Genomic DNA, 71,416 nt, shown 5'->3' with positions numbered 1-71,416 from the left:
GCTGCATCTAGGCCTTCCCCTCCAGACCACACTCCATCCTTGCAGTCCTCCTTTGCATTCTGGCTAATGGCTTCATAACTTTTTCTGTTGCGCTGCCCAAAACTGCGCCCGTCTGCTTCCAGCGCTTCTCTTGGCTGCTGCTTCAGGGTGTGGCCACCATCATCAGAGACACAGAAGAGCTTCTCCTCCCAGAGTTGTCCTTATCCTCCGCACTTCCAAGTCTCTGCCTTGATGTTCACTGGGGAACTTGCCACTTTGTGGCCGCTCCTTGCTGTGCTCAGCAGGGACACAGTTTTGTTTGGACATGAGCTGCCGGAGCACGACATGCAGCAACTGAGGCTGAGAATAGCAGATGCTGGGCAGATTCCATTTTTTCCAGAATGTGGGAAAGAGAGTGAGAAAAGCGCATGGAAATTTCAGACTGTTACTTTGCAATTTAATTGCCCTGGGAAACTCAGCGATGGATGGTGCTCTGGTGCTACTGCAAATGCCTTCCATGAGAAAAATTCATTTCAGGAAGGAGCAACATCATCTGACAGAGACCAAGTGTGTCAGCAGTTGCTCCAGGTGCTTCTTCCATCAGCCCCTGCAGGAAGGAGCACAGCCCCTAATGCACGTGGGCTTTGGCTCCTTCTGGCACAGAAGCCCCCCGGGGGCACAGGTCTCTGGGGCAGGAGTCAGGCACCAGCGCTGCCAGGGCTCGGGAGTGGCAGGTCTGCTTGGCCGGGGACGCTGCCACACCTGCTGATGTCAGCGCTCCCCGGGCCCCAGGCCTCAGAGCAGCATTCGTGCCCAGGCCCGCACGTTCCTTGTGCCTTTAACACCGCTGGGTTTACGATGGCCACCAGCCGGGACGTGTCCCAAGGAGGCCCTGCCAGCTTCCCTGCAAGGCCCCGTGCCCTTCCCAGCGCGGCTGCGTTGGCAGCCCTGGGGGCTCCTACTGCTGCCCTGGGCCCGCAGAGCAGGGCAGCCTTCGCTGATGCTCTGAGCCCTTCCTAAAGATCCTGTCCGCTTGCCTTAGACACCTGGGGCCCGTCATTCCTTCCAACCTGGGCCTCTTTGGGTGGGCTGGGGGTGGCCCCATGCAGGCAGCCGTGGGCGCAAGGGCCCTTGGTGACACGATGCAGCACAGTCATTGTGACATGGAACCGGGTGTCCAAGGGACCTCTGTGACACCTGGTGACATAGGAGCTGGTGGTGACAAGAGCACGCCACAGTGCTCAGAGCAGGTGACGGGACAGGACGGGAGAGAGCAGTGCCGTGAGGAGCCCCCGCACAGCGCGCTCGTTCGCGTCCCACCTGAAGCTTTTCTGAGGGGTTGTTCCTGCAGCTGAGCTCGAGGCCAGACCACAGGACTTGCTGACCCGTGGTCTCCCTGAGGCTTCTCTTCTGCAGGTGCCCTTGAGGCCAGATCATAGTCCTTATCAGTAGTCTCCTGTCCTTGTGGCAGGAGCCCTTGTGACCAAGTGCAGGACTTGCTGTCCCGCAGCCTTCCTGAGGCTTCTTTCTTGAAGGTGCCTTGCAGGCACCACTGCAGGACGTGCTGATTTGGAGCTTTTCCAAGGCATCTCTCCTGCAAATAGCCACAAATCCAGTCAGAGACATGGAGCAGAGGCTCCCGGGAGTGCCCGAGCTGGCCTGGGTGGAGGAGGAGGAAGAAGGCCCTGGAGCTGCCCCGGCACAGCAGACTGAAGAGGTGGTGCCCTTCCAGCCACCGCAGGAGGGTGAGTGGCAGAGCTTGGCCACAGGACTGGTGCCTGCTGCCAGCTTGGCCCCACGCCATGCCGTGCCATTGTGTGCGGTGCCATGCTATCCCCTGGGGACATGCCCACGGCCAGGACAGAAGAGGGGCCGGGCAGACACCCCGCAGTGGCCGTGCTCCATCCCCTGGCACATCCCGGCGCTCTCTCTGCCTGGGCAGCGCAGGGCTGGGCCGTGCTCTCCGGCCTCTCCCGCAGCCCCTCAGCTCTGGCTGTGCTCGCTCTTTGCCAGATGCAGCCCTGGAGCGCACACAAGAGCAGGAGTCCAGCCGTGGCCGCCTCCGCAGAACAGCGCAGGTACCTGCAGCCACCCCCACCTGGGCTGGGCCTGCTGTCCCTGCTCAGCCCAGCACCGTGTGTGCCGCACTGCATGCAACATCCCCGGCTCCTTGCCCTTCTCCTACAGTTCGTTTGCAACTTCCTCAAGAGAATTGAGGAGCAAGAGACCATTGCCATGGGCGTAGGCCTCAGACCATACTCGCCCATCTTCTACAGCAAGACCAGTGCTGCCCTGCTGTCTATGCTTGTAGAGGAACATTTTTACACTCCAAAGCAAGTAAGCAGCCTGTGGCCAGGCTTTGATCCTCCCAGCAATTGCTTGGCCTCCCAAGCCACGCATGCTGGTTGCTGTGAGCCTTTCAGGCCACATGGCAGTGTGGTGGCAAGGGAAGCACTCCTCTGGGGAAGCTGGGATCATTGCTCCCTCTGGCAGCTTTCCAAGTCTCCCCGTGCCTTCTCCAGGTGCCTGCCATGGTGAGCTACATCCACCAGTGGCTCATGGCCAATGATTCTGCTGAGCACAGGCTGGACAAGACCCTGCTGCATCTCACCGAAGCACAGCCAAATGACGCAGTCATCACGCTCCTGCGTGTGGCTCCGTCCTGTGACAGGTATGGGGCCCACCTGCCCACAGGGCTCAGGCCTCCCCAGCCCATCACCCTGTACAGCCTGCCCCAGGTGTCTGAGCAACAGAGACTTCCAGGGCCCTCTGGCTGCTCCCTTTCCCAGCCCTGCCAGGCCAGCCCCTGAGCCTGCTGCCATGCTCCCTTGCCGCCTCTCAGGGCTCTGTCCCCACAGGCCTGGGCTGTCGGGCTGCTGCGGGCAGGGGGCCAGTGGGCACAGGCAGAAATGGCAGCCAGCTCAGCTGCCCCTGGTGCTGGGTCTGACACCCCCCTGAGACACAGCTCTAACCCTGCAGAGCTGCCATGGCCATGTGGAAGACCATCATGGGCTCAGCCAGGACTGTGGAGCTGGCACAGCTGATCCTCCTGGATGTGCTGGGGAGCTGGCCAGAGTACAGCACCTGCACCTCCGATGGGGACGAAACGGCTGTCTTTGCCCTGGCTGTGAGTTTCTGCAAGTGGCCTTTGCTGGCCCCAAGACTGCCTCTCCAGCAGCTCTCCATCCTCCTTCCCCCACTCCATCTCCCTGCCTCAGGCGCTGGCCTGAAACCTGGCCCAGGGGCAGCTTCAGGCCCACCAGGCCCCGTGCTCCCCCTGCCAAGGTCTCTCCGGGCCTCTCCCTGCCACGTTCGGGCCCTGCCACACGGACACCTCGGCACTGAGCGCTGTCTCGCGGGGCTTTGTCCTTTGCAGGCAACTGTGGTGATGTGGAAGATCCTCCAGGAGCCCTGTCTCCCACGGATCTTGAGGCTGTATTTCCCCCGCCTATTTGTGCATCTGCTATTCCAAGTGTTCTTCAGCACTCTGGATATGCCAGAGGCGGTGGACACCTTCTGGAAGGGATGCCAGGAAGAGCACGGCCTTGCCACCAGCCCCAACAGGTGCTCCATGCCACTCCTCCTGTCCCTGCCACGTGGCCTGCCAAGGAGCCAGTGCTGCCAGTGTGACCTGGGCTTTGCTCTGCACACAGGTTTGCAGTGCGCACCCTGAAGTCCCTGCTCTGCCTTCTCCGCTGCGAGGATGTGGTGGTGGCAATGGAGCGCAGGTGTGCCTGGGACACGCTGCTCTCTCTTGACACTCACCACTTTGCCGTGGCTCTGCTTGCCAGGTGAGACCCCCTTCTCCCCACTGCCTCTGACATTGCTGCTCTGTGCCCAGGTGCCCCACAAAGCGCCTATGCTCATGGGCCAGAGGGCCTTGTCACTGAGGGTCGGCCAAGCACACTGGAAAAGGCTGGCAGAGGAGGGTTCCCCTGAGCAACCAACTCCCAGATGGCCCATGTCCCCTTGCTGGAAGGCTGCTGGGGAAAGATGAGAACTGGGTGAGTCACGCCTCGGAGAGGTTTGCCTCACTGGCTCAGGCTCTTGTTTCCTTTTTCCCCTCTTCAGAGAAATTCGCCGCTTAGCCATCGACTTTTGTTCCGCGGTTGCATTCTACCTGCTTGCCCTGCTCGGCCAAGAGATGCCATACTGGGATTTCCCTGCCCTGGCATTCCTTGTGGAGGTGAGCCTCAAGGCCAGCGCTGCCTGGCTGAGCTGCCTGCCAGCTCTCTGGCCTCTCGCAGCCACAGCTGCCAGGACAGTGCCCGTGCCCTGTGCTGCTGCTTGGGCCCGGGCCTCTGCGCTGCTGGGCTCCTGCCGGCCGGCTCCCCTGTCACTGCCCTGTGCCTTTCAGGTCCTCGAGTGCCTGGACTTGAGCGAATGCAGTGACAGCGTTCTGGAGATCCTGGCACAGAACCTGCAGAGCGAGCACATGGCCAGGCGTTACTTGGCACTCCGAGGCCTCGTAGTGCTGGGCAAGAATCCCTTGATGGTGAGAAGGGGGCAGTGGCTGAAGCCGTGCAGGCAGCGTGGGGCTGGGCAACGCAGTCGCTTGGCCTTGCCTGGCCTTCGGCCGCTGGGGCAGCTGCTCCCAGCTCTCCTGCCTCCCGCTTCAGCTGCCCCAGTGCTTCGGGACAGGCCTTTGGCCTCTGGGCCCTGCAGCAGCAGGGCGGCCTTTCACAAAGTGGTGTTCCGCACAGGCCGAAAAAATGCAGAGCCTGACTGAAAGTCTTGTGGAGCTCCTGGAGGAAAATGACGACATGATCAGGATGACCATCCTTCTACTCAGATATTTGCTCCTGGATAATGGTGGCCCCATAGCCACCCCCGTGGCCCTGCAGCTGGCTGAGACGCTCCTGCCACTCTTTGACAGCGTAAGACTCTATGCCCACAGCCACGGCCACTGGCTGCTGCCAGGACACTTGGTGCCCTCTGCAGATGCAGGCCTGTGCCCTGGGGGACCTGAAGCAGCTGATGCTCAGGTCTTTTGCCCTTTCCTTTCATCCAGGACGATATCCAGCTGCAGCTGAGCTCCATGGCTTTCTTTCAAGAGATGCTGGACCTGTTAACAGAAGAGGCAAGAAAGGCCCTCAAGTCCCACGTGCGCCAGAGCCTGCTCCCTCTCTACTTCCACTGCCATGATGAGAATCAGATTGTTGCTGAGGTGAGCACTTGTGGCCAGCTGCTGTCCCCCTGGCAGGGGCTTGGGCTGCCTCCTGCCCTGGCACCTTGCGGGCTGCAGCCTCCTCCAGCCTGTGCCACTGGGATGCTCCTGTGCCCTGGACTGTGGGGCCATCTGTGCATCTCTGCTGCTCTCCAGGCCTCCCGGGAAACGCTGCATTCCTCAGCCAGATTCCTGAAGAGGAGGCATATCGAACAAATGCTACATGAGGATCAGAGCTTTGGCGAGTGCCTGGTAAGAGCAGCCGAGAAGCCCCAGCCTCAGCATGGCCAAGGTCCCTGAGGCCGGTGCTCAGCGTGCGGGGCTTGCAGCTGTGCCTGCTGCTGCAGCCAGAGGCCGGGCGGGCTCTTCTCCAGGCTCCTGTGGGCCAGAGCCAGGTGCCCATGGAACCCCGGCACGGCCTGGCTGCGGGGCGGCACCGCGGCTCCCCGGGCAGCAGCCGGCCCTCTGGCCCCTGCCCCCGGGAACCCTTGGCCAGCGGCTGCTGGCCGCGCCTCAGGGCTGTGCGGGCAGGGGAGGCCGGGGCTGGGCGCAGGCAGTGCCCGGCCCAGGGGCTGAGCCCGCGCCAACCCTTCCCTCCTGCCGCTCTCTGCAGCTGGCAGAGGACAGGAGCCGAGCGGCCGAGCACCTGCGCCGGGCCCTGCGCTACCTGCAGAGCCCACAGGAGCCCCTGCGAGAGGCGGCCGTCAGGTTCATGGGTGAGTCCCGAGCACGGGCTCCCTCCCCGACCCGCCGCAGCTCGGCCCGGGCCCCGCCTGCTGCCCCGGCAGCGCCAGCCGGACCCGGCGCCATGGAGCCCCGCCCAGCCTGGGCATCGCTGCTTCCGCCCTCTGGCAGCCGTGCCCTGGGGCAGAAGCGTGCGGCAAGGGCCGGGCTGAGCCCTGCCGGGCCAGCAGCCCGTGTGGCCACAGCGCCAGCAGCGCCGGTGGCAGGGAGCTGTGCCGCTGGCGCCGTGACAGGCTCTGTGTTCACAGGCATGGCGGGGCGGCACCTGAGGGGGCAGCAGCAAGAGCTCCAGCTGATCTGCAGTGGTGAGTGAGTGAGGGCAGCGGGCTGACCGCGGGGGCTGGCGGGGGCAGCTGCAAGCCCTGCCCCGGCTGCGGAGGGCTCTGCTCCCGTGAGATTTCAGAGCCACGTGTGCCATTCGTGGGCAGCACCTTCAGACTGATCCCCTTGCTCCCTTCTCCCTGCGGGCCATGGCAAGAGATGGCCGGGATGGCCCTGGCAGGGGGCTCTCCTCGTCTTTCTGCACATGTGGGATCTGACCTTGCCTCTGTTCCTCTCTCTTGCAGCCCTTGAAGAAATGGCATATGACAGCAGTCCTGCCATCAGAGATGCTGCAGTTGAATTTTGTTTAGTTCTCTGGGCTGTACAGAGAGCTCCCTACTCCCCATGGTGCAGGCTGCGAGATCGATTCCGCAGTGCATGGAGGAAATGGCCTCGTCTGTGCGGCACTGCCTTGCTGTTCTGCTGGAGCTCCCCGGAGAGGTGATCTGCAAGACTGTCTGCTGGGGCCATTTGAGCCAGCAGAAATTTTCTTTTTCTTCTTCAAGATTTTTGTGTTTTTATTTTTGTTGGTTTTGAGTATGTCAATATAGAATATCTTTCAATACACAGAGTCCCAGGATCTTTCTTTTCCTGCACCGGGTCTAGAAGGCATAGGGGAAGAGGGGGAAAAGGGTGCTTGTGCACAGCCAGCGGCCCAGGCGTGCAGTGTCGCAGGGAAAATGGCCAGAAGCCCCTTGGCCTTTGGTGGTTCTGCTGAAGCCTTTGTGCTGCCCACAGAGCGGCTGGGCAGGGGCCAGAGCTGCAGGGATCCCTGCCAGAGCGGTGCCTGGAGATGGCCACAAGCCCTGTGCCAGGCGGGAAGGGCCATCGTGTCCTCCTGCCCGGGTGCTGCTGGCTGCTTTGCTGAGAGCTCCCAGGCGCCTCTGGATGGGGCTCCTCTGGAGCTGCTGTGGGGCTGCGGCGCTGCTGCCTGCAAGCTTGGCCAGGCTGGGGGAGACCCTGAGGGGCTGAGGCACTGCTAAGCCTTGAGCAATTGGCTGTCAGAGGCCATAGGCAGCCCCCTGGAATCAGGCGTGGAACCCTGGTCCTAGCCTTTCAGGGCTGTGAGGCCAGCTGTTGTGGGGCTGGGCGTGTGCCTTCCCTGTGCTCCAGACTGCAGCCTCCCACCCCTCAGCCTTAGGCATTGAGCTCCACTGCCTGATTGCCAAGTCTTGTTCCTGTTGCTGTGGGGGAGGCCGAGCTCTGTGGCTTTAGGCCCCATTGAGCCAGAAGAGCAGCAGCTTTGAGCCCACAGGGGCCACAGAAAGGCCCTCTTGGACCACGAGCGTTCCTGTCCTTGCCAGGCCAGGGACACGTGAGAGTGCAGCGGGCACCTTCAGAGTGCCACGCTGGCTTTGCACTGGGCCACCTCCCTGTGCTGTGCACGGCTGGCTCTTTGCTTTGCCGCTCTCGGCCTTGTGTCGTCGTACTCCTTTGGCTGCCTGCATCCAGGGGCAGCCCTATCAGGAGGCTGAAAGGCCCCGTCTCCAACATCTCAAGGGGGAAATGGAGCTCTCCCGGCCCTCAGCCCACGCTGTAAGCAGAGCAGAGCCTTTTCCCCAGCCCCGATGGCTTTCTGCCTGCTTCTGGCCCCTGGCCACCATGACCCACTGCACTCGCTCTGAGTCACCTACAGCATGCCTGGTGCCTCTTGATTTGCTGACCCTGGGATGTGAGGCTCACTGAGGGAAAGGTGGCTGTCCCAGTGCTGAGGGCACACGTGGCTCACTGAGCAGACTTGAGGCTTCCCCAGCAGCTTGCAGGTGCCTTAGGTGTCATGTTACAGTGCTTGTGCTCCTGCCTCCTCCTGTCCCTCTTCTCACCCTCACCCAACCTGCACCCTCTGACCTACCTTCAATAAATCCTGTTGCATCAGACACGGTGTCAAGAGCCCTCCCTCGGCTGCCGGTCGAGCGCACATTACAACCCCCGGGCGTGAGAGCAAGGTGGGCTGGGGGAGCTGCTCTCTCAGACCAAGAGGGAACGGCTCTCCACAGCACCTGCCCATGGACCTTCCCCGCACCAAATAAAATCATCTGCAAGTTTAGCTAGTGAGCTAGTAAGGTAGAACTCCTTCATTGCCTGGAAATCTGGCACTAGTCTCTAAGTTCCATTAGGTTTCTTTATTGCTAACCTACCAGTATTAAATTTTGACTCCCATTCTTCCAATTGTCCTGATGTCAGGAATTTATTGGTTGTTGGCTCTATTCCTTTCCTAGCTTCTAATCTTCAAGGGTATTGCTTTCTGACTACTGGCCTAACTCTTGTCTGTAGCTCAATTTTCATAGGGTCTGCTCGTTTGGATGTTCCTGGGCTATGAGTATCCCATACTCTTGGATACACCTGATTCAATACTTGCTCTAAATAGTTCTTCTTGTTTGTTGCTCTTGTGTCAATTGTCAGTCCTACTGCTCAAAGTGCTCATTTGTCTTCAGGTACCTTCCATTTAAGTTTTCTTTTTCTAAACAGAACTGTTGCTTCCAAATTTTCAAGCAAATCCCTGCCTAGGACAGATTTGGCTTAGTTGGGTAAATAAAGAAACTGATGTATTCCCAGCTTCTTCTTGATTTTACATTGAAGTGGTTTCAGGAAGAAAACTTTTTCTGGCTGGCCTATAGTGGCTCCTATTACTTGAGATAGTTTTCACTTTTGGGTATCAGCGCTTGATTCAAGAGTGAAAATGTGTCTCAACAATTTCTTAAAAATTCAACTTCTTTATCATTCTTTAGCTGTATTTTAACCGGTGGCATGCTAGGGTAAGAATTGCCAGTCTCGGTCATTTCTTATCATCTAGAGTGGCTGCAAGAGTTTTGTGTACTTTGTCTGCTAACTCTGGGCACTGGAGTTATTTCCAGTGTCCTGATTTCTTACAAGATGCACATTGATTTAGCCCCAGCTTGGTCTGTGGCTGCTTTGGACCTCCTCTGCCTCTGATATTGTTGCCCCTGCCTCTGCTTCATCCAGAGGCGTGCCACGTCCTCTCCCTGGTGCCGATCCAGAGCTGCCACCATGGCTGCAGGGAGCTCTTTTCCTTTTCCTCTCTCTTGATTATCATCCACTTTCTATGCTTTTCTCATTCATGCCTTCAAGTCTCTCTTTACAGGCTCTTTCAGCTTCTCAAGTTTCTGCCTGACATCTGGCTTAGATTGCCCTGACATCAGGGAAACCCACTGCTGCTTTGCCATATGCCACCAGGGATCCAGGGCTGTGCCTTTACGTGCAGCTGCTCAGAGCCTGTCCACAAAGTCAGCGGGTGACTCGTGCTGTCCCTGTGTAACGTTATCTCTTACTGACCAAGTTATTGCTTTTGGAAGGGCATTTTTTAATTCCAATGTGACCGGTTCCTGGTATCTGGTTAACATTGCACAGCTGCCTGCATCGTTCGCGTCCCACAAAGGGCTTACAATAGGACACAGCTGGTGCACTGTACCTTGTAAGGCTCCACTAGCAATTTGTGCCTGCACACGTGCTCTGGCTACCTTGATCACCAACTCTTCTGCTGGTTGTGTTAGCTCTGACAACATGAAATCAGTATCACCTCACTCTGGCTCTTGATTCTTGACTATGAACTCCAGTCTTTTTGATACTTTGCTAGGGTTTTCTCTATCCATTGTAACTTTTTCCCACCAGCTGTTCAGGTCACTAGTAGAAAAGCAGATGTTCACCACATGGCTCCTCCTGGGGGACTCAAGACTTGCCTTAAGGGGGTGACTAAAGGCAAAGCTTTCTTGGTGTTATTCCTTGGCTTGCTTGTCACTGGGGGTCTCTGAAATTGTCCCCTCACCTGGGGACAATTACTCATCTCATCCTCACTGCCATTTGGCTTTCATTCAGGGGCTGGAGTGGTTGCCTGAGGGGGAGTGTACCTGAGCTGGCCTGGACTAACTGGGCTCTAAGTCTTGGACACATAGAACACAATCTTCCTGGTGCATTGGAGCCAATTTTAAACATCTCTGCCCTATGCTGAATGCTGAACGACATCTCTTTCTTTTCTGCCTCTTATCTGTTTCCAAAGTTAGGACTAAAGGTCCTGTGGGGCCAAATCAAAGCCACATTCTTTCTGACACTCAGGTTTATTCTTCAGGGTGAAAAACATGTCTGCATATATCACAGGACCTCCTTTTTCTTCTTGTCCTAAAAATAACATCAACTGTAACAGTGTATGGTAAAGTTCCATTAGGGCGTGACTTCTCACCACTTTCTAATGGATAGCAAGCCTACCACTGGGAAGAGTATTTCTTCCGATTACCTTGCCTTCAAAAATTACCCTCTGGGATTCCTCCCAAATCTTTCTCATCTGCTAAATTACATTCTAGTGGACTCTTTTTAATACCATCTTTACTTCTTGTGTTATTCATTCTTCATGCTATCTAAATTTCCAAACTTATCAGGATGTATTAGTACTTCTCTTTTTCTTCTCTTTATCCCCTGTAGACTACACTTAACCCATACGGGCTGTCTCTGAGTCACCCTGCACCAATATACTTTCTCATAGTCCTAAACAAGCAATGAAAACAAAAGGATTCCACGTTCCACACAATCTACAAGGAATTGGGGTATGATCGGACATAAAACGAGTTTTGTAAAACACTGCCTGAATTCATACTCAGGAGTATATACTCATGTAAACCTAGAGGTCACAACCCTTGACTTTTGATGGAGTGTCTAAAAGCATAGGTGACTGCTCCATGTTGCTCAAACTCTTCTCAAACTCAGACGGGCTTGGTGCTGTGCCCCTTTCCCTGGGGTATTCCGGTTTGTGTTTATTTATCAGTGATCGTAGAATGGTTTGTTTTCATGTACCCCGTATTTTCCCCAAGTTGGGTAACCGCTAGGTTATGCCCTCCCTCAAAGCTGTCCCTCATGCCATTCCCCACTCTTTTTTCCAGCTCCTTCCCTGCCTCTCAAGATAATCCAGCTCTTTATTCCTGAACCTTCCCTGTCACTTTTGCCCTGGACCGATCCCTGACTGCACCCCCCCTTTGGAATTCCTCTATTGCTGGAAGCCCCACTGGCCCATGGGACCTCCCCTCTCCCCTCATCTGTCCTAATTAGTGCCAAGCAACTGATGGAATCCCCTCGCTCCTCCCCTGCAGATTCCTTCTTGCGCAATCGTTTGTATCCACCCCCTGAGTTGTACCCCGATAAAATCCCGTGCACAGAAGTGCTGGCGGCTCTCGTGCTGAATCCTTCCCTTGGAATAAACCTTTGCCTGTGGAACCTCACCATTGAGGAGCCTCCTCCTTCTCTTTGGCCTGCTCTGTGCTGCAGTTAGTAGATCCTGAACCACTGAGCAGTGGCTCACCAGGGTCAGCCGCGGGCAGAACCCACGCCTTGGCCGTTCCCCACTCCTGGCGCAGCGCCGCAGTTTTCCCAAGAGCCAGCCCGGGCTCTGCTGGGCTGCGTCAATGGGGAACCCGTCCCAGTGCCCGACCGTGCTCTGGGTGAAAAACCTTTTCCTGCTATGGAAATGAAACTTGCCCTGTCCCAGCTGCCTGCCCTTTTCTCCAGTCCTGTCACTGGTCCCAACAGTGACGAGAGCTGCAGCAGCCCCTCTGATTCCCCTCGGGAGGATGTTGAAGACCACAATGACGCCCTTTACCCTCTTCCAGGCTGAACAAAGTGGCCTCAGCTGCATCTAGGCCTTCCCCTCCAGACCACACTCCATCCTTGCAGTCCTCCTTTGCATTCTGGCTAATGGCTTCATAACTTTTTCTGTTGCGCTGCCCAAAACTGCGCCCGTCTGCTTCCAGCGCTTCTCTTGGCTGCTGCTTCAGGGTGTGGCCACCATCATCAGAGACACAGAAGAGCTTCTCCTCCCAGAGTTGTCCTTATCCTCCGCACTTCCAAGTCTCTGCCTTGATGTTCACTGGGGAACTTGCCACTTTGTGGCCGCTCCTTGCTGTGCTCAGCAGGGACACAGTTTTGTTTGGACATGAGCTGCCGGAGCACGACATGCAGCAACTGAGGCTGAGAATAGCAGAGGCTGGGCAGATTCCATTTTTTCCAGAATGTGGGAAAGAGAGTGAGAAAAGCGCATGGAAATTTCAGACTGTTACTTTGCAATTTAATTGCCCTGGGAAACTCAGCGATGGATGGTGCTCTGGTGCTACTGCAAATGCCTTCCATGAGAAAAATTCATTTCAGGAAGGAGCAACATCATCTGACAGAGACCAAGTGTGTCAGCAGTTGCTCCAGGTGCTTCTTCCATCAGCCCCTGCAGGAAGGAGCACAGCCCCTAATGCACGTGGGCTTTGGCTCCTTCTGGCACAGAAGCCCCCCGGGGGCACAGGTCTCTGGGGCAGGAGTCAGGCACCAGCGCTGCCAGGGCTCGGGAGTGGCAGGTCTGCTTGGCCGGGGACGCTGCCACACCTGCTGATGTCAGCGCTCCCCGGGCCCCAGGCCTCAGAGCAGCATTCGTGCCCGGGCCCGCACGTTCCTTGTGCCTTTAACACCGCCGGGTTTAGGATGGCCACCAGCCGGGACGTGTCCCAAGGAGGCCCTGCCAGCTTCCCTGCAAGGCCCCGTGCCCTTCCCAGCGCGGCTGCGTCGGCAGCCCTGGGGGCTCCTACTGCTGCCCTGGGCCCGCAGAGCAGGGCAGCCTTCGCTGATGCTCTGAGCCCTTCCTAAAGATCCTGTCCGCTTGCCTTAGACACCTGGGGCCCGTCATTCCTTCCAACCTGGGCCTCTTTGGGTGGGCTGGGGGTGGCCCCATGCAGGCAGCCGTGGGCGCAAGGGCCCTTGGTGACACGATGCAGCACAGTCATTGTGACATGGAACCGGGTGTCCAAGGGACCTCTGTGACACCTGGTGACATAGGAGCTGGTGGTGACAAGAGCACGCCACAGTGCTCAGAGCAGGCGACGGGACAGGACGGGAGAGAGCAGTGCCGTGAGGAGCCCCCGCACAGCGCGCTCGTTCGCGTCCCACCCGAAGCTTTTCTGAGGGGTTGTTCCTGCAGCTGAGCTCGAGGCCAGACCACAGGACTTGCTGACCCGTGGTCTCCCTGAGGCTTCTCTTCTGCAGGTGCCCTTGAGGCCAGATCATAGTCCTTATCAGTAGTCTCCTGTCCTTGTGGCAGGAGCCCTTGTGACCAAGTGCAGGACTTGCTGTCCCGCAGCCTTCCTGAGGCTTCTTTCTTGAAGGTGCCTTGCAGGCACCACTGCAGGACGTGCTGATTTGGAGCTTTTCCAAGGCATCTCTCCTGCAAATAGCCACAAATCCAGTCAGAGACATGGAGCAGAGGCTCCCGGGAGTGCCCGAGCTGGCCTGGGTGGAGGAGGAGGAAGAAGGCCCTGGAGCTGCCCCGGCACAGCAGACTGAAGAGGTGGTGCCCTTCCAGCCACCGCAGGAGGGTGAGTGGCAGAGCTTGGCCACAGGACTGGTGCCTGCTGCCAGCTTGGCCCCACGCCATGCCGTGCCATTGTGTGCGGTGCCATGCTATCCCCTGGGGACATGCCCACGGCCAGAACAGAAGAGGGGCCGGGCAGACACCCCGCAGTGGCCGTGCTCCATCCCCTGGCACATCCCGGCGCTCTCTCTGCCTGGGCAGCGCAGGGCTGGGCCGTGCTCTCCGGCCTCTCCCGCAGCCCCTCAGCTCTGGCTGTGCTCGCTCTTTGCCAGATGCAGCCCTGGAGCGCACACAAGAGCAGGAGTCCAGCCGTGGCCGCTTCCGCAGAACAGCGCAGGTACCTGCAGCCACCCCCACCGGGGCTGGGCCTGCTGTCCCTGCTCAGCCCAGCACCGTGTGTGCCGCACTGCATGCAACATCCCCGGCTCCTTGCCCTTCTCCTACAGTTCGTTTGCAACTTCCTCAAGAGAATTGAGGAGCAAGAGACCATTGCCATGGGCGTAGGCCTCAGACCATACTCGCCCATCTTCTACAGCAAGACCAGTGCTGCCCTGCTGTCTATGCTTGTAGAGGAACATTTTTACACTCCAAAGCAAGTAAGCAGCCTGTGGCCAGGCTTTGATCCTCCCAGCAATTGCTTGGCCTCCCAAGCCACGCATGCTGGTTGCTGTGAGCCTTTCAGGCCACATGGCAGTGTGGTGGCAAGGGAAGCACTCCTCTGGGGAAGCTGGGATCATTGCTCCCTCTGGCAGCTTTCCAAGTCTCCCCGTGCCTTCTCCAGGTGCCTGCCATGGTGAGCTACATCCACCAGTGGCTCATGGCCAATGATTCTGCTGAGCACAGGCTGGACAAGACCCTGCTGCATCTCACCGAAGCACAGCCAAATGACGCAGTCATCACGCTCCTGCGTGTGGCTCCGTCCTGTGACAGGTATGGGGCCCACCTGCCCACAGGGCTCAGGCCTCCCCAGCCCATCACCCTGTACAGCCTGCCCCAGGTGTCTGAGCAACAGAGACTTCCAGGGCCCTCTGGCTGCTCCCTTTCCCAGCCCTGCCAGGCCAGCCCCTGAGCCTGCTGCCATGCTCCCTTGCCGCCTCTCAGGGCTCTGTCCCCACAGGCCTGGGCTGTCGGGCTGCTGCGGGCAGGGGGCCAGTGGGCACAGGCAGAAATGGCAGCCAGCTCAACTGCCCCTGGTGCTGGGTCTGACACCCCCCTGAGACACAGCTCTAACCCTGCAGAGCTGCCATGGCCATGTGGAAGACCATCATGGGCTCAGCCAGGACTGTGGAACTGGCGCAGCTGATCCTCCTGGATGTGCTGGGGAGCTGGCCAGAGTACAGCACCTGCACCTCCGATGGGGACGAAACGGCTGTCTTTGCCCTGGCTGTGAGTTTCTGCAAGTGGCCTTTGCTGGCCCCAAGACTGCCTCTCCAGCAGCTCTCCATCCTCCTTCCCCCACTGCATCTCCCTGCCTCAGGCGCTGGCCTGAAACCTGGCCCAGGGGCAGCTTCAGGCCCACCAGGCCCCGTGCTCCCCCTGCCAAGGTCTCTCCGGGCCTCTCCCTGCCACGTTCGGGCCCTGCCACATGGACACCTCGGCACTGAGCGCTGTCTCGCGGGGCTTTGTCCTTTGCAGGCAACTGTGGTGATGTGGAAGATCCTCCAGGAGCCCTGTCTCCCACGGATCTTGAGGCTGTATTTCCCCCGCCTATTTGTGCATCTGCTATTCCAAGTGTTCTTCAGCACTCTGGATATGCCAGAGGCGGTGGACACCTTCTGGAAGGGATGCCAGGAAGAGCACGGCCTTGCCACCAGCCCCAACAGGTGCTCCATGCCACTCCTCCTGTCCCTGCCACGTGGCCTGCCAAGGAGCCAGTGCTGCCAGTGTGACCTGGGCTTTGCTCTGCACACAGGTTTGCAGTGCGCACCCTGAAGTCCCTGCTCTGCCTTCTCCGCTGCGAGGATGTGGTGGTGGCAATGGAGCGCAGGTGTGCCTGGGACACGCTGCTCTCTCTTGACACTCACCACTTTGCCGTGGCTCTGCTTGCCAGGTGAGACCCCCTTCTCCCCACTGCCTCTGACATTGCTGCTCTGTGCCCAGGTGCCCCACAAAGCGCCTATGCTCATGGGCCAGAGGGCCTTGTCACTGAGGGTCGGCCAAGCACACTGGAAAAGGCTGGCAGAGGAGGGTTCCCCTGAGCAACCAACTCCCAGATGGCCCATGTCCCCTTGCTGGAAGGCTGCTGGGGAAAGATGAGAACTGGATGAGTCACGCCTCGGAGAGGTTTGCCTCACTGGCTCAGGCTCTTGTTTCCTTTTTCCCCTCTTCAGAGAAATTCGCCGCTTAGCCATCCACTTTTGTTCCGCGGTTGCATTCTACCTGCTTGCCCTGCTCGGCCAAGAGATGCCATACTGGGATTTCTCTGCCCTGGCATTCCTTGTGGAGGTGAGCCTCAAGGCCAGCGCTGCCTGGCTGAGCTGCCTGCCAGCTCTCTGGCCTCTCGCAGCCACAGCTGCCAGGACAGTGCCCGTGCCCTGTGCTGCTGCCTGGGCCCGGGCCTGTGCGCTGCTGGGCTCCTGCCGGCCGGCTGCCCTGTCACTGCCCTGTGCCTTTCAGGTCCTCGAGTGCCTGGACTTGAGCGAATGCAGTGACAGCGTTCTAGAGATCCTGGCACAGAACCTGCAGAGCGAGCACATGGCCAGGCGTTACTTGGCACTCCGAGGCCTCGTAGTGCTGGGCAAGAATCCCTTGATGGTGAGAAGGGGGCAGTGGCTGAAGCCGTGCAGGCAGCATGGGGCTGGGCAACGCAGTCGCTTGGCCTTGCCTGGCCTTCGGCCGCTGGGGCAGCTGCTCCCAGCTCTCCTGCCTCCCGCTTCAGCTGCCCCAGTGCTTCGGGACAGGCCTTTGGCCTCTGGGCCCTGCAGCAGCAGGGCGGCCTTTCACAAAGTGGTGTTCCGCACAGGCCGAAAAAATGCAGAGCCTGACTGAAAGTCTTGTGGAGCTCCTGGAGGAAAATGACAACGACATGATCAGGATGACCATCCTTCTACTCAGATATTTGCTCCTGGATAATGGTGGCCCCATAGCCACCCCCGTGGCCCTGCAGCTGGCTGAGACACTCCTGCCACTCTTTGACAGCGTAAGACTCTATGCCCACAGCCACGGCCACTGGCTGCTGCCGGGACACTTGGTGCCCTCTGCAGATGCAGGCCTGTGCCCTGGGGGACCTGAAGCAGCTGATGCTCAGGTCTTTTGCCCTTTCCTTTCATCCAGGACGATATCCAGCTGCAGCTGAGCTCCATGGCTTTCTTTCAAGAGATGCTGGACCTGTTAACAGAAGAGGCAAGAAAGGCCCTCAAGTCCCACGTGCGCCAGAGCCTGCTCCCTCTCTACTTCCACTGCCATGATGAGAATCAGATTGTTGCTGAGGTGAGCACTTGTGGCCAGCTGCTGTCCCCCTGGCAGGGGCTTGGGCTGCCTCCTGCCCTGGCACCTTGCGGGCTGCAGCCTCCTCCAGCCTGTGCCACTGGGATGCTCCTGTGCCCTGGACTGTGGGGCCATCTGTGCATCTCTGCTGCTCTCCAGGCCTCCCGGGAAACGCTGCATTCCTCAGCCAGATTCCTGAAGAGGAGGCATATCGAACAAATGCTACATGAGGATCAGAGCTTTGGCGAGTGCCTGGTAAGAGCAGCCAAGAAGCCCCAGCCTCAGCATGGCCAAGGTCCCTGAGGCCGGTGCTCAGCGTGCAGGGCTTGCAGCTGTGCCTGCTGCTGCAGCCAGAGGCCGGGCGGGCTCTTCTCCAGGCTCCTGTGGGCCAGAGCCAGGTGCCCATGGAACCCCGGCACGGCCTGGCTGCGGGGCGGCACCGCGGCTCCCCGGGCAGCAGCCGGCCCTCTGGCCCCTGCCCCCGGGAGCCCTTGGCCAGCGGCTGCTGGCCGCGCCTCAGGGCTGTGCGGGCAGGGGAGGCCGGGGCTGGGCGCAGGCAGTGCCCGGCCCAGGGGCTGAGCCCGCGTCAACCCTTCCCTCCTGCCGCTCTCTGCAGCTGGCAGAGGACAGGAGCCGAGCGGCCGAGCACCTGCGCCGGGCCCTGCACTACCTGCAGAGCCCACAGGAGCCCCTGCGAGAGGCGGCCGTCAGGTTCATGGGTGAGTCCCGAGCACGGGCTCCCTCCCCGACCCGCCGCAGCTCGGCCCGGGCCCCGCCTGCTGCCCCGGCAGCGCCAGCCGGACCCGGCGCCATGGAGCCCCGCCCAGCCTGGGCATCGCTGCTTCCGCCCTCTGGCAGCCGTGCCCTGGGGCAGAAGCGTGCGGCAAGGGCCGGGCTGAGCCCTGCCGGGCCAGCAGCCCGTGTGGCCACAGCGCCAGCAGCGCCGGTGGCAGGGAGCTGTGCCGCTGGCACCGTGACAGGCTCTGTGTTCACAGGCATAGCCGGGCAGCGCCTGAGGGGGCAGCAGCAAGAGCTGCAGCTGATCTGCACTGGTGAGTGAGTGAGGGCAGCGGGCGGACCGCAGGGGCTGGCGGGGGCAGCTGCAAGCCCTGCCCCGGCTGCGGAGGGCTCTGCTCCCGTGAGATTTCAGAGCCACGTGTGCCATTCGTGGCCAGCACCTTCAGACTGATCCCCTTGCTCCCTGCTCCCTGCGGGCCATGGCAAGAGATGGCCGGGATGGCCCTGGCAGGGGGCTCTCCTCGTCTTTCTGCACATGTGGGATCTGACCTTGCCTCTGTTCCTCTCTCTTGCAGCCCTTGAAGAAATGGCATATGACAGCAGTCCTGCCATCAGAGATGCTGCAGTTGAATTTTGTTTAGTTCTCCGGGCTGTACAGAGAGCTCCCTACTCCCCATGGCGCAGGCTGCGAGATCGATTCCGCAGTGCATGGAGGAAATGGCCTCGTCTGTGCGGCACTGCCTTGCTGTTCTGCTGGAGCTCCCCGGAGAGGTGATCTGCAAGACTGTCTGCTGGGGCCATTTGAGCCAGCAGAAATTTTCTTTTTCTTCTTCAAGATTTTTGTGTTTTTATTTTTGTTGGTTTTGAGTATGTCAATATAGAATATCTTTCAATACACAGAGTCCCAGGATCTTTCTTTTCCTGCACCGGGTCTAGAAGGCATAGGGGAAGAGGGGGAAAAGGGTGCTTGTGCACAGCCAGCGGCCCAGGCGTGCAGTGTCGCAGGGAAAATGGCCAGAAGCCCCTTGGCCTTTGGTGGTTCTGCTGAAGCCTTTGTGCTGCCCACAGAGCGGCTGGGCAGGGGCCAGAGCTGCAGGGATCCCTGCCAGAGCGGTGCCTGGAGATGGCCACAAGCCCTGTGCCAGGCGGGAAGGGCCATCGTGTCCTCCTGCCCGGGTGCTGCTGGCTGCTTTGCTGAGAGCTCCCAGGCGCCTCTGGATGGGGCTCCTCTGGAGCTGCTGTGGGGCTGCGGCGCTGCTGCCTGCAAGCTTGGCCAGGCTGGGGGAGACCCTGAGGGGCTGAGGCACTGCTAAGCCTTGAGCAATTGGCTGTCAGAGGCCATAGGCAGCCCCCTGGAATCAGGCGTGGAACCCTGGTCCTGGCCTTTCAGGGCTGTGAGGCCAGCTGTTGTGGGGCTGGGCGTGTGCCTTCCCTGTGCTCCAGACTGCAGCCTTCCACCCCTCAGCCTTAGGCATTGAGCTCCACTGCCTGATTGCCAAGTCTTGTTCCTGTTGCTGTGGGGGAGGCCGAGCTCTGTGGCTTTAGGCCCCATTGAGCCAGAAGAGCAGCAGCTTTGAGCCCACAGGGGCCACAGAAAGGCCCTCTTGGACCACGAGCGTTCCTGTCCTTGCCAGGCCAGGGACACGTGAGAGTGCAGCGGGCACCTTCAGAGTGCCACGCTGGCTTTGCACTGGGCCACCTCCCTGTGCTGTGCACGGCTGGCTCTTTGCTTTGCCGCTCTCGGCCTTGTGTCGTCGTACTCCTTTGGCTGCCTGCATCCAGGGGCAGCCCTATCAGGAGGCTGAAAGGCCCCGTCTCCAACATCTCAAGGGGGAAATGGAGCTCTCCCGGCCCTCAGCCCACGCTGTAAGCAGAGCAGAGCCTTTTCCCCAGCCCCGATGGCTTTCTGCCTGCTTCTGGCCCCTGGCCACCATGACCCACTGCACTCGCTCTGAGTCACCTACAGCATGCCTGGTGCCTCTTGATTTGCTGACCCTGGGATGTGAGGCTCACTGAGGGAAAGGTGGCTGTCCCAGTGCTGAGGGCACACGTGGCTCACTGAGCAGACTTGAGGCTTCCCCAGCAGCTTGCAGGTGCCTTAGGTGTCATGTTACAGTGCTTGTGCTCCTGCCTCCTCCTGTCCCTCTTCTCACCCTCACCCAACCTGCACCCTCTGACCTACCTTCAATAAATCCTGTTGCATCAGACACGGTGTCAAGAGCCCTCCCTCGGCTGCCGGTCGAGCGCACATTACAACCTCCGGGCGTGAGAGCAAGGTGGGCTGGGGGAGCTGCTCTCTCAGACCAAGAGGGAACGGCTCTCCACAGCACCTGCCCATGGACCTTCCCCGCACCAAATAAAATCATCTGCAAGTTTAGCTAGTGAGCTAGTAAGGTAGAACTCCTTCATTGCCTGGAAATCTGGCACTAGTCTCTAAGTTCCATTAGGTTTCTTTATTGCTAACCTACCAGTATTAAATTTTGACTCCCATTCTTCCAATTGTCCTGATGTCAGGAATTTATTGGTTGTTGGCTCTATTCCTTTCCTAGCTTCTAATCTTCAAGGGTATTGCTTTCTGACTACTGGCCTAACTCTTGTCTGTAGCTCAATTTTCATAGGGTCTGCTCGTTTGGATGTTCCTGGGCTATGAGTATCCCATACTCTTGGATACACCTGATTCAATACTTGCTCTAAATAGTTCTTCTTGTTTGTTGCTCTTGTGTCAATTGTCAGTCCTACTGCTCAAAGTGCTCATTTGTCTTCAGGTACCTTCCATTTAAGTTTTCTTTTTCTAAACAGAACTGTTGCTTCCAAATTTTCAAGCAAATCCCTGCCTAGGACAGATTTGGCTTAGTTGGGTAAATAAAGAAACTGATGTATTCCCAGCTTCTTCTTGATTTTACATTGAAGTGGTTTCAGGAAGAAAACTTTTTCTGGCTGGCCTATAGTGGCTCCTATTACTTGAGATAGTTTTCACTTTTGGGTATCAGCGCTTGATTCAAGAGTGAAAATGTGTCTCAACAATTTCTTAAAAATTCAACTTCTTTATCATTCTTTAGCTGTATTTTAACCGGTGGCATGCTAGGGTAAGAATTGCCAGTCTCGGTCATTTCTTATCATCTAGAGTGGCTGCAAGAGTTTTGTGTACTTTGTCTGCTAACTCTGGGCACTGGAGTTATTTCCAGTGTCCTGATTTCTTACAAGATGCACATTGATTTGGCCCCAGCTTGGTCTGTGGCTGCTTTGGACCTCCTCTGCCTCTGATATTGTTGCCCCTGCCTCTGCTTCCTCCAGAGGCGTGCCACGTCCTCTCCCTGGTGCTGATCCAGAGCTGCCACCATGGCTGCAGGGAGCTCTTTTCCTTTTTCTCTCTCTTGATTATCATCCACTTTCTATGCTTTTCTCATTCATGCCTTTAAGTCTCTCTTTACAGGCTCTTTCAGCTTCTCAAGTTTCTGCCTGACATCTGGCTTAGATTGCCCTGACATCAGGGAAACCCACTGCTGCTTTGCCATATGCCACCAGGGATCCAGGGCTGTGCCTTTACGTGCAGCTGCTCAGAGCCTGTCCACAAAGTCAGCGGGTGACTCGTGCTGTCCCTGTGTAACGTTATCTCTTACTGACCAAGTTATTGCTTTTGGAAGGGCATTTTTTAATTCCAATGTGACCAGTTCCTGGTATCTGGTTAACATTGCACAGCTGCCTGCATCGTTCGCGTCCCACAAAGGGCTTACAATAGGACACAGCTGGTGCACTGTACCTTGTAAGGCTCCACTAGCAATTTGTGCCTGCACACGTGCTCTGGCTACCTTGATCACCAACTCTTCTGCTGGTTGTGTTAGCTCTGACAACATGAAATCAGTATCACCTCACTCTGGCTCTTGATTCTTGACTATGAACTCCAGTCTTTTTGATACTTTGCTAGGGTTTTCTCTATCCATTGTAACTTTTTCCCACCAGCTGTTCAGGTCACTAGTAGAAAAGCAGATGTTCACCACATGGCTCCTCCTGGGGGACTCAAGACTTGCCTTAAGGGGGTGACTAAAGGCAAAGCTTTCTTGGTGTTATTCCTTGGCTTGCTTGTCACTGGGGGTCTCTGAAATTGTCCCCTCACCTGGGGACAATTACTCATCTCATCCTCACTGCCATTTGGCTTTCATTCAGGGGCTGGAGTGGTTGCCTGAGGGGGAGTGTACCTGAGCTGGCCTGGACTAACTGGGCTCTAAGTCTTGGACACATAGAACACAATCTTCCTGGTGCATTGGAGCCAATTTTAAACATCTCTGCCCTATGCTGAATGCTGAACGACATCTCTTTCTTTTCTGCCTCTTATCTGTTTCCAAAGTTAGGACTAAAGGTCCTGTGGGGCCAAATCAAAGCCACATTCTTTCTGACACTCAGGTTTATTCTTCAGGGTGAAAAACATGTCTGCATATATCACAGGACCTCCTTTTTCTTCTTGTCCTAAAAATAACATCAACTGTAACAGTGTATGGTAAAGTTCCATTAGGGCGTGACTTCTCACCACTTTCTAATGGATAGCAAGCCTACCACTGGGAAGAGTATTTCTTCCGATTACCTTGCCTTCAAAAATTACCCTCTGGGATTCCTCCCAAATCTTTCTCATCTGCTAAATTACATTCTAGTGGACTCTTTTTAATACCATCTTTACTTCTTGTGTTATTCATTCTTCATGCTATCTAAATTTCCAAACTTATCAGGATGTATTAGTACTTCTCTTTTTCTTCTCTTTATCCCCTGTAGACTACACTTAACCCATACGGGCTGTCTCTGAGTCACCCTGCACCAATATACTTTCTCATAGTCCTAAACAAGCAATGAAAACAAAAGGATTCCACGTTCCACACAATTCACAAGGAATTGGGGTATGATCGGACATAAAACGAGTTTTGTAAAACACTGCCTGAATTCATACTCAGGAGTATATACTCATGTAAACCTAGAGGTCACAACCCTTGACTTTTGATGGAGTGTCTAAAAGCGTAGGTGACTGCTCCATGTTGCTCAAACTCTTCTCAAACTCAGACGGGCTTGGTGCTGTGCCCCTTTCCCTGGGGTATTCCGGTTTGTGTTTATTTATCAGTGATCGTAGAATGGTTTGTTTTCATGTACCCCGTATTTTCCCCAAGTTGGGTAACCGCTAGGTTATGCCCTCCCTCAAAGCTGTCCCTCATGCCATTCCCCACTCTTTTTTCCAGCTCCTTCCCTGCCTCTCAAGATAATCCAGCTCTTTATTCCTGAACCTTCCCTGTCACTTTTGCCCTGGACCGATCCCTGACTGCACCCCCCCTTTGGAATTCCTCTATTGCTGGAAGCCCCACTGGCCCATGGGACCTCCCCTCTCCCCTCATCTGTCCTAATTAGTGCCAAGCAACTGATGGAATCCCCTCGCTCCTCCCCTGCAGATTCCTTCTTGCTCAATCGTTTGTATCCACCCCCTGAGTTGTACCCCGATAAAATCCCGTGCACAGAAGTGCTGGCGGCTCTCGTGCTGAATCCTTCCCTTGGAATAAACCTTTGCCTGTGGAACCTCACCATTGAGGAGCCTCCTCCTTCTCTTTGGCCTGCTCTGTGCTGCAGTTAGTAGATCCTGAACCACTGAGCAGTGGCTCACCAGGGTCAGCCGCGGGCAGAACCCACGCCTTGGCCGTTCCCCGCTCCTGGCGCAGCGCCGCAGTTTTCCCAAGAGCCAGCCCGGGCTCCGCTGGGCTGCGTCAATGGGGAACCCGTCCCAGTGCCCGACCGTGCTCTGGGTGAAAAACCTTTTCCTTCTATGGAAATGAAACTTGCCCTGTCCCAGCTGCCTGCCCTTTTCTCCAGTCCTGTCACTGGTCCCAACAGTGACGAGAGCTGCAGCAGCCCCTCTGATTCCCCTCAGGAGGATGTTGAAGACCACAATGACGCCCTTTACCCTCTTCCAGGCTGAACAAAGTGGCCTCAGCTGCATCTAGACCTTCCCCTCCAGACCACACTCCATCCTTGCAGTCCTCCTTTGCATTCTGGCTAATGGCTTCATAACTTTTTCTGTTGCGCTGCCCAAAACTGCGCCCGTCTGCTTCCAGCGCTTCTCTTGGCTGCTGCTTCAGGGTGTGGCCACCATCATCAGAGACACAGAAGAGCTTCTCCTCCCAGAGTTGTCCTTATCCTCCGCACTTCCAAGTCTCTGCTTTGATGTTCACTGGGGAACTTGCCACTTTGTGGCCGCTCCTTGCTGTGCTCAGCAGGGACACAGTTTTGTTTGGACATGAGCTGCCGGAGCACGACATGCAGCAACTGAGGCTGAGAATAGCAGAGGCTGGGCAGATTCCATTTTTTCCAGAATGTGGGAAAGAGAGTGAGAAAAGCGCAAGGAAATTTCAGACTGTTACTTTGCAATTTAATTGCCCTGGGAAACTCAGCGATGGATGGTGCTCTGGTGCTACTGCAAATGCCTTCCATGAGAAAAATTCATTTCAGGAAGGAGCAACATCATCTGACAGAGACCAAGTGTGTCAGCAGTTGCTCCAGGTGCTTCTTCCATCAGCCCCTGCAGGAAGGAGCACAGCCCCTAATGCACGTGGGCTTTGGCTCCTTCTGGCACAGAAGCCCCCCGGGGGCACAGGTCTCTGGGGCAGGAGTCAGGCACCAGCGCTGCCAGGGCTCGGGAGTGGCAGGTCTGCTTGGCCGGGGACGCTGCCACACCTGCTGATGTCAGCGCTCCCCGGGCCCCAGGCCTCAGAGCAGCATTCGTGCCCGGGCCCGCACGTTCCTTGTGCCTTTAACACCGCCGGGTTTAGGATGGCCACCAGCCGGGACGTGTCCCAAGGAGGCCCTGCCAGCTTCCCTGCAAGGCCCCGTGCCCTTCCCAGCGCGGCTGCGTCGGCAGCCCTGGGGGCTCCTACTGCTGCCCTGGGCCCGCAGAGCAGGGCAGCCTTCGCTGATGCTCTGAGCCCTTCCTAAAGATCCTGTCCGCTTGCCTTAGACACCTGGGGCCCGTCATTCCTTCCAACCTGGGCCTCTTTGGGTGGGCTGGGGGTGGCCCCATGCAGGCAGCCGTGGGCGCAAGGGCCCTTGGTGACACGATGCAGCACAGTCATTGTGACATGGAACCGGGTGTCCAAGGGACCTCTGTGACACCTGGTGACATAGGAGCTGGCGGTGACAAGAGCACGCCACAGTGCTCAGAGCAGGCGACGGGACAGGACGGGAGAGAGCAGTGCCGTGAGGAGCCCCCGCACAGTGCGCTCGTTCGCGTCCCACCCGAAGCTTTTCTGAGGGGTTGTTCCTGCAGCTGAGCTCGAGGCCAGACCACAGGACTTGCTGACCCCTGGTCTCCCTTTCAAGGTTCGCCCGAAATAAACGGGTGACGAATTATTTTTGGGTGCAAAAATAACCAACACAAGGCACAGGGGTTTTGCAGTAACAAATCAACAAGGTGCAGTTGATTATAACCACAGCTAAATATGCATTTGGTTAAGGGATCTGGGGAACAGAAAGGTAAGACAAGGAAAAAGGGAGGAAAGAAGTTCAGGGAATGGGGTATAGCTACCAAAACGTGGTGTCTTCGGGGTCCTGGCGCCGAAACTCGCTGGTACACGTCTTGGGGAGATCTCAAAGGACAATCGGACCGAACCCCAATATATATACTGTTCTTGGTTGGGGGAAGGTAACTGAAATTAGGTTTCCATGGAGGGGAGAAGTCCATTGTTTTCATGGCCGAATGCTCACAGGTACATTAAGATTTTCCCCCTCCCTGAGTTGGGAGGGAGTACAGTCCCAGTCTCTGGAAGGAGGTTGCCATGGGGGTGCCATGGGGGTGTCAATAGGGTGCCAGAGGGGTTCTTGGTTCCTTGATGAGGGGATTCGCATTTCAGTTGGTCTGTCACGGTGGTTGGAGACAGGCAAGAGGGGTCTTCTTATGGAGCGGAGGGGAACCACCCCAGAGCTCAGTCCAGCCAGATCAGGAGTTTGGAAGAAAGTCCAGTTCAATTGTCCAGAAAAGGGCAGCATGCCCCCTTCAAGTATAGCATGGCGTGTTCTGCAAACATCACTTGTGAACACAGTAGATAAGCAGGAGACTTTCTTTCCCAACCGGCTCAGCAGCTTTAACCCTTCGGTAGTCTTTTCTCATGACAATTGTGAGGCAAAAAATGAAGGATTTTCGGATGGACTTCTACACGACCCCGTGACTCACGATTGTCTTGAGGAATCTTCATCAGCAGAGCTCTAGAGTATCTTCGAAACTCCTTGCACGTTGGTAGCATAACCCCGGAAAAGTAGGGATGACAGGAGAGAGGGGATAAAAGGGGAAGTGAAGGAAAAGAGAAAGGACAAAGGGGAACCAACAAACACAAACATAATTAATATTGATCATCATAACAACTTCACACGTGGTTATTTGTTACAATAATTTCAAAAAATTATGATTAATTTTAACAATTTCAAAAAATATTAATCAGTTAAAGCAATATCATTTGTTTAACAATTTCAAAATGATTAAAACAAATCACAAATAATCAAAACAACAAACAAATCATAATATAATCATCGTCTTTTAAAATTATTTACTAAAAATTAAAGTAACTTTCTGTAAGTCATTCTTGATATTTAAGAAGTTGTTCTGAAGCACATATGCCTGATTCATAACCTTTTCGTATCAAGTGTTTTGGGGACATCTATTGTATCGAGTACATCAGCTAAGCGGTGTGCATTGACTACAGCTGACAGTTTTTTAAGCTTTTTCATCATTCTCCAATTCAAAATGAATAGGGCTGCTGACAAGATAAAGCCAAGCGTAACTAGGATCAAAAGAACAACAATTGGATGGCACACACTGTTCAGAACACCTGTGGCAGTAGGTGACCACCCAAAGAGAGTATCCCACCACCTATGCTCAGCATCCTGTTTTACCCTCTCCATAACCCGGTGTATTTGGTTCACAGTCACCAGGGTCTTCTGTCCACTCTCCTTGATTTTCTCGAGGATGTCAATCAGGTCTTGATGGAGTAATAGTTGTCTCACGAGGGTGAGGTTCATTCCGTAAGGAGTGGGCATCAGCTTCTGGATCAGCGTGCAGTTGGATTGCAGTAGGTGGTGAGAAGTAACTGGAGCTTCATAAGAGAAATCGCATCCTACTATCTTAGTAAAGTTACAAGCACAAAAATTTGAATGATTCTTTGTATCTACCACAACATCTTCTACAAAGACAGAATCACATGTCGTTCTAAAGCATGCACAGCCATTGCCTATGTATATAAGAACTGTCTGGGTATCCTCATGTGGACGAATCTCGAAATGACAGATGTTCTGCTCTGTGTCCAAACAGATATCCTGAGCTACAATTGCATTGCTTTCACAGATAAACCCTTGCTGTTCTCGGACAATACAAGTTTCCAGGTTAACAGTTTGCCATTTGTCATCAACCTGAAGGGCCCATCCCCTATGTTCAGTAGGAGAGAGAACAGCTCCGTCATGGTTTAATCCTAATGCAATAACAGGGAAGACCAAATGTACAGAGGCATTGCGTATGGTTAGGACAAAAGCAGTGGCTGTGTTTAAAATGGGATCATAGGTAAAGTTCACCAGGTTCCACCAGGATTGGAATTCTTTTTCAAATTCAGTGGCACTGTCTCAGATTATTTTCCGAATTTCTGTGGGGAAGGTGCCTTCCTCGCCCTCTCTTATAATTGCAGCAGAGACAGATTGCATCCACAATTGTGCCTGGATACAGCTGAGGGCTAAGGAAACATTGTTCTGTGTAGTACTAAGTGCATCAATTACCAATTTGTGATCATCCACATTCACTCTTTCCCAATTTGGCAAAATGTTTGACAGCAGCCACTGGTGTGTCCCTAAGGCTGACAGAGATGACCTCAGTGGTTGCTGCAGTCCGGCCAGATCCCTAGTTGTAGCAGCCAATTTGTTCATTAGTACTTCAGAGTCAATGCTATTCAGAATTCCCAATCCTGTACCCACAACACCGGTCACATCCCTTGGTGTTCTCTTGAAGGAGCTTCGTTTCCGAAGCCAAGTGGTCCAGCCTTCAAAAGAGGTTTGCAGGAACGGAGAACAGGCTGGTTCAATATCTGAAACATTGTTCTGCATTAGCAATTTGACCTGTTTGAGAGACCATGCCGAATTGAACAATATTTGTTGTTGGCCAGTTTTCCTGATCACATAAGGTCCAATCTCGAAAATTATTGGGATGAGTATGACCGGTGGTATGGGTGTAGTGGTAACAGTGGTGACAGTGGGAGCAGTGGTTTCAACATTAATTATAAATTTAAAAGAAAGGCCTTGAGTATCTTTGGCCCAGAGACAAATTACCTCTGTAGTGTTGGTTAATGTGAAACTGTACCAGCAATCCCGTATGCTTGGGTGTGTGCAGATTTGCTGCTGTTCGTTTTCCCGATCTGTGGAAACACTGACCTTGCTTTGCTGTAATTAGACTCATTAACCATTTGGCATCCAACACTAATTTTTTTACCCACTACTCCATGAACCTTCCCATTCTTGTCTGGTGTACAACATATCCTCATGTGTAACTACTGTTAGCAAGTTCAGACTCGTGACATCTCCCATAGATCCGGTGGATTGCAGGAAGGCATGAGACCAGGGCCACTCGAAGGAGTTCCCTGCTGCTCCTGCCATTCGGGATGTGAAGTTAGAAAAAAGGCTCGCACTTAGGGTCTGAGAGAGTGTAATTACAGCACTCGGTGTGGGTTTTGGTACAGTGTTTATCTTAAATGTGTAAACCAAGCCTCTCAGTCCTAATGGACTAGCTGTGTCATTCTCCCAGTGACATGTCACATAAGTGGGTTTGGCCAAAGTAAAACTGTACCAGCAATCAAGTGATTCATCATTACAATCTTTTGTAATTGCAACATTGGTGGTTTTGGCACTAGAAACATAACTACCAACATGTTCCTGGCGACAACACAGAGTAAGGGGACTTTCTATTTTGGAACACCTCCATTTCTTTGTGGGACACAATCTTGCTGAGGGGATGTTCAGATAATTCTTTCCGCCTGCTTCCATAAAATTTCCAGCAATTATGATGGAGGTGGCCTTTTCATGGAGGGTTCCTTCCACTTTTCTGCATGTTACCACAATTGACTCACCAACCGTTCCCATCAGGGTTCTCATCAACTCATTCTGGTCCCACCTCCACTCATTCGGGCGGTACACCTTGGAGTCATGCTGCACTAGGGTTGCCCGGCTCAGGTAACGGCCCTTAGGATAGGCTCCAAGGGCACTGGTGTGCTGAACAATGGCTTCAAGCCACAGCTGCTCACCAGGGGGTTGTCCATGAAATTGTGGTAAAATGCAGAAAAGTATTAGCAAGGTTATCATGTTTTCAGACGATTCTCATGTCCCTCGGGGTTCACCTGTAAAAGCAAGAACAACAAAAAATCCTGCCACTGAGAGGCAGAAAGGAGTTTAAAATGAGGGGATTATCCAGCGTGTGTGTATGCGGTGCTCTTTTCCAAGAGCGTCAGAGGCTACCCATGCATATTTATTCAGAGGGGTTTTCAGCACAAGTGGTACCTCGCCCACTGTGGGGAGGTCCACTAAGACAGGTTGTCCAGGGTAATGCAATGGATTGTTTGCATCGTCGGGACCTTCCAGTGAAGGGATGATGCTTGGAGGTGTGGGGTAAAAAGCAGTGACTTTGGGGCAGCCATTCACTCCCCACCTGCTATTTACCCCTTTAACAGCCTCCCACAGCTGACAGTCCCAGCTTGCTTTGTGGGGCTTAAGGAACCGCTTTAAAAGGCCATTTGTCCTTTCCACGATCCCGTTAGCCTAAGGGTAGTAAGGAGTGTGAAAGGTCCACTTTATGCCTTCGGCTTTGGCCCAATCCTGAACCACCTTGGCAGTAAAGTGACACCTGTTGTCAGACTGAATTTCTTGTGGCTTTGGAAAAGTTCCAAACCACCCCTGCAAAGCTTTAACTGTATTTTCACCTGTGGCCCTTTAAAAAGCATCAGCCTGTACTAACCCAGATACAATTTCCACTCCTACTAACAGAAAATGTTTACCTCCTGATTTCTTAAAAGGACCAATATAATCTATCTGCCATGCATCCCACAAGCCTTTACCTTTCCTCAAATGCAGAGGGTCATCCTCTAAAGGATGCCTTTCCAGTCGCTTGCGGCACTGTTCGCAGGCCGATATGCATGTTTTACACATTTCCCTGGTGACTGGCCAGCCGCGGGTGTGTGCTTCCTGGTACAGATCTTTGGCACCTGTGTGCTGCCTTTTTACATGTAACCATTCTAACAGTTGATTCCAATCCTCTGAAATAGTTTCTTTTTTCAGGGGGCTAAGCCTTGCTAGTTCATCAACTTTGTTGTTCCATTCACTTGCTTGATTCCCATCAGTTTGATGAGAAGCTACCCAACCAACCAGAAAGTTTCCTTTACTGGCGATTTCTAGGATTTCTTTCCACTTATCTTTCTGCCACACTGGGATTCTGTTAACTTCCCAGCCATTCTGTTGCCAGAAAGGGAGCCACTCAGTGCAGCCTTTGTATACTGCATATGAATCAGTATAGATGTAAACAGGAGAAGTGTTTTGTGCCTCACGCTGGAAAACACTCCAGAGGGCTATGAGTTCTCCTACCTGAGTGCTGCCCTCCCCTTCTGTGATAATCTTTTCAGCAGATGAAATATGTAAGGCAGCCGCCTTATATTTCCAAATTTTTCCTTCCCGCTTTGAGGAAGCATCTGTAAACCAACAGTTTTCTGCTATTTCAGGTGAGAATGGTGGTGCTTTTTTTATTACAGAAGCCGGTTTGTCTTGGCTACTATCTAGGCTCTCAGTGTCTTGTATTGCCAAGAATTTTGCAGCACCTTCTGTGACAGAAAAGCTATTGCAGTAATACTCTATTTGAGCATACCATTTCCTGACTGACGACTTTTGAGCTATGCCGTCAGGTGGAGGGGTCCCATTTGTGACAGTTTTAATTACCTTGAAGGGACCTCTCAAGATGATAGCTTGCTGCCGTGTGATTTTCTCTACTTCAATGAGAGCTAAGCTAACAGCAAACAATCCTTTTTCCCAGGTAGTATATCTTTTCTCAGCATCTTTAAAACCACGGGAAAAGAAGCTGACAGGCCTTGTTGGGCCCTCGGGACCTTGCTGCCAGATGTGTATTGATAGCCCTGAGGAGGCAAATCCTCATTCCACTTGGAAAGGGTCTTTAGGATGGATGGGCCCCAATGCCTGATGTGCAGTGGCTTCAAAAATCAATAACTGCAGTGCTTCCTCCTGAGAAGGAGTCCAATCCCATTTGATTCCTTTTCTCAGTAAATTGTAAAGGGGCCTAGCAATGATTGAGAAATCTGGGATGTGTTTCCTCCAGAATACTAACAGTCCTAAGGCTTGCTGGAGGTCTTTTTTGTTTTCAGGCATTTTCATCTGCTCTAGAGAAGTAAAAGTGTCAGGTGGGATGCATGTGCTGCCAGATCGCCACCAAATTCCCAGGAATTTTACTTCCTGAGAAGGCTTTTGAATTTTCTCTGAGGGGATCTTTAAATCAAGGCTCTCCAGATGAGAGATTATATTCTGCTGGAGATCCCCCACCTCTTTAATTTCCTCTCCTCCTACCAAAATGTCATCAATGTATTGGTACACAGCTACAGTGTCAGGTTTAGGTATTTTTTCTAATTCTTTTGCTAAAGCATGATGTGCTAGTGTTGGAGAGTGTTTGTATCCCTGAGGGAGTCTAGTGAATGTGTACTGTTGTCCCTCCCATGTGAATGCAAAGCGATCCATGTCCTCTGGCTGTATAGGTATCATGAAGAACATGTCTTTGACATCTATGGTTGCCATGATTGTGTAAGCCTTTTCTTGTATTGATGTTATCAGTTCAGCTAAATTTGGCACTGCTGCAGTCAGAGGGTCAGTGTTGGCATTCAGCCTACGGTAATCAACCGTAAGCCTCCACTTCCCGTTAGGCTTTCGGACTGGCCACACGGGTGAATTGTATGGGGAGTGTGTGTTAATAATTATTCCTTGATCACGCAATTCCTGAATAACTGGTTTGATGCCTTCTCTTGCTCCAGAAGGCAAGGGATACTGTTTCACATTGATTGTTCTACTGTAAGGCAGTGCGGGTGCGGTCTGAAGCAGTCTAATATTAAGTTGTGGAGTGCCAAAAGACCACAGGAAACCTTCAGTGTCTTCTCACTGCCTTCCTGAGAGGACATCAATTCCTAGCAGATTATTCGGTATGTCCCCAATTACCATTTTGACAATCAATTGATTTTCTTCTCCAGGGAGTGTTATTTTGACTAAAGCAACATTCATGGGTTCTATGGTTCCTAAAGCATTAAGAACGCAGCATTGCTTTTTTGTTGGAACAACTCCACACTTCTGGGCATCTCTGTGTGTCAGTGCAGAGATCTGGGCTCCCGTATCAACAATGTAGGTTATCAGAACTTTTTTGGGGCCCGTGATTGCTGTAATTAACATGTCTCCTGATTTATTTTTTGTGAGCCTTCGTAAGTAAACCCAATCTCCACCCCTTCGCTCATGTGTAAGCGGTGGAGATATTAGTTTCCCGAAAGCTCTGTTGGTGAAGATTCACTGTTTGTGTTTTGGGGCACGGGCGGGTGGGCAGTTATGTTGCTTAGATTCTGTGAAAAAAGTTGCGAAAGAGTTACTTCCAGTTTACTGCTGGTGCTTTTCAGGAGACACGCAGCCAGGGTTTCACTGTCCAAGTTCTGTGAAAGAAGCTGAGAAAGAGTTAATTTTGGCTCACTGGCTGTGTTCTGTGGGAGAGGCTGAGATACAGCCTCACTGCCCAGGTTCCGAGGAAGGGTTAACTTTGGCTCATTGCCTGTGTTCTGTGTGAAAGACTGTGATGTATTGTGTGTACTGAACTGTGTATTGGTAGGAGTGTTTGTTAATTTCTGGTGAGGGAGGGGGATCGGTGCACTGGGCTGGATATTTGATCTCCTAAAATTCCAGTTAGTTATGATTTTCTGCAATTTTTCAAGTGGTAAACCATCCATTATGTCCCAGGGAACCCCTTTCTTTATTCCCAGCATCCACCAGCGTTGTCTGTTGGAAATCTGTTTTCTTGGTTCTATGTTTTCAGTGTTAGGGGTTCCCATAAATCGGACACCTTTTGTTTTTTCAGATTTTTCTTCCAGGGTTTTTACAGGCCCATACTGTCTACAATAGTTTATTAAGTCAACTGCTACCTCACCCCATGTCCAAGTCTTGCGGTTACTGCTAGATGTGTCAGATGGTGTTGTGGAGGTTTGTGTTGGTGTGTAGGGTGAAGATGCAGTGTCAGTGGACTCAGACTGATCAGTGGAGTTGTTAAGAAGTCTTTCTAATCTATCTATTGGGCTTAGAGCCATAACTGTTTTCTGAATAGTGATTGCGGTTGGTTTCAATGTTTCTGGAAGTCCACGAATTAAAGGGGTCATAATTTCAGGCTTCACAGGCAATTGCATTGGGGATTCAAAACCAGGAATTAATTTCTTCTCATGAATCATTTGCAAACATGCAGCTTTTTGTACACTTTCTAGGATTTGGTCAGGGGTAGTGGCAATCGCTAAGGGATCGCCCCTTTCCAGGGGATTTATTTCCCCGGCCCAATAGGCTGCACGTTCTGTTAGAGACCAGGAGTAACGCTTATCTCCTGTTGTTAGGAAAACACCGTGTCCCCAGTAACCGCTGGCTTCTTGTTCAATTAACTTAATCTGGTCTCCGCCAGTGAGGGACACACGGAACACATATTCTGTTTCTGATTCATGGGGGAGGCGACCGAATTCCTTTTTCAATTTGGCTAATTCGGTGGCGCTGAATGGTGTTTGTTTGGTTGTTATGTGGGGATCCATGTCTTCATCATTAATGTAATTATATTCAGTTTTAATAAAAGGTCTCAAATGAGGACAATTTTCCCCACAATTGTTAGCTGTTTCAGATTCTTTTTGTTTTGCTGCCTCGAGTTCTTTGTAAGGATAAATCTTTTTAATGCAAGGTGTTACTTTTTCTTCCTCCTCTGTAGAGGAGTTGATTTTGTGTATGGCTTTGGTGTGTTCTTCCCTAAGAGCAGCTCGCAGCGTGTAAATTTCTTTTCTGTCCTCATTTAATTGTTTTTGCAAAATTTCAACCAAATTTTGAAGGGAATCTATAATTACCATTTCCTCAGTTCTCCGTTTACAGCGGTTTTCTATGGCTGCAGTAAGACATGCTCCAAGAACTGAGCAAAGAATGTTTTTATTTTTACCCATTTTGAATTTTGATTCATGTTGCAGAGAACATATTCTATCAATGACATGTTCCAAATTAAACCAATTGTTCTCTGCTCAAGTTTCTCCGCCAGATGATGGTTTGGCATTGTGTTTAGCAAGCAATGAGTAAAAGTCAGCTTTTGCTTTAGGATTGAGATTTTCACTCATTTTGTGAAGAAGGGACTAGGACTATACCAGGGAGCTGATTTGCGAACTCAAGTTACACAATCATACAGACTTTTGTTCCACTCTGTCTCCCTGGATAGCTGAAGAAACCAAATCTGTCTGGAAGGCACTGTTTTAATTGCTTCAGATTGTCCCTTCCTTTCCAGACAGTCTAGACACACACACTTACACACACACACACAAATGTTTTCTCTGTGAGGGGACCAGAAACCTAGAACAGGGAAAAAGCCACTCAGCCTTCGCTGCGCCGCCCCTCGCTCCCTGTGTAGGTGAAGGGACAATATCTGTCTAAAAGGCACTGCTTAATTACTTCAAGTCTGCCCTTTCCCTTTTAGACAGTCCAGGTACACAAAATACAGCAGTAAAAAACAGTAACAGGTTCAAATTCAGCTCAAAAACAACAGTAACAGGTTCAGATTCAATTCAAATACAACAACAACAGTATCAATATCAGTATCAATATCAGTAACAGCATCAATATCAGGATCAGGAGAAGTATCAGTGTCAGTGTCCATGCCGGTAAAATCAGTAACAGAAGTGACAGTAACAATTTTCCCTGCTTTTGCACCAAAAAATCTTTTGTGTCAATTCCGGAGCCTGTGTGCTCAATCGAGCGTGAGATTTGGCTTTGGCCTGTGTAGTCTGCGAAAGGTTACAAACTACACAAAACCTGCAAAATCTCACTGGCTGCTGGAATCCTTGTCCGTGACGCCAATTATGTGAAGGTCCGCCCGAAATGAACGGGTGACGAATGATTTTTGGGTGCAAAAATAACCAACAATAGGCACAGGGGTTCTGCAGTAACAAATCAACAAGGTTCAATTTATTGATTATAACCACAGCTAAATATGCGTTTGGTTAAGGGATCCGGGGAAGACAAGGGTAAGACACGGAAAAAGGGAGGAAAGAAGGTCAGGGAATGGGGTATAGCTACCAAAACGTCTTGTCTTCGGGGTCCCGCCGCCGAAACTCGCTGGTACACGTCTTGGGGAGATCTCAAAGGACAGTCGGGCCGAACCCCAATATATATACTGTTCTTGGTTGGGGGAAGGTAACTGAAATTAGGTTTCCATGGAGGGGAGAAGTCCATTGTTTTCATGGCCGAATGCTCACATGTACGTTAAGTTTTCCCCCTCCCTGAGTTGGGAGGGAGTACAGTCCCGGTCTCTGGAAGGAGGTTGCCATGGGGGTGCCATGGGGGTGCCATGGGGGTGTCTATAGGGTGCCAGAGGGGTTCTTGGTTCCTTGATGAGGGGATTCGCATCTCTGTTGGTCCGTCACGGTGGTTGAAGACAGGCAAGAGGGGTCTTCTCATGGAGCAGGGGGGAGCCACTCCAGAGCTCAGTCCAGCCAGCTCAGGAGTTTGGAAGAAAGTCCAGTTCAATTGTCCAGAAAAGGGCAGCATGCCCCCTTCAAGGACAGCATGGCGTGTTCTGCAAACATCACCTGTGAACACAGTAGATAAGCAGGAGACTTTCTTTCCCAACCGGCTCAGCAGCTTTAACCCTTCGGTAGTCTTTTCTCATGACAATTGTGAGGCAAAAAAATGAAGGATTTTCGGATGGACTTCTACACCCTCTCCACCATCAAAACAACCACACAGCCAGTTTAGCATGAGACCTGCCTCTCTGCCAGGCCATCTCTTGGCAAACACCCCTGGTGGCCATCTCCACAAATGAAATTCCCACTTTGCAACTTCCTTTTCTGCAGGCAGGTGAGAAAAGGAGCCACTCCCAGTTCTGGACACCTCCAGAAACCAGCTGCTTTCAGCAGTCACAACCCTGAAGTATCAACCTCCTTCCTTAACCGGCCACAGAGAGCTCCCACCAAGAGGCCTTTTGTCCAAGGATACCCACAGAAGAGCTGGAGAAGGGAGCAGTTTGAAACACAGCTGCTTCAGAGTTTAAACCTGCCTTTATCAAATGAGCGCACACCAACCTGTCCCAAAGGGAAAGCAGGCAGGAAAGAGAAGCTCCTCTCCCACAACAGCAAACTCTGTGCTTCCTTCTGTTCCAGCTGGAGAGTGGAGGCCATGGGCTGCACCTCACTTTGGGAAGGAGCCCTGGGAATTGGCCTGGTCTGGGAGGGCAGCAAAAGGAATTTCCCAAAAAGTAGGAAAAGATTCTCTGGAAGCATTAGATTATGACAGTATTTCTGGAAGAAAGCAAAAAATACAAAAGAACAGGGAACTTCAAAAAGTTCCCAGACTGAAATTTGTTTGCCAATACACCAACCTCAAAGTCTCTGTGGTGTGTCAGGAAGCTCAGGAATGTAGAGAGCATTTTGAGCAGACACTGGATAGAAGCAAGGTGCACAACCCTGCATAGGTTGCCTTAGACCAGAAGCATGCTGCCCTTGGGCAAACAATATAAAGAAGTTTGCCAAGATGTACCCCAGGAAAAGAGATGTGAAGCAAGATGTTCTAGGGATGTGAAGAGAAGATATGGGGCAGAATGTTCTGCTGACACTTTTGCCAATCTATGTACCTGACCAAAGATATGTTGGCTCTTTGTCCTATACATAACACTTTGTAACCACTTATAAGTATTCTCCCGTTGCTGAACCCTGCATTAGCATATAAATGTACCCTGAGATTTGCAATAAACTGAGCATCGATCATTACCTCCATGAAGATTGATCTCTGCCTGCGGAGGGCTCCTTTCTCTATAACCCCTCTCCTTTTCCCCGTCTGTCTCCCATACACCTTGTTTCTCTATCTGGCATCCGTATACTTTCTTTCTTTACAGGAATGAACTTGCAAGGCTTGGATAAACACCACTGGTGTCCGTCCCCCAGAGCACGAGCAGCTCCCCAACAAGACTTCAAGACTAAGGGACAAAGCTTCCCCCTTCAGCTCTCCAGAGCAGCTCTAGGGAGTCTCTCCCCACTGCCAGATCTCCTTTGTCAGTCCACAGTGACAAGAGTTGGCTGCAGGAGGCATTTGCATTGGAGCTCTCCCCAAATGGGGGGAAAAAAAGGAAGAGGTGATTCCTGTGGAAATACAAAGGCAACGCTGCTTGGGAAGACACCAGTGTGAGTTTGCTACAGCTCTAGGCCAAAAATCCCTTGAAGAAAGCAACATCCATCCATGGGGCAGCACTTTGGCTTTGATATCAATGCTAACAAAATTGCTTCCCATTCCTGCTGCTGTAGCTGACTCCGAATCACGAGAAATGTGCCAACTCTGCCAAAGACAGGCAGACATAGTGAAATAAAACCAGCTAGTCTGTGGAAAAGGAGACCAAATGAATGTTTTCCAATCACCCCTTTTCATCCTTTTCCCAGCCCAAACAGAGCAATGTCCTTCCTCTCTGTCCCCGATGGTGACCCAGGCACGGGATGCAGCGTGGGGATAACCTGCTGTGCTGTGCCGTGCTGTGCAGAGCCGAGCCGAGCCGAGCCGAGCCGAGCCGAGCCGAGCCGAGCCGAGCCGAGCCCGGCCAGCCCCGGAGCCGCCCCGCCCGCGCTGTGCCCGCAGCCCCGGCTCTGTCCCGCGCGGCCCCGTGGGCCCGAGCGCAGTGCTCCCCTCAGGCCGCGCGCCGCCGGCGCAGCCGCGGCCGTTGCGCTGCGGGCGTTGTGGCCACAGTCGGCGATCGATGCCATGGCGGAGCTGCCGCTGCCCGCCGGGCTCAGCGCCCGCACCTTCCCCGCCAAGCTCTGGCGCCTGGTGAACAGCCCCCGCGTCCGCTCCGTGCGCTGGGACAGCCGCGCCCAGGGGCTGCTCATCGACCGCTCCCTCTTGGAGTGAGAGCTGCTCAGCTCGGGCCGCGCCCACAGGGGCCGTGGCCATGGGCCGGCCCCGGTCCCGCACACCTTCAGGGCCACGCAGTTCCGCAGCTTCGTGCGGCAGCTCTACCGGTACGGCTTCCGCAAGGTGCCGGGCTGGCTCGGCTCGGCTGCGCCGGGCGATGCCGGGGCCTGGCTCCACTACAGCAACCCCTGCTTTCGCCGCGACCGCCCCGACCTCCTGCTCCGCATCAAGCGCCGGAGCGCGGCCAACAGGCAGCGGCCGGCGGCGGGCCGGGATGGCCGCAGGCGCCCTCCCCGCGGCTCCCAGCAGCTCCCCGGAGCGCGGCCGCTGCCGGACGGGCGGCACGGGCACGGTCGCTTCACGCCGCTGCCCAGGGAGCGGCCGCCGCTGCCGGCCGGGCGCCCGCCCAGCGGCTTCCTCCTGCTGCACAGGGAGCGGGCGCTGCCGGACGGGCGGGAGCTGCGCAGCCCCCGGCCCGGCCGCCTCCAGCAGCACCCCGGGGAGCGGCCGCTGCTCGCCCGGCGCCCGCCCTGCGGCTTCCACCTGCTGCACAGGGAGCGGCCGCTGCCGGCCCGGCGGGAGGGGCCGAGCCGCTTCCAGGAGCTCTACGGGGAGCGGCCGCCGCCCGCCGAGCGGGCGGTGCTCGGCATCCCGCCCTGCCACTTGCTCGGGCTCCACGGGGAGCGGCCGCTGCCGCTCGGGCGGGAGGGGCCCCGCAGCCGCTCGCAGGAGCTCTACGGGGAGCAGCTGTCTCCGGCCGAGCGGGAGGTGCTCGCCATCCAGCCCTGCAGCTTCCAGCAGCTCCACAGGGAGCAGCAGCCCCCAGCCTACGACGCACGAGGTAAGAAAAGAGTTGTAACCTTGTTTTTCCAAAAGGTCCTGAATAGTGACCGTTTGAAGTATTTTCCCACAAGGCTCTGCCATTCTCGGCCAGAAGTTGTCAAGCCTACTAGGAAGGGGCACCTAGGAGGCCAAAAGATTCTCTGCCTGGTTTTGCTGTGTGCTTCCCGTGATGTTTGGTCCACAGCAGCACTAGAGCTCTGTGTCCCACAGCCACGTTGTGGAGCCTGACCAATGTGTTTGGATTCTTGCAGCCACCCCGGGCACTTCAGGGCCCAGCACCCCACCCGGCAGTGCAGCCTGTGCAGCATGGACGGCCTCCAGCTCAGCACAGAACGCACCTGGGGAGGAGGAATGGCCACCAGCAGATCTGGGCCTTGCCGTAGAGAAAATGATTCGGGAGATCAGGAGGTCCCTGTCTGAAAGATCTCCCTCTGCTCAGGTAATTCCATTGGATTGGGATAAAAGGGGCTGGACTGAGAACTTTTGAACCTTGTTACATGGTTAAGAAGCAAAGGCTTCTTTAATTGAACTTATTTCATTATTATTTAGTTATTGAATTATTCTTGGTAAAGAAAGATTTCTAAAAGAGGGGATGAAGAAGAAATGAAGAAGAGGTTTTACTTGCTGGGAAAGAGGAGAAGAGTGTTTGGAGAAGTGGCACTGAAGGCCAAATGTCCCGTGCAGGGAGGGGCATGCCAGAGATGCCTCTGTTGCAGCTGCAGCAGATGTGGGCTGTGCCTCTTTTGGGTGGGAAGGCCAAGGCAAAGCAAGGGCTGGGCTGCAGCTGCTGCTGCTGTGTGAGCCCTGCCGAGCGTGTGGGCGCTCCCAGAGCCGTGGCTGGGGCTGGGCTGCAGCTGCAGCTCTCTGTCCTTTGAAGATTATTACACTGTTGGCCAAAGAATGTCTGTCTTTCTGTTGATGTGCTGACCCATTGCCTGCAGTACATTTGTGATTATGACTCAAGGGGGAGAGTGGGATTTTTTGGATTTGCCAATGCCTTATTCTCAAGTGACATGACTTTTGTCTTCTGTAAAGTCACACATAGCAGCTTAGAGAAGCATTTTATTCCATAATAAAAGGAAACATTGCAGGCTTGGAACCATCTTCAGAATCTTTAGGGTTCTGATGGATGGACTATGGCAGAAGAGATGAATGTTCTGAAACTGGTCATAGGGAGAATATCTTTGTGTCCAAAGGTAATTTGCTTTATTGTGGACGTTTGCTTCCTCAGTATAGAGTATAGGAATAAAAACACTACTTGGTTGTCTGGCTTTTCCTGTCTTTTGGGTTGGTTTTTTTCCCCACCCTAATGATTTACCGATTTTTGCCAATGATCACAAATGTGATCCTGGAAATAGCCTGGGTGCATCAATGTTTGCCTGGATGACACAAGCGGGGCAGCAGCAGAGGGCTCGGAGAAGCAGCACCTTGTGATGGGTTGTGTGAGCGCTTGGCTGGGGGTGCTGAGACTGCCAGGCAGAAATGTGTGCTTTGCCTGTGGGTTTGCAGCACACAGCCCTGAGCAGGGCTGGGAGCCGTGCTGGCAGCAAGGAGAGCCCCTGGCTTTGTGCTGGCTGATTTCTCACAGCTCTGGGATAAGGCAGGGTCAGAGCGTGGGGGCACGTTCCCTCACTTGGTGTCTTCTGGTTTTCTGTGTTCATGTTTTGTCTCAAAGGTCATTTTGTGAGAGCTTCAGTTTCGCCTTGGCCCCCTGAATCCTGAGTTTAAAAGGCTTGTCATGTGAACTGTGTGGGCAGTGTTCCCTCCTCTGGTCTCCATGTCCTTTGGGATTGGAGAAGGACAGTTACTGTATCCCTGATATGATTCCAGCAAAATAGGGAATGATCTTTGGGTTCCTTTCTTTCTGTTTTTCTGCTCAGGACAATGTTGGTGTTGCCCCCGATTCTTCAGGAGGGGAGCCTGTGAACAGAGCTGCAGCAGAGGAAGCTTCATCTGGCACCGAGAGCTGCAGGAACAGTTCCCAGGAGCCCGAGGAGCCTGGTAAGGACAGAGCCCACACTGGTTTAGAGAGCTGTGAGATGGCTGCTCTGAGCAGGGTTGGTGCTTCCTGGTGCCTTGAGTTCAAATCCTGCACGAGCACAACCTCCCTGAGCCCTGCCCTCCACGCTTCTCCAGAGGCTCTGACACGGAGTCCTCTGCTGGGGCAGAGAGCAGGGAATAAACCTGACCTTGTGCGAGTTGTGTCACCAAGCCGGGTGTCCCAATTTTGTGCTGAAGTTGGTGGATAAATTTACTGCAAGGTGCCAGGGGAGGCCAGGCTGGGCGACACTTGAAGGAACAGGGAAAAAAAAGAGCAAAAAGTCAGGGTAGAAGTCCAAATCACTGACTAAATGTAATACCAGTGGTCGTGACCCACAAGAAAAACAAGGAGCACAACATCAGAGGCCAAGTAATTGAAAAATCACGGTAACTCCAGTATCAGAAGGAAAAGCTTGAATGACCCCTGATTAGGGAGGCCTAAGAGGAGAGAAGGAGCACTGTGGATCCATTCCTTAGCCCAGCTGGTGCAGCCTGCAGGCCTTGTAGGGAGCTCTGTCCCTCCCAGCCCTTGCTGCCAGAGCTGATGGTCGAGTTGGAGCAGCTGCTGCTCCCTGCAGAGGGCAGTTTGTAGATGGCAGGTAATGGAGCTGGTTCATGACTACGCTCCCAGCACCTTCAGCTTCAGCCATTTCAGTGAGGACTGAGGTCTCTCTATCAGCTCAGAGAAAGAACAAGGCTGGGCTTTCTTGTGGCAGCTGGGACTGTCTGTGTTTCAAGCTCTCCTGGGTGCCCTTTGCACTGCAGGGGCTGAGACTTCATTGAGATACTTCAATGTTTTGAAGCACACTTTTGAACACTTGGAATGGTCCCTGTTCTTTTAAGGGCAGATTGCTTCAAATTGCCAAGTGAGAGTCTGCATTTCAGGCCATCTTTGACAGCCCCTGGTAGAAGGACAATTGCTGCCCAAAGGAAAGGTGCACAAGGGCCAATATTGACTGAGCGTTCCCTTTGCTTCCCAGATGCCATCTGACCAACATCTCCAGGAGGGCTGCCCTGCATGGAAGAAGAGACAGGGGAGAGCCTGTGACCATCAGGCAGGTAGAACTCCTCTGCTTGTAGATATGTTTATAGATTTCTATGGTTTTAATTATTAGTGGATATAGTTCCATTTATAGAGGATAATGTTCTATTTCTATGGACATATATTGATAGATCTGTGTAGTTAAATGTTGATATGTATATAGTTATAGATGTGCTATATTTTATTATATATTTACATTTATATATTTTCAGAGTTAGATTCTTATATGTGTGGAGTAAAATACTTATATAAATATATATATATATGTATGAAGTTACATTTATAAACATGTATAGTTATATAGTAGGAGGAACAGGAATGTTTAGATGGAGAGACAGATGGAAGGATTGCTGTTTGTGTAGGCCTAGGCTGCATTTGTACCTCTTTCCCCCCTCAGCTGCCTTTTTCACCTCTTGCTTTTCCCCCTGTGTCCCCTGTGTCCCCTGTCCCTGTGCTGGGTCCGAGCTGGCGGCCAGGCCGGGTGGAGCAGCACTTCCAGCCCCGGCTGTCCCTGGAGCGGTGGGAGCTGCCGCTGGCCCCAGGCACTGTCCCTGAGGAGCTGCTGAAGGACGGTGAGACTGAGGGGGCTGAGGGGGCTGTGGCGCTGAAGGGACGGTGACCCTGAGCTGCTGCTGGGGCTGAGGGCTGTGGGGCAGCCGAGGGCCATGGTGGCACTGAGGTGACAGGGAAGTGGCACAGGCTGGCAGGGTGGTGGGTCTCAGGGGACAGGATGGCTCAGAAGGGACTGAGGGGGGTGAGAGGAATGTGAGGGGCTGAAGAAACTGAAGGGGGCTGGGGCATCACCGAGAGCATGGCGGGGCTGAGGGGATGGAGGGGGCCAGCAGGGAGCACAGAGGGCTCCGGGACTGCAGCTCTGCCAGGCCTTGGAAGCAATTCCAGAGGCTCTGCTTTTGCCACAGCTGCCATGAAGACCATGAGGACAGCCGGAGACTGACGGGAGCCAGCAGGGAGGAGCTGAAGGCCAGCAGCGAGAGAAGTGAACGGGGCCCTGCTGCTGCCAGCCTGGAGAGAGCCCGGCTGAGGCCACAGGCCCGGGGAGGCAGGTGGGGCTGAGGCTGCCGTGGGCTGTGGCCGTGGGCACTGCCCGGCAGGGCAGGAGCGGGCCCTGCCCGTGCTGGGGCTGCTCAGCGCAGCTGCCCCGGCTGGCACAGGGGCTGTCCTTGGGCAAGGCAGCTGTGCCGCAGGGCCCGGGAGCTGTGCCGGCTCTGCTGGGCTGCTGGGGCTGCGGGACAGTCCCGCCGCGGCTGCGCTCACCACAGCCCGGCCCGCCCAGCTGCTTTCTCTTTCTGACCCCCTGGGGAGGCTCTGACATTTCCTCTGCCCTGATGGAAGTGCAGCTGCTGCCTAGGGAAACATCCCCACACTCACTCAGTGTTCCCTTTGCTTCCCAGATGTTCCATCTGCTGTCCCTGTCCAGGGGAGCTGCTCTGCACGGGAGGAGGAGACCGAGCGAGAGGCTTTGAAGATGGGGCAGCTGGGATCGCTCTGCTTTGAGTTCTGTGTAGACATGTCTAGAATTGCATTATCCATTTGGATAGACATGTCTATCCATCTCTAGACATAACTGTTATGTAGAAATGTCTAAAGATATCATTTGGATATGCACATTTGTCGGTTTCTATTTGTATAGGACTATTTTTGTATGTGTGGTGTTTAGGGATGTACCCTCTGTATATATGTACGTGTATATATACATATTTGTTTGTAATTACATCTATGTATATTTCTATCTAAGTATACATGGATGTTATTGTATCTGTTTAGTTCTGTTTCCTATATATAAAGTTGTGTTGCTATTTATTCATTTGTAGTTATATGTAATAAATTAAGTTGTTAAATGCCTAATTGATCTTTGTGTATAGTGAGTTGTTGTAGAGGTTGGCAATAAATTTAGTTTTGTTAACTGAATTAGTATTTGTATATTTTTACACAGACTGGTTGTAATAATCTAATAAATTCCTGGTTTTAACTTAAATTGAGATTTGTATAGTTCTATATTGTCAGCGTGAGTGCAGCAATTTGTAATAAATGACATTTTTCAACTGAAATTGATTCTTGTGTATTTGTGGATCAGCAGTGCTGGTGTAGCAATCTGCAAGAAATGCCATTTGTCAGCTGCGATGGGTGTTCTGTGATCTGTGCTACCCAAAGCCATGAGCAGGTGTAAATGCTGGAGGATTTTGGCCATGCAAATCTCCGGCCATGCCCAGCACATGCCCCACCTGCACTCAGGCTGGGCAGGGGAAGCGCAGATTTGGGCTGGCAGCAGAGCCCCGCGTTGGCTCAGAACTCGCTGCAGAGGCAGCTGAGAAAACTCCGGGGCTCCACTGAGAGTAGAACTCCAAGCAGGAGCAACCCTGGCAGGAGAAATCATTCACAATGAAAAAAAGAGAGAAAATGTGGCAAAGCAGATGTGGGGATACTCTGTGAGGCTGATAAAATGCTCTGAATCACCCCTGCCTAGGCACGTCTTCTGCAAAAAGGTTTTGTGAAAAACTCAATACCTCCCATGAAATACAGATTGCACTTTCCCCTTCACTTATCTTGCTGTGTGAGTGGAGACACTCTCTCCTTATCACTAAGAATTTTTGCCCTTCAGCACCTCACATTTAATCAAAGATGATGTACTACCACTTGGCACCATCAATGAAAACAGCCCCGCCCTCGTGGCAGTGTTTGCAAAGTCTTCCCACCTCCTGTCCCCACGTGTGACAGACAGAACCATCCCCTTCTGTCCAAACTGTGCCTGAGCTGAGTGAGGGCTCCAGGAGCTCAGGAGGTGCAAGAGCACTGCACGTGGGAAGGTTTAGCAAAGCTTCCTAAGCACCAGTAAAATCTGGGTTTGCCAGTCTTCCCCTGCAATATTGTCCTACTCAAGAATGATCCTGGAGGACACTGTGCCTCCAGCTCACTCAAGAAAAGTTTGTTTTCTTCAAGGCTTGAATAGAGGAAAATGAAAATTGTGGTTTTTAGAGTGAAATTCGGGGGTTGGTGCAGCTGGGTTCGCTCCACTATTTGCTGTGGAAAGTAGGGCAAAAGCTTTAAATTCCCAGCAGAAGCTGACTACCAGCCCACACAGACTGGAATGAGGCCCAGGTGGGCTTGCTGCACGCTGGTCCAAGGGAAAAGCTGGAACAAAGTCCCCTTTTATTGCAGATGGAATCTGTACTGGTGTGTCCAGGGCTGTCTGTGGTAAGACACGGCAATCCAGCTAGAAACTCTGGATATGAGAGTTCCAACAGCAACCTGCTTCTCCAGGGTGAGGGACGAGGCCAGCCCGAAAGCCTGGAAGGTGCTCTGGGCACTGGAGAAGGCCAGGCTGTCCTTGAGCAGGGATGGCCTTCAAAGGGGACCTCACACCTTGTGCTGCTGACCAAGGGCAGCTGGTGGCCTTCCACAAAATGCTTCTTTTGTCCAGCTCTTGGAAAATTCCAGCCAGCAACAATTCCTGCTGCTCACACCAGCCCTTTCCAAGCAGGAGGAATTCCAGCAGCAGCCTGACAGCTTAGTGGCAGGAGAATAAAATACTCAGCTGAGCGTTATCAATTCTCTGTCAGAAGCCACATCCTCAGCCCCTCATCTCCTCCAGTTGTCTCAGATGTGGAGGAAGCAGCAGGAAATCTCTGATCCTGGAAGGGAAAGCAGAAGGAGGAGAGGCGGTGTCCGGTCCCTGGGGCCTTGAGAGCAGTGAGAGCCATCCAAAACAGGATCTCTGCTGGGCTGTGGAGATAAGAGTGACCAATCAGCAATGTTCTGTGTGAGACTAGAGCCATCTGTGAAAGTGAGCATGGAAATCTGACCTTGCAAAACAGAGGAAAAGGTGTCTTTGGGTATTTGCCAAACCTCGCAGGGGCTCTGAGCCACCTGGTCTAGTGGAAGGTGTCCCTGCCCATGGCAGGGGGTTGGATCTAGAGGGTCTTTAAGGCCCCTTCCAACTCAAGCCTTTCTGTGAGTCTGAATTACAAACCCACAATGACAAAGAGAACACAGCAAACCTGGCCTCCGCTGGGTTGTTGGAGATGTCTGCAGTCACTTGTGTCACCTGGAGACTGGTTTGGATCTGGAGACATTTTCATGGTCTCACAGTATTTCGGTGTGACTTTCCTGGTTCAGGGCCCCAAAAGATGCCAGAACAGATTATCTGCAAGAACAGAATCAGTCAAGCTGCCTGTGAACCTGATGGGAGAAGTGTATTCATGTTATTGCAGCGTTTACCCTGTACCCTGGTGATATTTGGTTTCCATTTTGAAGATGCAATGTTCTTGCACAATGCTTGTATATGCAAAAATACTGGCTTTAAATCCTAATTCCATCTTCACACAAGGATGTGTAATCCATCAGAAATGTTTAACACAGAGCCATATTAGCTTTGGGCTGGGTGGTGTGGTTTGTTTAAAGTGTGTGATGAGCAATGGCAGCGTAAACAAATACCACTCTTGTTAATTTGGGTCTTCCCTTTATCAACCCTGTTGCATAGAAATCACTTCTTTACAGCAGAGACTAAATGAAATTCCTTCATACAGATGAGAATTGTGCAATTCAGGCTGATTAAAGGGGAAGTTTTCTGTTATTGTGAAAGGACAATCTAGATAACCTGTTTGCTGTACATCCTGGAGGGTCTTTGCAGTTTAGAGTGAAAAAGAAAAAGACATTTATCTTAAGAAGTGTCTTGAAAGAGCTTTTTGTATTACCAGAAGCAGTTACACTGATATTGACCTCCACAATTAGAAATGCACAACAACCACTTAGGTGACTAAATCTGGCAATGACTTTTAGCTGCAATTCCAAAATCTCATCAAATATGTTGCTATCCTTTAAACAAGGAAGGAGAGCACAAATACCAACAATTCTCATCAGCCTTCTGGGTTGGAAAGACCATTTAATTTATGCTCCCTTAGCTGTTAGCCTAAACCCTGCTGTGCAAACTTTAGGTCTGTGTTGGACCTCATAAACTTCTTGAGCATCAACTTAGGTGCAACCCTGCTACAAAACCCTTCAGGCACCACACTGATTTAGAGTGGCACGACTTCACTGTTCTAGCAGAGAATTTACTTTACTTGCTCCTGCAAGTCATTTCCAGAGTGGAAGTGCAATCAGTGCCTTGCTATCTGGATGTGATAGGATTTTCCTCCTGTCCCAACACACAACAGGGGAAAAGATTTGTTTCTATTATACCATTGCATCTAAATCTTTGGTTTGAGAGAAAAAGGAAAATGTTCCTTTAAGAAGTTCTGCCCAGACTTTTTGGCATGAGGACAAGCTGTGGTGCGCTGGCAGGAGCAGCACTGTCCCTGTGGGTGCAAACCCCCTGAAGGATGAACAGGCTGCTGTCACAGGGGCCACACCTGCAGCATGAAAACCCACCCTGCCACTAACTCGATGCAAACTAAACACAAGTGACTCAGCTCTGCATCCTCAGCAAGGACTTGCCTCTGCAGAGATGTTACTGACAGACTCAGCTCTTGTTTGTAAGGGCTGTTGAATTGTCACACAAATCAACCACCCCTCCCTCTCTTGTCCTTGGCATCTGGCTGCTGAGCTGCTGCTGAGAAAGAAGAGGCAGAGTCCTTCAGGGCAAACGGGGACTTTCCAATGGGCAGAAACTTCCTCCTTTGTTTTGTTTTCAGTGACAACAGAGGGGTTTGTCTTCAGTCCCTGTGTCAGCAGGGAAATTGTGCCTGCCCATCACACCTAGGATCTGAACAACCTGGATTTTTATTGGTGTAAAATCCACAGTGACCCGACCTTATGCAGGAATATGGAGAGAAGAGTCAAAAGCGATTCCTGGAATGTTGCAATAAGCAGATCGTGGTAATAAACATATATAGATAAAAAGGCATAAAAGCTCATAAAAGCATACGGAACTGATGTAAACCTAATAAAAAGAAGCATTCTATTGTAATAAAGAGTGAGAGTTGCAGACCACAGTGTGAGAAATAGCTACTCACTTTTCATAGTTTAGGAAGGTTTATTAAACCTTATCAAAAATACAACAGAAGATTGAATGAAGAAAAAAGGTTACAGCACCGGAAGCAAAAGATTTTCCCCACTATGTTCTCAGGCCCCTCACAACGGAGGTTTTCCCTTTTTAACCCTTTAACCCCTCCTGAAGTTCTGTCCATCAACCCTTTCTTGACTGTCCACTGGTGGAGATCTCTTCCTCAAATCCTGATTGGGGGTCAGGTGTGGCCATAGTGCCAAGCCAGCCCTCCCAGATGTCCCAACCCCAGCTGTCCCTTGATAACCATGTGAGGGGTACAGCACAACTATAAATCTATAAACTTTTCTTAACCTGTATACATTGTGAAAAATGCCCATCACTTGTTTTTAAAATTTTTAAAAGTTTATTAGTAATAAAATTGTTATAAAAATAGTAATGCAATTAGAATAATTTGGACAAGCTGAATTAGGACAATATGAGACAATTGAGACAAAGAGTTATGGATGTCTGGGTACCTTTTTCTGGGCAGCAGGAGCCTGAAAAAGGACACACATTAACAAAGGATTAACCCTTAAAAGGAATGGCCTGTTGCATATTCATACACTTCATACATGATGCATAAATGCCATTCAAATACAGGATTCTGTCTGGTCATCATCAACTTCTTCCTTCTAATCCTAACAGTGCTTTTGAGGCAGGAAGAATTTAGTTTCTTCTGATAAGAGGGCAATAAATTCTTTTCTCTGAAAGATTTATGTTTCCTGTGGCTGCTATTGGGTGCGAGTGCCTCATTCCTTTCTTAAAAAAAATCCCAGTGACATAGTTCTTATTTTAATTACAAAAGCTACCTTTCAATTACAAGACTACATTTATCATATTATTAAAATGTTAATACAGCACTACTAATCAATACATCAAAATACATATGGTAAATATCTGCATAGAGCCATATAATGTGCGCTTTTCACATACATTATATTTGTCTAATAATAGTGAGAGTCAATCATCACATGACTCATCTATCACAACAGGAAAAGAAGTTTCTGGTGGGAGGGACACTGGTTTTAAAGGTAGGACCTGTTCTTGAGGTTTGATTTGTTCCCTCTTTCAGATTACAAGGAAGTCATGGTGTTCCAGAGTAGAAGCTGGAGCCAAAAGTTTGAGAACAGGGTGTGATAAGATCACCAGAGTATTTTATCTGTATCTAGGAAGAAGCCTTGCAGAGCTTCTTTTTGACTTTTACTGAAAGTGGAAGTCCTGTTTTTACCAAGAATTTAGATCTCTTGGTGTTTTGGAGGAAGAAAAAGAAAACAACAAAGCACCTGAAGTGTGCATTGAGGTGAGGTATATCACAGAGGGCTGAGGGCTCACCAAGTCAAGAGAGACCCTCCTGTGACCATGGTCACAGGGGTTTTCAGGTGAAGGGAGAGATGAGAATGTTGACTCCATGTTCAGAAGGCTTGATTTATTATTTTATGATATATATATTACATTATAACTATACTAAAATGGAAAAGAAGGTAAGATTTCCTCTCATAAGCTAGCTAAGCTAAGAATAGAAAAGAATGATAACAAAAGGCAGCTCTCTGGGACTCTGTCCGAGATAGCTCGGTCCTTGATTGGCCATTCATTATAAAGATCCAAGATGGGCCAATCACAGGTGGACCTGTTGCATTCCACAGCAGCAGATAATAATTGTTTACATTTTGTTGCTGAAACTGCAGCTTCTCAGAAGGAAAAATCCTAAGAAAGGATTTTTCATAAAAGATGTCTGCAACATGTCACCTTTTTTTTTTTAGTTAAATTAAAAAGAAAAATGCTTGTAATTTTCTCTGCTGGGCTCATGCAGAGAAAAGGACCAACACTTGACAGGTTATCTGTTGCCAATCAAACATCACTCAAGTGCTCCTGTGGAATGAACAGGGAATTTCTTCACCTGTAGAACATAAAATTCTATCATATCACTAAAACAATTTTACAATATAAGATAAAGCAAAAACAATGCAAAGAAAATTCAAGTTCAAGGAGCTGAGTTTCAGGAAAAGTCCATGGAGTGAAGATATTCCTCTTTGCCATCTCTTGAAGTCCCTTTTGGTCCTCAAACAGGCTTGCTACACAAAAATCCATCAACAGTTATCAAAAGTCCATTGACAGTCATCAAACAAAATGCTTTTGAGCTGCTGCCAGCTCTTTCAACCCTTTTCTTTTCTTTTTTTTTTTTTTTTTTTTTGTTGTTTTTTTTTTCGTTTTTTTGTCTTTGTCTGAAAGAGCAGCAGCAGCAGAGCAGCCAGAGAGGCCTTGGGGGACCCTGGCCCATGTGGACGGACAAGGAACCCCAGGCCTGGCCCACAAAGCGGTGGCCCAGGACCAGAAGGGGGAAGCAAAACCCCCAACCCCATCAGGAGGCCGGGAGGTGGCCCTGGCCCAGGGACCCGAGCCCAACAGCCCAGGCCCAGCCCCCGAGGCAGGCTCGGCCTTGCCACAGGCCTGCACCCTGCTGCCAGTACAAAGGCTGAATGGGCCAAACGCTTCTTTTCCCCAAAATCACCAAGGCACACCAGCATTGGGGGAATTGAAGATGCCCCGAAGATCCATCTCAGGTCTGGGAATGTTTCTTCGTCACAATTATTCTTTTTTTGCTTTTCTGCAGTAATATTGTCATCATCTATTCCTTCCAGACAATCTTTTCCTACTTTTTGGGGAATTCCTTTTGCTGCCCTCCCAGATCAGCCTAATTTCCAGGGCTCCTTCCCAAAGTGAGGTGCAGCCCATGGCCTCCACTCTCCAGCTGGAACAGAAGGAAGCACAGAGTTTGCTGTTGTGGGAGAGGAGCTTCTCTTTCCTGCCTGCTTTCCCTCTGGGACAGGTTGGTGTGTGCTCATTTGGTAAAGGCAGGTTTAAACTCTGAAGCAGCTGTGTTTCAAACTGCTCCCTTCTCCAGCTCTTCTGTGGGTATCCTTGGAAAAATGGCGTCTTGGTGGGAGCTCTCTGTGGCAGGTTAAGGAAGGAGGTTGATACTTCAGGGTTGTGAATGCTGAAAGCAGCTGGTTTCTGGAGGTGTCCAGAACTGGGAGTGGCTCCTTTTCTCACCTGCCTGCAGAAAAGGAAGTAGCAAAGTGGGAATTTCATTTGTGGAAATGGCCATTAGGAGTGTTTGCCAAGAGATGGGCTGGCAGAGAGGCAGGTATCATGCTAAACTGGCTGTTTGTTTTGATGGTGGAGAGGGTCAGAGATGCAGACACAGACACCAGCTGAAGGAATAATGTGATTTACTGTAATGCAAAAAGTGCAAAAAAGAGTCAGGAAAGGATAGGCTAAGCAATGCACCTCAGCATTATTACAATAGGGTCCTTCTGGTGATTCAGGAAGATCCATCACCAGGTACCCCAATGGTTTCCCCTTCATCCAGAGCTGCACATCAGCTGGGGGAAGCTGTCCCAGCCCAGCCCTGCAGAGCCACGGCCGGGAACCGGGAAATCCTGCGGTGCCTCCACCTTTGGCGGCCACGAGGCTCCCGAGTGCGCTGTGAGAGTAGCCTGGCTCTGACAGTGCTGGGCGAGCAATGTGCCAGAGCTTCTGCTGGGGCACAGCTGGTGTCATTCTCCTCTTGGTTTTCTCCCCGAGCCTGGCCAGGGCTCAAGGAGGAACCAAGGCCAGGTGTGGCCATGTCAATTTTCCTCCTGCAGAAAGGTGAAGACGTGTTTCACCAGTGAATGGATGCAACAATCCTTTTGATAATAACACTTGGTTAAGGAGCAGATACATAGAACATTGGGTTGGGAAGGTGATCTAGAGGGCAGCTTTGGCTCAGGTCCTGTTGTTGAGGCTTCAGTCAGGGTCTGTTGTTCAGGCCCTTCAGTATTTTGTGGTGCAAATCACACCTGTGCAGAGCTGGAAACAAACAAGTCTGTCTTTAGCACATTTGAGACAGGGAACAGGATCAGCCCTGCAAGGCCAGGCTGGGGCCAGGAGCAGAATGCCAGCACCCTGCTTTTGCCCCCAGGCAGCCCTGCAGAGCAAGCAGCCCCTCCTGCCCAGGGGCTGAGGTGCCCGAAGCTGCCTCCCCGCTGTGCAGCTCTGCAGAGCCCGCGGGGCGCAGGGTCCTGGGCAGCCAGGGCAGCCCGCTGCCTTGGGGCACAAGGAGTGGCCCAGAGAGAAGCTGCTGCCCTTTGCTTTGGAACTGTTCCTCAGAGTCTTGCCATTAATCCACAGTGTCTGATGTGTTTTCCTTTCCTCTCCCAAATTTAACACAGGTTTTGAGAAAATTGACTGATGTAGCTGCTGGTGGTGGTGGTGGTGCTTTTGTCTGCAGGTGAGGGCAGGTGATTTGAACCAAGGACAGAGTCCATTGTTAACACCCCAGTTTTGCCAAGTCAAGAAAACCATTCACAATTGGGCTACCAGTGCTGAGCAGTTTTCCTAGGCTTTGGAAAGCTACCACCATAAGAAACCCAAGAGATTTTTTCTCCAGGAGGATACCAGCAGTAGCATGATGCCAATGTTTTCCATCCCTTTTCTGTGTCTTTTAAGAGTTCCTCAATGCCCAGCAGGAATGCAATAACCTGTGATAATGTGCTTTGAGAGCTCTGTGTTGTTCATTGCCACATGAGTGTTCATGACAAGCTGGACACCCCACTCGTGGCTCTGTTGAGTTAAATTGATCCCAATTGTGTGCAAACAGCAGCCCTGAGATGCTGAGAAGAGCAAGCACAGTGGGTGGGTGTGCATGCACACACCTGGGGGCTGACTGCTGAGTGGGTAGAAGGTTTTGCACTCTGGTAAATCATCACACTCCGAAGCTGGAGAAAGAAAACAAATCTATATGAAATGAAAAGATATAAATCTATATGAAATGAAAAGATATCAAAATGAATGAAATGATACATATTAATTTATCATAGATGTAATTTAACACCTATATACTATTGCCAGCTGGGGGTCTGTGTACAAATCATGAACGGGCCGGGGCTGCTGAGGAACGCGCCTCGAGCTGCTTGTTTTCCAGCATCAGTCTCATTACATGGCTATGACCATGGGAAGATGCCAGCAGCTCACATCGCTGGCAGCAGGCAGTGAACTTAATGGTACAACTTACTTTAAAAGTTTTTTGACCAATCACACAAAGGAAAAGCATATTGACAGTAGTTCTATCCAATCACTACAAGCACACGTACCTTTTGTTAAAACACTGCTTGTTTATTTTGAATACAATACCTGCTTGTAAGCCTTAAAACACAATGGACAGAGCTCCATTTTTAAGCTTAGAAGTTCCTAATATCTTGCTAGAGATACTTTTTTGAAGCTTAGGGAGTCATTCTAGCCAAGCATTAATACACAGACCATTGTTCTATTTGTCCTTATTTTTCTACTACTTATATAACTTTTCTGCTGACAAGTCTTTTGGCTGCTGCTTAGCTCTAATTGCAGTTCTGCTGTCTCTGAGGCCTGCCTTTTGCAGCTTTCCCAAAACCGTCTGATTTGAAGGATTCCCACAATTCCCTCTCTCGGTACAACTAAAAAGAAACCTTTGTAACCATGTTGTTTGTTAACTACCTTGCATTTCATACATTTACTATAGCATACCTGCTAATTACTTGCTTAAACCATCCTTTTTGCTAGCATTAAGCCTTGCTATATTCCAAGACAGCAATTTTAATGCTGTGAAAGTCCAGTCAGTTCAAAGGGCATAAGTCATGTCTGACAGCAATTACAAGTCATTGTCCAAAAAAGTTTAGCCTGTTCCAAGGTCTTAATTCAAAACCTTCCTCCATGTCTATACCTTCACCTACCATCTCTGTGAGATTTCAAGAACTCTCTGTGAGTTCTTGAATCCATTTCCTCCCTCTCTCTCTTGTATGATAAAAACTTTTTGATAGTTTTGTCCATCATTTATTACACACACCAAAGTATGCAAGGTATTACTACTACTACTATCACTACCAAAACCCCAATACATATAGAGACCTATTCTACAAAGTTCCCTTGGCCAAGGTGCAAAGCTCCATCCTTGGAACAAATCATCTAACCATGACCCACCATCTTCTTTAACTGGAGCTGTCAAATCTTTCAGCTTTTGTATGCTTTTGTGGATGGATTCAGTGTGTGATCAGACAGGTTCATGCAACACAATCCTTCAAATTCCTCACAGCGATGCCCATGTGCCTGTAAAAGAAAATCAATTGCTGCTCTGTTCTGTAATGTTGCATGTCTGACAGAACTAACATCAGTCATCATGTCACTAATTGCAATGGAAGTAGCACTGTCTTCTTTCTTCAGCCAACACCCCACTCAGTGTAATGGTTTCAATGCCTCGCCCGAGGCAAGTTGATGGAGAAATAAATTCGATGTACCTCATTTTGCAGGGCCCTAGGGTCTGAAATTGCTATTACAGTTTTCTCTACAATGGGCACATCTTTTTTCTCTGTTTTCTCTTGATGGCTTATTTAACGCTAGGTGCTATCACAGTGAGTTGTCTGATGCTACATGGGCCACATTTAATTTTTGAGGGAATGTCCTGCCAGGCTCTATCTCCACAAATGAGCCAATATTCTGTTGCTAATTGGCTTGAGGACTCATCTCGGTCATCTAATCGTCAGCAGTTTCACCCTTAGGGGGCACTGGGGTAGTACAATTGCACCACAAACTGGAGTATCTGTCCTCAGGATGATGGGGAGTAATATTTAACTGTTGATCTCCCTGGTACTGAAACTCAGCACAAAATTCCATCACCAATGAACCAAGAATTCCAATTCTTGAGGTTCAGAAGGTGCTTTAAGATGATCAGGGGCCCAGTGATGCCAGCTGTTATGGGATTGGTCTCGTTGGCAGCCTCACACCAATATTTGTCACGATTGGGTATTGGTTACTCCTTGGCTGGCACAGGCACACCGACCAAATGGGTTGCAAAGGGTTTGTCTGGGCTCAAATTGGTCAAATGCATGGTGACTGAGCCTGCTGACTTGGCTAAAGCAAGGCAAACATTCAGTTTTGGTTGATCTACAGGCGTGTATGCATGCAAAAGCAAGCAAGCAAAACCAACAAGTGCCAGTATATCCTTTGATCAAACTCCGTGTTCCTGTTCAGCTGTTTTTTGGCAAAAGTTTCCTCATCTATTTCAGTTTTCAAGCAAATCTTTTAGCATTTGTTCAGGGACTGGCCAACTGTAGGGCACTAAACTATCCCTCTAACCTTCATTTTTTACAAATCTGGATATCTTAGAATTCTTTTGAACACAATGGACACCATGCTTTTGCTGAAAGAGCTCTATGATGCAAACCATGTTCACAGTCCAAAAATCAACAATCAAACTCAAGATTTGTAGCTTTCACAGGTTGAACGGGGAACGTCTGTCATGAACCGTAGCTTCTCCGTGCGGCTCACGTCTGCGTGCTCATTTCCCTGCTGGTGGAATTGTCAGTGCACTCTCATGTATGAGACGGTTTCACGTCCTTCACGGGGACCCACTTAGGTCCGACACCTTTGCAAATACAAGCATACCCTTTGCCCCAAGTGATTAGTGGAAATGGTCCTTCAATTTGTCCTAACTCAAGGTTTCTGATCAAAGCTGCAGGATTTTCTTTCAATTTTTCCTGTGTGCTGTTTGAAAAGTGCCTAAAAATTGGAGGATTAGGTCCTGCAAATGCGCTATTCAAAACATAAAGACATATAAAGCTTTTCTCAGCCTCATCTGAGGTGTTGCTTGGGCCACTCCCCCTTTTGCTGATCTAGAATGGGATTTAGAGTGTGGTGCATCCTTTCAACAATTGCCTGACCTGTGTGGGAATAGGGAATTCCAAAAATGTGGCGAACACCCCAGTCCATCAAAAATGTCGCCAATTTTTGAGCTGTGTATGTGGGGCCATTTGTCAGTTTTTAGCTCGTGGTGGATCAGTTTGGCGAGCTCTGGGCCCAGTGACACTGACAAGGACAAAAGCAAAAGACGAGAGGCGCTCTCTCTTCCCAGGACCAAAGTCCCACAGCTTTAATGGAGAACAGCTCCAGGAGAGAAAGGGAGTGTCCAAGAAAAGGAAAGAGGATGTCCAGGGGAGGAAAGAGTGCGTCCACCTCGTGGCAGGAGACTTTAAATGCTCGGAGAGGGGGGCAGTAGAAAGGAACTACCATAGTTTAACATAATAAATCACCGCACTGTAGTTTTCTGCATAAATTGCTGCAGTTGTTGCAAACAAAATCCTAAAATCTCCCCAAACACAACCGTGCAGTCCCAAATGACCACAGTGTGGGAGAAAAACCACTCAACCCCCCTGTATTCCCAAGGACCAGGTGTCACAGGGAGTACCAATCCCTGCAACTAGAAAGTCCACACACACAGGCTCACCGGGAAGGGAATATCTCTTTATGAGGGGACAGAGAGCTCACTCTTCTCAGCACAACACACACCATACACCACATTGGCATCCACCCACATCATCTTCCTCAAACATTCACACACTGAAAATACAACCACAATTACAACACACAGGAAAAACAGCAGCAATAAAACAGCATTTGCTCAATTCACCCCCAGAATTGCTATCAGGCCCTTATTGACACAGCAAATCCTTTCTGCCAGCAGCCAGACCCAAACCCAAACTGTACAGGCGTACGTTGTGCACAGGACATCTCTGTGTGACTTGTGAACAGCCCTTCCCCTGCATACACCTTACGGGTTACTTTATACAGAGTTAAACGTTCCTTTCTCCACAGTGCCAGCAGTCTTGTCTGTCCCCCACGAGGAGCAGCCGAGAGCGGAGGTGCCTCCAGGAAAGGAAAGTCCTGGCAGCGCCCAGAGACGTCCAGAGCCCGGTTGTTCTCGCTGGAGCAGGGAAGCGTTCCTGCCGCGGTCACCAAATGAGGTGTGGAATAAAACTCACCACAGTTAAAGGTAGAAGGTGGTGTGTTTATTACAGCCAGGCACAGGAGGAGTTGTCTCCTAAAGACATGTGTGAAGAAGCACTGTCTCTCTACTGATCTAAAAAAATCTTACATATTCATATAATTCCCAAAACAACTAATACATATTCATTAGGTAACCCTACCTACCCCCTTTGTATTCAAATGTATTATAACTGAGTCCAAAGTTCCTTCACATTTGCGGATTCTTTCACATCACATGGGTGAGTGGGTTTTCAAGTGGGGAATGGTCTCCTTCTGATGAAGGCCAAGACGTCTTCCTCAATTTGATCTCTTTACTTATGAGCTGTTGGCAGGCTTTCGCACCCCTTGGCTGTAGCTGAAGTTTTGGGTCCCAGGTGCAGGCTACGGTCCTCTTCTTTGTCACAAAGAAATCCGCATCCCATCCTGCTTCTTTAAATATAGTAAAGACAGGCAAGTGATATATTACCCTAGCCTAAACTACCTTATCTGATAAAAATTAACTATCCCTTATTATTTCTACTCTTCTTGCTATACTCTTTCCCCCTAACTAAATCTTGCTAAAATTTTAACTCTTCCAGTTCTTTTAAATCCTGGATTCATTGGCCTCATCTCACACGCCAGGCATGTGTGAACCAATGCTGTAACTGGGAAATTCCACTCCTGAGCAGGAGATCCCAGGCCTGGTTCTGAGCTGGAAGGGTGAGAAGGATGAGATGCACATGGTTTTTGAAGCCCTAAAGCAGATAGCCTTCTAGAAGTAATGGGTTAAAACATGGAATGTGAGGCCTGTAAAGCGGGGCCTAGCACTAGAACACACGGAGAAAGCACAGCACTAGGAAAACAGAGTAACAAATTAGATAAGGGGTAGAGCATCATGACAGGGGAAGAGATAGGTATAGGAGAAACTAATGGACTAAGCAGGTTTAGAGCCAGCAATGTCGAAACGATCCTAAGGGTTTTGCCAAACCACGGGATCTAAGCCAAACACACCGGGAATTGACCAAATTAGGAAATGAGTTCAAAAGTTTAAAGAGGAAGACTCATCGGAAAGACCCCGTCTATGATGAAGGCAACAGGAACGACCACCTGAAAATTCCCCAAAAGAGATGTCTCCACCTGCGCTCCGCCCACGCTCCGCCTACACCACGCCCCATATGAATATGCATGATTATGTACCTGATCTGATGTAATCCTATACCCAAAATTGTATATAAGGCTTGCTTTTGCTATGTGAACTCAGAAATCCATTTTGTGATTTCTCCGACGCGTCGTTAATAAAAATACCTCCTGCTTAATTGACTTAAGTTGAGTCTGATTAGGCAGTCACTCTGCCTGTTTGGGGCAAAATTCGGCATCATTTCTGGCGAGCCAGCCAGGAGGTATGGCACCAGACAGGAGATCCAGGACTTGAGGGGTCCTCCCCGAGCCGGGTCCGGGGTCGGGACCCTCGGGCGCCCCTGACTAACGTTTGTCAGAAGAGACTCCCCCCCGGACCAGTGCTCTCGGTGGACGAAGAGTACCCTGCATCTCCTGCTCCAATTCAGAGGTATTTAAATTCTTTATTGGTTTTAGAATAAAGCGCTTTTATTGGGAAACGGGGGTCAGACGTGACCGCCCGAAGGGAAAGCTGGGGGACGCCCCAGTAAAGAATCCCAGGTTTGCTAGCATTGGTTTGCTAGCATTGGTTTTTTGCTAGCATTGGTTTTGCTAGCATTGGTTTTGCTAGCATTGGTTTTGCTAGCATTGGTTTTGCTAGCATTGGTTTTGCTGGGGTTAAAAATCCCAGCTTCGGTTAAAATTAATTGAAGAAAAAAAAAAAAAAAAAAAAAAAAAAAAAAACAGGTTACAGTCCTGCCGGAGGGAGTATTTGTTTATCTTGGTATCTTCGATCTGTTTTTACTGTGTGGGAACTGTTTTAAACACTGTGCACTGTGTTATAACACTGTGGATCGCTTTCTGAGAGGTCTGTCAGCCAGAGATCCTTTTGTGTCTGTTCTATGTGCCTGTTGCAGAATCCTACAGGAAATATCTTGTCGCTCTCTCTGTAATCTTTTAGAAAAGACTAAGTTGATAGACGTCCGGCAAGAAATTTGTCACCCCCTGCAGTTGTTATACTGTCTACAGTTGTGATTGCATGAGTCTGGCAAACCGGTATCTCGCGGTCAGTAGGCGACCTCTCGTGACCAAACCTGGTAAAACAGTCTGTTCTGACATAAGACCATAAGGTAGGAGCCTTTCACTGTACGGGTGTGTGTGTGGAGTGAGTGAGACGCAGCATTGCTGCGAAACGAGAGCGGAGTCTCGATCTGCATTTTCTGGACGAAGCGAATGGAAATTGTGTGAGTGAAGTGTTAAGGGATATTGGCATATAGTACTTGTGGAAAAGAGCACGAATACAGATAATAGCCATGGGAAGCCAACAGAGTAAAGATATAAATATGAAAACCCCTTTAGGATGTATCCTAAAACACTGGAAGGACCTGGGAGGGATTCCAGGGGGAAACATAAGTAAGAAGACACTTCTTAAGTATTGCACACAATGGTGGCCCCTGTACCGTCTTGATGACGGAGAAAAATGGCCACCGGAGGGGACAACTAACTATAATACCATTTTACAACTTATGCTCTTCCTTCGGCGGCTCAATAAATGGGATGAGGTAATATATGTAGACATGTTTTTCACCCTAAGGAATAAACCTGAGTGGCAAAAGGAATGTGGAATTAATGTAGCCCCTCAGGACCCCCTAGTATTGGCTTTGGAAAGAGATAAGAAGGGTCCGAAGTCAAAGGACCGTTGCTGTGATGCATGCAGTATTGGACAGCAGTGTCTCAAGTTAACAAGGAGAGATAGTGGAAAGGAGAGCGAAATAAGCTTGTGGGAATACCATCCATTCGCTCCCGGGCGGGAAGGACCCCTTCCCAGACCAAAAGAGGAACAAGGGGATCCTAGCCCATTAAAGGAATTGGAGCAGTGGTGGAAATCTAAGTTTGGATGCAGCTCTCAGAAGCTAGACAACGGCTGGGAGGAGGGTAGCCCATCAAAATCGGGGATTAGTGAGGGAAAGGGCAGCCCTCAGGAACCAGGTAGCCCACAGGGGTCGGGGAGCTATGCTGACAGCCCACCCAGACTGGAACTTCAAAGGGAAGAAGGCAGTCCGTCGGGAGTAGAGAGCCGGGGGGAGACACGCAGCCCGCCCGAGCTTAGTCCATATGGGGATAGTAACACATCCAGAAATGGGGGTGACTGTAGAATAGAAACTAGCACACCAAGGACTGGAGTTTGCAGGATGGAAACCAGCACGCCAAAGGCTGGGGACAAGAGCGGCTCATTGGGGGGCGACGTCTCTGAATTAAAATATAGTAAGGAGAGTGGTAATGTGACATGCGAAAAGGAGACAGAGAACAACTCGCAGAGACTGAGTATAATAATACAGATAGAGGATAAAAGAGATGGGAAAGCAGCAGAGGACGAGAGGGGTAGTAGCCCGGAGCAGGATAGGAGCCGACAGATATTAGGGGGACGACAGACCCAGGACGGGAGTCGGACGGACTGTGTAATAGAGATAGGAGGTGAAAATGAGGAACTGGACATAGAGGCACAGGAAGAGGACCCCGGGGCAAGGACCAGTCACTCGTATTATACCAGATCTGTGGCACGAGGGGAGGCAAAGCGAAGAGAGGAGGGGAACCATACGATAGCTCCTCTCCGACAGATTATGCCAATGGTAGGGGAAAAGACTAGAGTAAAGGTGCCGTTCTCAACAAGTGATTTGAACAATTGGAGAGATGAAGCAAGAAACTTCAGGAGGAATCCAGAGGGAGTAGCAAAGAGGTTTGAGCTAATGGCAAAGAATTTAGATATTGACTGGGAAGATATAGAGGTGATGCTGTCAGAACTGACAGATACAGAAAGGGAACTCGTATTGGAAACAGGAAAACGACATGCCCAAGTATTGTCAGGGAGACTAGAGGATAATTTCCCCAGCAGTAAACCAGAATGGGACCCGGGCAACGAAGAACACTATCGACGACTGGTGCAGTATAGAAAGCTGATCGCGATGGGCCTGCGTAATGCGATCCCTAAGGCTATCAATTGGTCGATGCTATATGACATTATAGCCTGAGACCCCGTCAGAGTTTTTGGATAGACTTAGGGCAGCCATAAGACAATACACACCCCTGGACCCAGCAACGGAAGAAGGGAAACAACACCTGTTGGGATTAATGATGGGACAGAGTAACCCAGACATTAGGAAGAAATTGCAAAAACTTGAGCATCCAGAAAATAAAAACCTGGAGGCCTTGCTGAATGAGGCATGGAAGGTATATAATAATAGAGAAGTTGAGGAGAAGAAAAAAGAGGACAAGAGGATAGCTCGAGTAGTGGCTGTGGCAGTAGCAGCTCAGAAGACAGGTTACCCGGAACCTGGAGCCAGGGGTAGGGGTAGAGGCTACCCAGTGAGAGGGGGAGGGAGGTTCCAACCCCACCCAGCTAGAGTGGGGCCAGATCAATGTGCATACTGCCTACAGACTGGGCACTGGAAACAAGAATGCCCCCAATTAAAGAAAAGGCTAATGGCCACCACTACCACCACACGGCAAGAAAGTGAATGAGGGGGACCGGTGGGCCATACCCTAGCAGACCCACTGGTTAAAATGGAGCTAGGGGAAGGTAAACAGGAATTGGACTTTTTGATTGATACGGGAGCGACTTTTTCGGTTTTAAATCAACAACTGGTACCTAAAAGTGATGAATTTGTACAAGTTATGGGAGCAACAGGCCAACCAGAAAAAGCTTACTTTTTGAAACCTATCAAATACAAAATTGGGAAACAAATGGGAATTCACCAGTTCCTGTATTTGCCAAATTCACCAAAGCCTCTATTAGGGAGAGATTTATTGGAGAACTTGGGAGCCACAATAAAATTCAATAAAGACAGATTGGAATTTCAAGTAAACGATGAACAACTGATTACAGCCCTAAGCCTAACAATCAGTTGTGTGGAACCCAAACCTGAGAACCACAACTTCGAGCGAATCCTGAGCAAGACTTATCCGTTAGTATGGGCCACGGATATACCTGGAAAATCAAAACGAGCGACACCGATTGTTGTCGAACTTAAGGTCGGGGCAAGACCAGTAGTAAGAAAACAATACCCTCTGAGGATAGAAGACAGAAAGGGAATTGAGCCCATAATCAAAAGGTTTTTAGAACTGGGATTATTGGTAGAATGTGAATCGGATTTTAATACACCGATCTTGCCAGTAAAGAAACCTAATGGAACGTATAGGCTTGTTCAGGATCTGAGGGCAGTAAACGAAATAACCAAGACATTACACCCGGTGGTTGCTAATCCATATACACTTTTAACCAGGCTAAAGGATAGCCTGGCTTGGTTCACCGTATTAGATTTGAAAGACGCATTCTTCTGCCTTCCCTTAGCCCCTGAGAGTCAAAAGATTTTTGCCTTTGAGTGGGAATCAGTAGATAGGGGGAGAAAGACCCAACTTACCTGGACACGGTTGCCCCAAGGCTGGTCTAACTCGCCCACAATCTTTGGGAATCAGTTAGCCAAAGAATTAGAACAATGGGAAGGGCCACCGGGAGATGGCGCCCTCCTGCAGTACGTAGACGACCTCCTAATAGCGACAGTGACGGAGGAAGAATGCATTGAATGGACTATTTCCTTGTTGAATTTCCTGGGTTTAAGTGGATATCGAGTCTCTCAACAGAAAGCACAACTGGTGCAAAAGGAAGTGGTGTACCTGGGATACGAAATCTCCAGAGGGCAGCGATCCCTGGGAGCAGCCAGGAAAGAGGCCATCTGCCAGATGCCCAAACCAGAGACGGTGAGAGACCTGCGCGCCTTTCTGGGGATGACAGGTTGGTGTCGGCTGTGGATCTATCAGTATGGGATACTCGCTAAACCACTATATGATTTGCTGAAGGAAACCAAGAATGTCCTAGTTTGGACTCCTGAGGCGGAAGGGGCCTTCAAGAGACTGAAGCGGGAGCTGATGAGAGCACCAGCCTTAGGTCTCCCAGATGTGTCAAAACCATTCTGGCTATTTTCCCATGAGCGGCAAGGGATGGCCCTGGGAGTCCTAGCCCAGCAGTTGGGACCACACAAGAGAGCTGTGGCCTACTTCTCCAAGCGATTGGATGAAGTAAGTAAAGGATGGCCAGGCTGTCTGAGGGCAGTGGCCGCAGTGATAATTAACATAGAAGAGGCCAGGAAGCTCACGCTGGGCCAAAAGGTGACTGTGTTAGTATCCCACACTGTGTCAGCCGTGCTGGAACAGAAAGGCAACCATTGGTTGTCGCCTTCCAGATTCTTAAAGTACCAGGCCATCCTGGCTGAATCAGATGATGTAACCATTCAGGTAACTAATATTGTGAACCCAGCTTCATTCTTAGAAGGAAGAGCCCCAGCAGAACCCATCGAGCATGACTGCCTGGAAACAATTGAAGCCGTCTACTCCAGTCGCCCAGATCTCAAAGAGGAGCCGTTCGAAGGCGCGGACAACTGGTTTTCGGATGGCAGCAGCTTCGTGAAGCAAGGGGTAAGAATGGCTGGCTATGCAGTCACCACTACAGAAAGGGTAATTGAGTCAAACCCCCTGCCTGCAGGGACTTCAGCTCAAAAGGCAGAGCTGATAGCTCTGACCCGAGCCCTGGAATTAGCAGAGAACATGCAAATTAATATATGGACAGACTCTAAATATGCCTTTTCTGTCGTACATGCCCATGGAGCCATCTGGAAAGAAAGAGGACTGCTGACTACACAAGGAAAAACAGTCAAACATGCAGAAGAGGTTCTGCGACTGCTGGAGGCGGTCCAACTCCCAACACAGGTGGCCATAATGCATTGCAAGGGGCATTTGAAAGGCAATACTATTCCAGAAATAGGGAACAGGAAGGCAGATACAGAAGCTAAATTGGCAGCCGCAAGAAATAGGGAAGCGGAAATAGCGGCCCTAATACCAGGGGAGCTGGATATCAATATCCAGCCAGATTACCAAGAATCAGACCATAGATGGATTCAAAGGAATAAGGGCAAAATACTAGAAAATGGTTGGGGTCAATTAGAAACAGGACAGTTAGTGATACCAGGAAACGTGATGTGGCAGTTTGTGAAGGCAGAACATGAGAGGGCCCATTGGGGCCTAGATTCGCTTTACCAATATTTGCAGACCAGAATAGCAGGACCAAAATTATTTACTACTATAAAACACGTTACGTCCCAGTGTGAACGGTGTCTGAAGAACAACCCGAATACAGGAACCAAAGTACACCAAGGAGCCATAAGCCGAGGTAAATTCCCAGGAGAGGTATGGCAAATTGATTTTTCTGAACTCCCAAGAAAAGGGGGGTTTCGGTACTTGTTGGTATTAACTGACACATTTTCTGGGTGGCCTGAAGCATTCCCCTGTAGGACAAATAAGGAAAGAGAGGTAACTAGAGTACTGTTGAATGAAGTTATTCCACGGTTTGGGGTACCGAAGAGCATTTCTTCGGATAGAGGTACACATTTCTGTGCAAAAGTAGTGAGAGCAATAAGCAAAGCATTACAAATCAAATGGCAATTGCACACACCCTACCGTCCACAGGCCAGTGGGCAAGTGGAAAAGATGAATCATCTTATCAAACAACAAATTGCTAAAATATGCCAAGAGACTAATTTGCAGTGGTATCAAGCTTTGCCTATTGCTCTGCTGAGACTGAGAGTCAAGCCAAGATCGAAGGAAAAATTAAGTCCTTTTGAAATTCTATATGGTAGACCTTATGCTATGCAAGCTGTAAATGGGGATGTCATAGACCAGATCGGTAATCAATACATTTACGATTATGTAATTGCGGTGGGGAAACAGTTTGATAAGAATGCTACTGTGATGATCGAGCACCAACCTAAGCAACCTGATTGTAAATTGCATCCGTTTAACCCCGGTGATTGGGTGTATGTTAAGAGTCTTTTAGGAAAACCCCTACAAGAAAAGTGGGAGGGACCTTTCCAAGTGCTGCTGACTACCTTCACCGTGGTTCGGATCAAGGAATGACCTACGTGGATCCACTATTCACGGGTCAAGAGAGCTCCGGAAAACAAACAAGAAGAGCTTAAACCCGCCCTAGATGTACAGACTTCTGAGTCAGCTGACTCCGCAGGATCACGTGAGAATTCAACATAAACTAACATTGACTTTGCCAAAACCTTTATCTCTCATAGCAGAATTTAATGCCGAAGCTAGAGCTGCATTGCGTAGCACGCCAATACAGTGGATAGGGTGGGTTGAAACATATAGTCAACAAGGACCTGACCCACAGGACCCTATTCACGATCAGCCGTGTTTTGGGTGTGGGGAAAGAAACTGTGTGGGACTAATTGGATTTCTTTGTGGAGGTTGTGATAGAAAATTTTGGAACGTACAAAGTTGTTTACTGGACCTTCAATGTTATGAGTGTAGCTGCAAAGAAGCAAGGGAAAATGACGACTATTTGGCCTTAGAGAAATTCGCCAACAGACCCATTTTAGAGGCTAGGGAATTGTTTGAAGCTCCCGAACAAATTGTATTAGGGTGGTGCCATTGGAAAGTACACCGCTGGTTACAATATTGTTTGAAACTTAGTCGTTCCAAGGTTTTATCGACCCGCTGCTATTCTTCTCTCCCACGACATCCACTAACAAGTGACCAAATTGGACCCTTTAAAAAACAAAGGGATTTAGACACTGAACTAGAAAAGGTTATTTTACGGGTAGAACAAATTCACATCAAGCAACGAGAGCGCCAAAAGAAACAAAATTGACAGCCAGACATCATGACCCCGACTCCACCTCAAACCTTTACAACTTTGATCATTGGACTCTCGATAAGTATAGCTCTTCCCCAAGACCCTTCCCCAATAGACCCATGGTCTCAGGCACACCAGTGTATCCATCCAGAATTGGGAATGAGGAAACTCTATTTCGAGGTTTATGCCTTACGTAACAACCAGCCGTTTCCAAGTGAAACATGGGAGCGGCTCTCCATGGTAGCGAACAAGGGAGACCAGATTCAGGTTGGATGTCGAGAGCTTGACCCGGTAGAAGGACCAGTAGAAGGAAAAACGAGGCGACTAGTATTAACCATTCAACCCTCGAACCCAGACTCTGAAAATGACATAATCACCTATAGTCCAGTGAAGATGGGCAAGCCGACTATTTGGACTCAGCATAAGGGCCCAATTTCATGTCAGTGGGCCGATTTCAGGGGAGATCCACCCGGGTCCCAACCCCGGACCTCGGTAATTTATAGAGAGGATTCGCTTGGGGAACTACGTCCCCAGAACATAACCTATAACCCTCACCCCCTTCTCCATCTTCCGGGAGAAATTGTAGCATCTAGTGGCCCGAAGGAAGGGAAAGCACAGTGTGAGATGGCATTCAGATTAGATCAGGCAATGATGTTCACGTGTGAAAGAGAATCAAAGACACTGAGACAGGGTTCTTTCTTCCCTAAGCGTAATGGTGCATATGAGGTGGGCGTGATCCCATCAGATCCGGATGCAAACTCGACCCAAGAAACCATCCTACCAGTGGAATGTAAAGCAGTACATAACCTAACCTTTATAGGGCCTCAGGTGATAAGAAAATCTAACGAACTAAAATTGTTGTTAGACCCCACTTATTCCCTGAAAAAGGTGCAAATGAACATTCAGACCGATATTACTTATTTGCAAAAGGATTGCCGACCATTTATACAGCAAAGCCTTAAGGGATGGAATGCATGGTTAGCGACAAGGTCTCATCACAGAAGAACAAAAAGAGATCTAAGTGGGTGGATTGGCACCGGATTTGGCATAGTAAACACAATAGATCAGGAGGTATTAGTAAACAAATTAAGTACCGTCACATCAAGCTTAGGAAAGCTTAAGATGCCCCTCAGTTCATCCATGCTTACATTAGCTGAAACACAATCACTAGTGGTGAAATTACTAACCATGGTAGCAAACCACACTGCAGAGGATTTTGTAAAGCTCGCTGACTACACAGGGGAACTTAGCAGAGACATTGCACTCGCTATCCAATGCTCTCAGACGCAACAATGGGTGCAATCAGTAGCGGCAGGAATAATGAGAGAAGGAACGTCAGGTATATTACCTCAAGAAATAAGGGAAACAATATTAAAGGACAATCATACCACACAATTTGAGAGGGACCATCAGGCTTGGTGGCAATTAGTGAACTTCACTTATGAGCCTCAACAGGAACACATTGAAGCTTACGTCCTCACCATTAGTGCGGCAGAGGAAAGAGCTATCTTTCCCATCCTCACCCTAGGGACAATACACCAAGATGCCATTGTCAGGCCAATAGACCATAACGTCTGGGCCAGTTATGATTACACCAAAAATAGGTGGCAATCGGTTAGCACAGAAGCATGTATCCCTAGAGGACAATTAGGCTATGTTTGCGAAAATGCTGTGGTAGAAGCCGAAGATTTATGTTTAGATGCTGAAAATAGTGTATGTACCTTAGAAATGCTTCCGCATGATAGAACACAATCACAAGTTTACTATATAGGAAATGGGTGTGCTTGCGTAAGGACGGCTTGTGACAACGTCACTATAGATAATTGCCAAGAAGAGACTAACAATACTAACTTTTGTGTATGTAACTTTGCCAAGATCGTAGGTTGTGATTTTCATTACACTGTCCCAATAACTACCCAACAGCTAATTAACGCAAATTTCAACCTATATCAAGAGATACCGAAATTACAAATAGGGATGGACGTCAAGATTCTTAAAGCAATGCTTGCACACCCTGAAGTAAAGAAATTGGTGCAAAAGGTGAATCAAACAACTAAACGAATGGTATGGCAGATCGAACACAATTCAGAGAGAATAAAAAATGTCCTGACAAAAGTAGAACAAGTAGGCCAGCATCACTGGTGGGACATCTTTACAGGATATTCCCCAACAGCTACACAGGTCTTCCATTACCTGGTGCACCCAATGCTAGTAGTAATTGGAGCTTTGCTATTACTAACTCTTATAAACATTTGTTTGTGGTGGAGACTCAGGAGCATAATGAAAAGGACCCAAATGATTTGGGCAATGGTACGAGCCTATCAACGTCCTGTGGGACCAGAACTTGACGAAAGAATTCGTAAGTTACAAGAAAAAGGGGGGAAATGAAGCCCTAAAGCAGATAGCCTTCTAGAAGTAATGGGTTAAAACATGGAATGTGAGGCCTGTAAAGCGGGGCCTAGCACTAGAACACACGGAGAAAGCACAGCACTAGGAAAACAGAGTAACAAATTAGATAAGGGGTAGAGCATCATGACAGGGGAAGAGATAGGTATAGGAGAAACTAATGGACTAAGCAGGTTTAGAGCCAGCAATGTCGAAACGATCCTAAGGGTTTTGCCAAACCACGGGATCTAAGCCAAACACACCGGGAATTGACCAAATTAGGAAATGAGTTCAAAAGTTTAAAGAGGAAGACTCATCGGAAAGACCCCGTCTATGATGAAGGCAACAGGAACGACCACCTGAAAATTCCCCAAAAGAGATGTCTCCACCTGCGCTCCGCCCACGCTCCGCCTACACCACGCCCCATATGAATATGCATGATTATGTACCTGATCTGATGTAATCCTATACCCAAAATTGTATATAAGGCTTGCTTTTGCTATGTGAACTCAGAAATCCATTTTGTGATTTCTCCGACGCGTCGTTAATAAAAATACCTCCTGCTTAATTGACTTAAGTTGAGTCTGATTAGGCAGTCACTCTGCCTGTTTGGGGCAAAATTCGGCATCATTTTGATCCAGGGGATGTCCTGAAAGTGCACTGCCTACCTGCCCCTGCTGCCGAGCACCACGCTCCACCTCCTTCTCCTGCTCAGCAACTTTTTAGGAATCCAGGGCTTGGTATGTATTATTTGCTAGTGCAACAAATAGAATGAATTTGCTTTGCAAGCCCAGTTTTGTCCTGGGTTATTTTGTGCATGGGTCTGTCTCCTCCTGAACCTGTGTCAAAGACCGGCAGGGACCTACAGGACACTCCTATACTCATGTCAGGAAATTCGGAGAAGTGATTTAAGTGTCAATAAGTATCAATCAGTAAATCAAATAATTTGGGGGAATGTGATGATGGTCACAAGGGTTGCAGGATGAAGAGAGAGGCGAGAATGTTGACCTCATGTTCAGAAAGCTTGATTTATTATTTTATGATATATATTACATTATAACTATACTAAAAGAAATAGAAGGAAAAGTTGTCAGAAGGCTAGCTAAGCTAAGAATATAAAAGGAATGAATACCAAAGGTCTGTCTCCTGGCAGAGAGCGAGACCCAGCTCTGCCATGAGTGGTCAGTAAATCCAAACATCCACAGGAGACCAATCATGCATCCACCTGTTACATTCCACAGCAGTAGATAACCATGGTTTACACTTTGTTGGTGAAACTTCTCAGCTTCAGCAGGAAAAATCCTAATGAAAGGATTTTAATGAAAAGATGTCTGTGATAGGGGAATATTTAGCCTGTGAGTTTCAGCAAAGTATTGAATATGTCTTAGATCGATGGACACAAACTAGTAAGTGAGATTGCTGGGTGTGCATGTATTAGGGAAGTGATTCCCCACACACCCAGTGCTGAGATCAAGGATTGCCTCTCTTCTAACCCTGAGCTGGCAGCAGGAATTGGGCCCTGCTTGGTAACGTTCATTTTGAAGACTTCTGTTGAGCAGGTAAGAATGGTCAAAATGAAATCTTCTCCAGCTGTTTCCCTTTGGTTTACCTGTTTGAGGGTTAAAATTGTGTGCTGCAGGTGTCCTGGGTGTGTGCAGAGCAGTGCAGCCCCAGAAACCCCTTGGCTTGCCCACAGGTTGTCATGCCTTGTTGCCAGGTGTGCCCAGCTGTGGCAGGAGAAGGAGCCCGCAGCGCAGTGGGCACCGTGCCCTGCCCAGCCGGGGCTCTCTGGCACAGAGCAGCAGCAGCGCCAGCACCGTTCAACCTGCTCCTGCCTTGGCTTCCCCTGGCACACAGAAGCCTCTGGAAATCAGCACCGCCAGTGGCGTTCCCAGCTGGGAGCAGCTGCTGCTGGCGGGCAGATGCTGCCAGTTCGACTGCTGCCAAAGGGGAAGAGAGGCAGAGATGTACACGCACCAGAGCCCTGGGCATGTCCAATAAAGGTGCAAATATGTGGGGAGATTTGTTAGGAAGGATTTCAGCTGTGATGCCAACAGTGGCTTCTCTCCTGGTTCTGTGTGTTCTAGACGAGTAATGCAATGGTTGGCTCTGACAATTAAGAAGTAGATGTTACATGGATGTTCAAATGTGCAGTGATGGTATTGTAATATATCCTCCCATAGTCCTCTTTCCCATCCCCCTTGTAACAGCCTGGGTAGTCAGGGCATTTGGGGAGGGCTGGCTTGTGACCAGCAGGCAGGGTGTAACAACCTCCAGTCAGCATGCAAGAAAGTAATCTCCACCAATGGACAGCAGAGAAAAAGTTGACTGACAAAACTTTTGGAGGGGCTAAGGGTATAAAAGGCAGAGCATCCTTTTTGTAGATGAGCACATGGCTGCTAGTCACAGAGACTCCCAATGCTGCAATTTTTCCTTATTCAGTCCTTTGTTAAGGTTTACTAAACCTTTAAAATTTTAAAAGTGAGAGTCATTTCTCACATGTGCAATGCTGTGGGCCATTGTCTTGGTCTGGTTTCCTTTGCTTGGGTCCCATCTGAGTGCTCAGTTGGGGTACAGGCTGTAGGTGCTTGGGGCACTCCTGGAGTTCCTCTTGGATCCCTGAACAGGGTTTGGCCCATGAGGGGGTTTTGCGCTGCTTTGTGACACAGAAAAACTTCTCAGGCTCTTTTGTGTTTGCTGTAGGGAAGGTTGGTTATTGTTTTGCATAAACTCACAGACCAACATGGAGCGTTTGCTTTGTGATGTCAGGGCATGGTTGCCACCTTGTCGTCGTGACATCAGAAGGTTGCCTTGGTGCACAGAAGGCCTGAGTGTCAGAGCAGCCCTAGGCCTTGCTCAGTTGAGGGGAACTTTTCTGGTTGGGGTATTTGTCAGTGGGTAGCTGCCCACTGACAAGAGCCTTGTTTCTTCTATTTACCTAACTTTCAAAAATGACAATGTTTCACCATCTGGCCACAGCAGCTTTTGCTGCTTATGGCATTTCTTTTTCCGCGTATTACGTTACACACTTTGCACGTAAGTAGAGTTTTCCACTCTACTTAGGTTAGGGTGTATCCTTACCTGGCTTTTGTATGTCTTCCTGCTCTTTCTTGAGGGCTGAGTTTCTGATTTTGAAAGAGAAAGAGCATTAGGATGCCAGTGGTTTGGTAAAGCTCCTGTCAAGAGGTTCAGCTAAAAAGGGGGTGTCTGTAGCCACAGGGGCAGCATTTGCAAGGGAACCTGCTGGGCTTCCATTCCCTCCACGGGAGAGTCTGTGGCAGCAGAGTCTGTCATTTCCTCAGTTTGCTGGGGCAAGGACAACTTCCAAAATGCAGCCTGGGAGGCCTTCTCAGAAGGCCTTCTAAGGACTTTGTAGTTCTCCCCAGAACTCAGGGAAAGCTTCCTTTGTTCCAAATTTTGTAATGAAAGGATTTGACTGTCTATTTTGACCCTTGACAGAGTGCTAAAAGAGTGATTCCCTTTGCAGTGAAGTGCAAACGCCAAAGCAGTGAGTGTCTGCTCCTGAGGCCTGGAGCTGCTGCTGTGCTCTTTCACAGCAGAACTGC

This window comes from Melospiza melodia, unplaced genomic scaffold, assembly GCF_035770615.1.
Source record: "Melospiza melodia melodia isolate bMelMel2 unplaced genomic scaffold, bMelMel2.pri scaffold_18, whole genome shotgun sequence".
NCBI lineage: Eukaryota > Metazoa > Chordata > Aves > Passeriformes > Passerellidae > Melospiza > Melospiza melodia.
This window is presented reverse-complemented; position numbering follows the sequence as displayed.